Source organism: Nicotiana attenuata, chromosome 7, assembly GCF_001879085.1.
Source record: "Nicotiana attenuata strain UT chromosome 7, NIATTr2, whole genome shotgun sequence".
Lineage (NCBI taxonomy): Eukaryota > Viridiplantae > Streptophyta > Magnoliopsida > Solanales > Solanaceae > Nicotiana > Nicotiana attenuata.
Window position 1 is genome coordinate 86,081,284 of NC_031995.1, and position 72,089 is coordinate 86,153,372.

Genomic DNA, 72,089 nt, shown 5'->3' on the forward strand with positions numbered 1-72,089 from the left:
TTCCCGATGCTCGAGGTCAAGATCTTGCTCTAATCAATCTTATATGCAATCTAGAATTCCCTCTCCCGAGTTCAATCCCAGATTCGTAGATAGTATTCGATTGGTGATCAAGCAATCAAATAATTAAGCGCAAGATTGAATAATAAACCAATATGATAAAATTATAAAAAGCGATTCAAGTTCCAAACCACAACGTTCATGTAGCACCCCACAACTCTAGAACAAATAAACTATGAGTTAAAGGAAGAAAAGAGAAGAAAAACTAGTTAGAAGCCTCCTCCAAAGCGTGGTCCGTGTATTCCTCCACGTGAATTCTCCTTCAGTGTATGTTAGACCCCTCCAAATTAGGTTTAGACTTGCTTTTATACGAGTTGGGGAGAGGGGTCTTGACCGAAATAACCTTATCCCGCGTGAAGTAGAAAAAATCCTATCATGCAGGGCTGAAAGCAGTGAGCGATTCCACGATTTCAATTCTTCCTCCCAGGTCATTTTTCCCTTTTTTTTCCTTTAAGTTGTATTTATCTTTCTTTTATTGTCTTCAACTTGATGGGGGAGAAACACCAAAGGGTGTCCCCCCCCCCCCCACCCTCCTTTTTTTATTCATTTATTTTCCTTCTTTTTTTCTTTCGTATTTTATTCAATATTGCTCTAAATTTCTTTATCTTGATACCGATTTATTCTTACACAGTTAAAATATTATATTAAGTACAATTAATATAATTAGTACTCAAAAGACGATTTAAAGTACTAGAATTTGAGACAAAAATGGTTAAATATATGTATTGTTGGCCAAACATCAACACCCATAGTTAAACTCTTACTCGTCCTCGAGCAAGCATTAAAATCACTCTCAATAAATCAAGCCTAGAAACACCACCATTTCGGTTGATACTAACAATTAGGCCCTATAGCAACTCAAACTGTCAAATATACACTTCCTGATCATCGTACAAGATATACAAGTCACAAACAAATAACAAACTTCTAACCTTCTAACCTAAGAGAGGGACTCTAACTGGTCAAATTTAAACTCGCTCTCCTACTTTGTCAAATAAAGCTTATAACATCACCTATCTATCATGAAACCAGTGCCCTCACAAGAATAAATAGTCCATACACTCAAATCAAAGAATGAATATAAATTAAGGACTTAGCATCAAAGAATGACTCTCGCACTCACAAACGAATTCACATGTATGCACAAAGAACCATAGGCTTGCCCATTATGTACATCTCTACTAATTAAGTGTGCTTGACTAGAATCAAAGGATTTTAACGGGTTGTAATGTTGGCTAGGGGACGGGTAGGAGAACTATATAAAAGTGACTTACACTTCCCTAAGCACTTTGCACTTTTACATCACCCATTATTTTCTACTCTTCACTTTATTTTTCAATCCTCTCTTCATTTAATGTTTCACAAGTATTTCTCTCATATCAAGAACGTCTAATTTTTTATTCAAAGCAATCTTTTTCATTCTTTTTTTTTTATTTTTTTTTTATATCAAATTCTTTTCAAGAGGACCCTTTCATCACTTTGCAGCTACCATTGGTCACTATTTTTCTCTTAACCACCCATTTCTTTAGATTTGTCAATTAATATCATAGTATAAGCAACAGAGCTCAAGGAAGTATGGTGCAAAAATTAGGGATTCAACAAAAGAATCAAGACAAAAATACGGCTTCCAAACAAACGGCTACATGCTCAAAGGGCTAACTAGTGGTACAATATCTGATAATGCTAAAATTCACAAGACATATCAAAGAAAGCCTATTATCATCTTCTAAACAGAGCAACTCTTTTATTTTGCTTCAACAACATGCAGGGTAAGTTTTAGGCTAAGATGCAAAACATGGAATATATGTAAGAAATCCTCATCACACATGGCACAAGTATCAATCAAGATGGATAAATATTACTCTAAGACAGACAGGATCATAGCGAATGACAAAATAAGAATAAGCTATATACAGAGTCACAACCATGAGTCTGGGTGTCAGAAAGTCTGCTATTTCATTCATTACTCAAACACTCAGAGAAAAGTACTACTCAATCTCAGGCCTAAATATTCTAGTATCAAACATGTCATAAAGGGATTTTCTTCGCCTTTTTTTACTACTCCTAAAAATAAAATCTAATCCTTAAAAAAAAAGTTATCCGATTCAAGTTACATCCCCTGGAAAAGAAATAATGCAAAAAGAAAAATCAAGGGGACTATTACCTAACTAAAACTAACTAGAACAAAAAGAAAATCTGTTTGGATATTTTTACTGGACAGTAGTCCCTCAAGAAAGTTGTTCATAAAATTCATTGTCTGAAAAAGTCCAAATTTTCTATTTTTTTTCTTTTTTTTTCTTTACACAAAAACTAATACACTAAGAAAAAGTACCAAAACTAAGCTAGGATAGCATAGAAAATCACCCCAGACAATCTCCTCACCCCGCACTTAAAATTATGCAGTGCCCTCAATGCACACAATATATAACAAGAGGGTAAAAGAGACTCTCTATTAGGCCAAAGGCCGAAGTATTAGTATCTCACAGGATGCTTAGACTTCTCCCAGATATGATCCTTTATGCGGGTACCTCACACTTAGTTTCAACCACCTGCTCGATTTTGCACACGCCTATTGGCTTTATCTCATGCTCCTACTCCAACAAAACACAAAAACAACACTACAAAAATAATACAATAACAAATAAAAAATAAACTAAATAAAAAGAAACAGTAGAATTGAGGTGCCTCTCAACAAGTGCCTTATTTATAGTCGCAGCACGACGCCATCACTTTCACCACTGTTCCTTTCACTTTGAGGATATGAATTGCACCCCCAAGTTTGTATCAATTTTCGGTCATGTTCCTGGGCGGTGGTGTGAAAATAAAGGAACCAAGTAAACAATGCCGCATCTTGCACTTCTTGGCCTTTAAGTGAAGGATGTCATTTTATCTCCTTGTGTAACGACCCGACCGATCGTTTTGAGAATTTGCATTTCGCTTGGTGGTTTGGGGGGCACTAGTAGCTCCGTATGATGTATTAGGACTTGTGTGCATAATTTGAGTTCATTCCAAGTTGATTTGATATGTTTCGGCGTGAGTTTTTGGAAGTCGAAAGTTCAAAAGTTCATTAAGTTTGATTTGAGGCGTGTTTCGTCGTTTCAGTGTTATTATGCATGATTTGAGGCCTCGAGTTGGTCTGTGTTATGTTATGGGATTTGTTGGTATGTACGTACGGGGTCCCGAGGGGCTCTGGTGAGTTTCGGATAGGTTTGGGCTGTGTTGTGCTCATTTTTCTTATGTTCCGACGTCGTTTCTTCAAGCATAAATGGTACCACATTAAGCAAATGAGATCCAATTTCTGTTTTGATTGAAGCATTAGATCCGTATTGTAATTAGGGAAGCATATCAAAAAGAATCGTCGAAGTTGGACATCGTATGAGGATTTTATGGCCATTTTACTAAGAATTGGGTTGCCAGATTTTTCCAAATTAATTACGAAATTGCCACTGCTTCGTATTTAAAAATCTGCACTATTTCCAAATATTGAAACCAACATATCTCCTTCATTAGAAGGTCAAATGGAGTGATTCAAAAGCCTATGTTGACTGAAATTTCACAAGGAACCCATTGGAGGCATCAAAAGCAAGTTTCAGGATTGTTTGGCATGCAAAACGAGGCAAGACAGCTAGGCAAAATTACTTAACATGGAAGGTTTGTTCATTTGGTCATATTTTGAGTTGAGGAGCTCGGATTTGGGCGATTTTCACCATATGGGTTGGGGTAAGCGTTCTCTACTCGGTTTTGGTTCTATTTCATAAATCCATCTTCGTTTTTGGGATTTGATTGATAATTTCAAAGTGAAATTTGGGGGTTTTTGCCTAAAGTTTCATAAAGTAAAATTTTAAGTTTTGAACATCGATCCGGAGTCGTATTTGTGTGAAATTAGTATGGCTGGACTCATAATTGAATGGGTTGTTGGATTTTGTGAGTTTTGTCGGGTTCTGAGGTGCGGGCCCGAGTTGGACTTTTGGCCGATTTTGGGCTTTTAATTAAAGATTCGACCTTTTTCAATTGGGATTGGTTCCTTTAGCATTGTTTGATGTATTTGAGTTTTTTGGTTAGTTTCGAGCCGTTCGGAGGTCTAAACGCGCGTGATGGCATTTTTGGAGCATCGCTTGGCTTGCTCGGTGTTGGAATTGGCTTGTTTGAGATAAGTAACTCTTCTAAACTTAGTGCTGAGGGTATGAAACCCCAAATTATGTGTTGTGTGACTAGTATTGAGGTGACTCACATGCTAGGTGACGGGCGTGCGTGCACCCTGTGAATTGTGACTCCGTTGTTTCTCTGGCACTGTTTAGTGGCCCTAGTTTGTTGATATCTGTATTTTCACCATGTGAATAATTAATTGAGCTGTCAATCATGCTAGATATCATGCTGATATTGTTAGGACCCATAGTGGTCATTTCTTTCGGTCACCTCACTGATTTCATTGATATTTCGTACTCAGTCATATTCATGCATTCATATCATATCTCAGTCTCAGTTGTTATTTATCGATACATCATATCATTTTTGTCGGGCTAGCTTAATGACATTGAGAGCCTAAGAGACTGGAGAGATTGATGAGTGAGTGAGGCCGAGGGCTTGATTGTGAGGATATTGACACTATAGCACATGAGTTGTCCATGCAGCACGTGAGTTGTCCGTGCGGATACTGATATTGATACTATGGCATGTGAGTTGTCCGTGCGGATTCTTATATTGATACTATGGCACATGAGTTGTCCGTGCGGATTCTAATTTAATACTATAGCACGTGAGTTGTCCGTGCAGATTATAGCGCTTGGGCTGAAGGAGCTCCTCCGGAGTCTGCACACCCCCAATGAGCGCAGGTACCTACTGAGTGTGAGTGCCGAGTGCTGAGTGGCCGTAAGGACTGAGTGACTGTGAGTGCTGAGTGACTGTGAGGACTGAGTGACTGGGAGGACTGAGTGAATTGATACTCTGAGAGTATGCATATGGTTTTATTAATTAGTCGCATCGCATTTGGCATGCACATGACATACATGCATAGAGATGATTTTTCCTCATGTTGTACGGTATCACGCACACATTGATATGTGGTTATAGAGAGGTATTTTACACATGTTATCTGGAAAGAAAATGAAACATCATATTTACTGTTGAAAGGATTTTTGGGAAAAAGTTACAGTTTTCAAACTTACTCATATTTTTGACGATTTCGGTAAAGGATTTGGGCTTTCATTGGTATACTTGAAAAGCGAAACTATTTTCGGAAAACTACGTAAAGGCTGAGCACTTTATCTCTAAGTTATTTCTTTATTTATTTACTTTACACTGTTAGGAACTGGTATTTGGTTATTGGTGTTGGACCTAACCTACGTTCCAGCTCGTCACTGCTTTAACCTAAGTTTAGGTTTGTTACTTATTGAATACTTGGGGTCGGTTGTACTCATACTACACTTCCTGCACATTGCGTGCAGATTCCGGATGCCGATGTTGCTGTGTTAGAGGGGAGATAAATTAGAAGATGTACTTGCGTCCCTGTTGTAGCTGCCTCTTGTTCATGGTAGCCTTAGAATTATAAAACTCTGTTTAAGTATTTTTCAAACAGATGATGTATTTACTTCATATTAGCTTTGTAAACTCTATTCTTAGAAGCTCATGATTTGTACTACCAGTCCTTGGGAATGTATAAGATTTAGATAATTTCTTTGATTATTGTCCTGTTAAATATCATTGAAACTGGATAGATATGAGTTGGCTTACCTAGCGGGTTGGGTTAGGTGCCACCACGACTAGTGGATTTTGGGTCGTGACACCTTGGCATCACAAATTTCAGAATATGTGCACCTTATTCCTCATCCATTGACTCCTCCATAAGCTAGAATGGATTAATTCTCGTGTCACCAACCAAACACAATATTGAAAAGTGTTTGTAATGAGGCCCAATGCGCTCCAACTCTAGAATCACATCTCTTTTGACATCCTCACTTTTGCACACTTTGTCAACCTTGGCATCATTAATAATATTTTAGTTGTATAGTAGGAATTCCTCTTTCCGCTCCACAAGCTGGCCAGTATCCAGAAATATTGGTTCTAGGGCATCAGACGCCTCAACCTTTTTATTCAATTGAGCCTGCAACTCATGGATATCTGAGCCAAATTGGTCTATCTCTTTCCCGAGCTCAGTTCTTCCTTCTATTAACTGTTCTGCCATATTTGAAAGACCATTACGGAGAAACCCATAAAATTTTATCAGTTGATCTTATTCCTCTAGCCAAGATTGGCTCACGATATCTGCTTCTTCAAAGTGATTTTCTTGTGGGAACTTTCTCTCTTCATCGAATTGAGGTTCTTCTTGAAAATTGGCCATTAATTCTTCCATTCAATCCTTTGATTGCTAAGGTAGTCTTTTTGTGAATTTCATCTTGTTGTTTGGCTACTTGCCTCATCATGTCAATAATACGGGCAAAACATTCCACATCCTCCACTTCATTGCTCCTATCAAACTCATAAACATTATTAGAAACATCATAATAAGAGCTCAGAGAAGAATAATAAGAGTTAGGACAACTATCCCAATGGCCACCTTGACCACCACACACATTACAAAAATTTCACTCATAAGATTGAGGTTCACAATTTTGCCACAAGTGTGGTCCTCCACAATATGGACAAGGATCACCAAAATAAGAATAACCAATATTCGACCAATTCTCATTACAAGATGCCATGTCAACAAAGATAATTAAATATTAAATTAAGCTAAAATAAATAAATTTGAATGGACAAAAAGTAAAAATCTGATCTAGTAAAATAATTTAATTTCTAAGTCCACGGCAGCGGCGCCAAAAACTTGTTGCTCCCAAATGCACACGCAAGTATACGTGGTCTACAAGTAATGTAGGATTGTAAGTCCAGATATCGTACTCACATAGACTTGTAATTGACTATCAACTAAATTAAACTAAGACTATTAATCTATCCAAGTGATTTTCTAAAGACTATTAACTACGACTAATCTAGAGTTGCAAACTAAGAAAGTAAAGGAAACAAGTCGGCAATCATAGACACGAATTCAATTATAGACAATATTCTAGAGCTATGGGTTGGCTAACAATCCCGTTGAATTTTCTACCTAAATCGTCTAATTAATTTATCTAGTTTATTGATTAATAGGGTTAATATTACTCGTAGTCTTCTCCCGAAATACTACTCGCCTAGCCTAACTATTATGACTCGGCCAGTTGTTATGAGGTTCGGGAAGAAGGGCAAGTTGAGCCCTCGGTTCATTGGGCCTTTTGAGGTACTTTAGAGGATTGGGGAGGTGGCTTACAAGCTTGCCTTGCCACCTAGCTTGCCGAGTGTGCATCCAGTATTTCATGTTTCTATGCTCCGGAAGTACATCAGCAATCCGTCTCATGTTTTGGATTTCAGCACGGTTCAGTTGGATGATGATTTGACTTATGATGTGGAGTTGGTGTCCATTTTGGAGCGGCATGTTCGAAAGTTGAGGTCAAAGGATATAGCTTCAGTGAAAGTGCAGTAGAGAGGTCAGCCTGTGAAGGAGGCTACTTGGGATACTGAGCGAGAGATGCGGAGCAGATATCCATGCCTATTTGAGACTTCAGGTATGTTTCTAGACCCATTCGAGGACGAACGTTTATTTAAGAGGGGGAGGATGTAACGACCGGCCGGTCATTTTGAGCGTTGTAGCCTCGTTCCCCCATTTATTGCTCTTTTTGTGTTATACAACTTTTATATGACTTATCGGGTTAGTTAGTTCGGGTCCGAAGTGATTTCAGAATGAATTGAGACACTTAGTCTCTTATTTGAAAGCTTAAGTTCGAAAAGTTGACCCGATGTTGAATTATATGTAAACGACCTCGGATTTGAATTATGATGGTTTCGTTAGCCCTGTTAGGTGATTTTTGACTTCGGAGCACGTCCAGATTGTGATTTGGAGGCCTGTAGCAGAATTAGGCTTGAATTGATGAAATATTAGAATTTTGGGAAGTTTGACCGGGAGTGGACCTTTTGATATCAGGGTCGGATTGGATTTCTGGAAGTTGGAGTAGGTTCGTGGTGTCATTTATGACTTGTGTGCAAAATTTAAGGTCAATCGGACGTGATTTCATAGGTTTCGGCTTCGTTTGTAGAATTTGGAAATTTCAAAGTTCATTAGGCTTGAATCCGTGTGTAATTCGTGTTTTCTATATTGTTTGAGGTGATTTCAGGGTCAGTGTATGATGTTTTGGGAATTGTTGGTATGTTTGGTTGAGGTTCCGGGGGGCCTCGGGTGAATTTCTGGTGGTTAATGAATCATTTTTGGACTTTGGTTGTTGGCTAATCACTGCTGGTGTGATTCTTCTGGTTTCCTCTCACGTGTTCGCGAGAAGAGCCTCACGTTCGCGAAGGGTGTTTGTCAACTGGGAAGATTTTGTTCTTCGAGTTCGCGAAGAAGAGGATGCGAACGCAAAGGTATGGTTGTGTGTTTACTGCGAACGAGAGAGAGAGGTCGCGTCCGCGAAGAGATGTTGAGGCAGCTCGGAACCCCAGCCTTTTTGGCCTACGCGTTCGCGGGGCAAGGGTTGCGTTCGCGAAGAGTAGAGTTGGTAAAGCATCGCGTTCGCAAAGCATTGGTCACGTTCGCGAGGAGTTAAATTGAGAGGCAGTCAGATTGGTCTACGCGAACGCGAGAGGATGGTCGCGTTCACGAAGAAGGAATAACTGGGCAGCAGTGTTAAATTTCGAAAACGAGGGTTTGAACCCATTTTCATATTATGAGCTAGAGACCTCGGATTTGGGCGATTCTTGAAGGGATTTTCAAAAAGTTTATTGGGGTAAGTGATTCTTACTTGGTTTTGGCAAAATTCCATGATTATGCCTTTAATTCCATCATCTAATTTGTGATTTGGGGTGGAAAATTGGGGATAAAGAGGAAGAATTCTTGAGTTAGATTTTTGAGATTTTGAATGAAATTTTGTTATCGGATTTGAGTAAATTTGGTATGGTTAGACTCGTGAGTGAATGGAATTTTGGGTTTTGTGACTTTTGTCGGATTTCGAGACGTGGGCTCGGGGCCGAATTTGAGCTGATTTCGGATTTTTGGCTATAATTTTGTACTTTTATTGTGAAATTGATACCTTATCCTATGTTGATTGTATTGTACTACTTGTGGCTAGATTCGGGATGTTTGAAGACCGATTTGAGAGGCCAATGCATTTTGGAGTAGAGTTATGCTCGGATTGAGGTAAGTAACACTTTCAAACTTGGTTCTGAGGGTTCAAACCCCGAGTTATGTGTTATGTGATTGGTATTAAGGTGACGCACATGCCAAGTGACGGGCATGCGGGTGTGCACCGTGAGAATTGTGACCTAGTTGATTCCATGGCACTGTAGTGACTATATCCATGTTTTCATCACGTGATAATGTCGGTACTGTTGGGACCCATACTGGTCGTTTCTTGCTGTCACCTTACTGATTTTCATTGATATTTTGTATTTGGTCATATTTATTCATTTCATATCATAACTAAGTCTCAGTTGTTATTTATTGATACATCATATCATTGTTTCGGGCTAGTTTTCATGACATTGTGAGCCCGTGAGTGAGACTAGAGAGATTGACGACTGAGTGAGGCCGAGAGCCTGATTATGAGTGACAGTTATGGGATACTGATATTATGATAGCGCTTAGGTTGTAGGAGCCCCTCCGGAGTCTGTACAAACCCCCAGTGAAGCGCGGTTGACACTATTGAGGGATGGATCTTCCTTGGACATAGATCTTGTCCGAAGCATTTGATACCTGGAGATGGATCTTCTCCACGGGCCGGATTGGCCTTCCCCGTAATAGGTTACTGATGGTCAGTGATGTATATATTCTGGGATGGATCTTCCCTGGGCCAACCCAAGAAAGCTCCGAATCTCCGTAGCTGAGGACGGTCTGGCCAACTCTGAACCGCTTCTATCTTCTTCGGATCCACCTGAATACCCTCATTGGACACCACGTGTCCCAAGAACGCCACTGAACTGAGCCAAAACTCACACTTGGAGAACTTGGCATAAAGTTTCTCCTCCCTCAGCCGTTGTAACACAATCCTCAAATGTTGGGCATGCTCCTTCGGGCTACGAGAGTACATCAAGATAGTATCAATGAAAACTATGACAAACGAGTCGAGATAAGGCTGAAACACGATGTTCATCAAATGCACGGATGTGGCTGGGGCGTTGGTCAGCTCAAAAGACATCACAAGGAACTCATAATGACCATAGCGGGTCCTGAATGTTGTCTTTAGAATATTCGAGTCCCGAATCTTCAACTCGTGATACCCAGACCTCAAATCAATCTTAGAGAACACCCTCGCTCCCTGAAGCTGGTCAAATAGATCATCAATACGTGGCAAAGGATACTTGTTCTTGATTGTGACTTTGTTCAGGTGCCTATAATCAATGCACATCCTCATATTACCATCCGTCTTCTTAACAAACTTTACTGGTGCACCTCAAGGCGACACACTAGGCCTAATAAACCCCTTATCAAGGAGTTCCTGAAGCTGCTCTTCAATTCCTTCAACTCAGTTGGTGCCATGCGATACAGTGGAGTAGAAATGGGCTGAGTGGCCGGCACCAAGTAAATATCGAAGTCGATATCCCTGTCGGGTGGCATGCCCGGCAGGTCTGCAGGAAACACATCTGGAAACTCTCGCACCACCGGAACAGAATCAATAGTAAGAGTATCAGCACCAATATCCCTCACAAAGGCTAAATAAGATAAACAACCCTTTCCAACCATCCGTTGGGCCTTCAAATATGAAATTACTGTACTGGGAACATAGTCTAAAGAACCTCTCCACTCAATCCTTGGCAATCCCGGCATCGCCAACTTCACGATCTTAGCGTGACAATATAGAACAACATGACATGGAGACAACCAATCCATACCCAAAATCACGTCAAAGTCCACCATACTAAGCAACAACAGATCAACTCTAGTCTCCAATCCCCAATAGTCACCACACACGATCGATATACACGGTCCACAACAATAGTATCGCCCACGGGCGTAGAGACATGAATAGATAAAACTATGGACTCACGGGGTACGATATACATACGAATAAGTGGAACCAACGTCAAATAATACAGAGGCATCCCTGTGGAAAACTGAGACAATACTTGTGATCAGTGCATCTGAAGCAACAGCATCCGGTCTGGAAGGAACAGCATAGAATCGAGCCTGACCGCCACCTGATCGGCCTCTCCCTCTAGGGCGACCCCTAGCTGACTGGGCTCCACCCCGAGCTACTGGGCGGGTGGTGAAGTAACGGGTGCTGAAGTCGTAGGCTGACTCCTCTGATGAGCTGGACCTCCCGAAAGGCAGGGAAAATGCCTCTTGATGTGACCCATATCTACGCACTCAAAACAACCCCTCCCTGTGAATGGCAGTGGGGACTGAAGGGAGCCCCGAGCACTAGAGTACCCGCTAGAAGAACCCGGTGCCGATGAGCCCTGAACTGAAGGTGCATGGGACAAACTCTTAGCTGGAAGGGTACTGAGAGATGAATGACCCTGATGAGTATTGTATGAACCATGGCCGGATGATGCACAATGGTGAACTGGACGAGCCGTATGAGCATGCCTATAAGGACGACCCCTGCCATAGTGGAACTAACGCCCAGAAGGAACACCGCTGAAACCAGCCGGTCCACAAGTCCTGTTAGCCTCCCTCTCACCCTGCTCCTGACTGCGGACCATCTCTATCTGCCGAGCAATGTCGACCAACTCGTCAAAAGTAGCACCTGATACCCTCTCTCGAGTCATAAGCAACTGCAGCTGATATGTAAGGCCATCAATGAACCTCCTAATTATTTCCCTATTAGTGGGAACCAACCAAACTGCGTGATGAGCCAACTTAGAAAACCTCATCTCGTACTACGTCACAGACATGTTATCTTGACGTAACTGCTCAAACTGTCTGCACAGCTCCTCTCTGCGAGACTATGGCACGAACTTCACTAAGAAGAGAACGGAGAACTCCTGCCATGTAAGTGGTGCTGCACCGACCGTCCTGCGCCTCTCATAAGCCTCCCACCAACTGAAGGCACCCCCAGTGAACTAAAAAATAGTGAACGAGACCCCATCGGTCTCCAGAATACCGGTCGTACAAAGAATCAACACCTGTCCAAGAAGCCTTGGCATTCTTCGACTCTGCCCCACTGAAAGATGGAGGCCGGAGTCTCCCAAACCTCTCTAGTCTCTTTTGCTTATCATCAGCCATAGCAGGAACCTCATGGGCTTGAGCAGCTGCAACCGGATAGGCTTGTAGTGCCCCCGGTGTCTGAAGTCCCTGCATCACTTACTCTGGTGTATGGGTGGCGGGAGTCTGAGTACCTCCCCCGGCCTGAGAAATGGCTGTTGCGGCCGGAACAGAGATCGCCTGAGAAAGACTGGTGCACACGGTCCGAATCTGAGCCAAGGCCTTCTGAAGGCCTGGAATCACAATGGGCACAGCTGGTGCCTGAGCTGGCCCCACTAGCTCATCCACAACTGGAACCTGCTTCGGAACTAGGGCAACTGGTGGATCTGCAGGTGCTACCCTAGCTGTTGTACAGGCTGCATCTCTTCCCCTACCGCGACCTCGGCCTCTAGCGGCCCTAGCTGGTGGTACTGGTGGCTGTCCATCCTGCCCAATAGTACATGTCCTCACCATCTATGAGAGAATACAATAACAGAAGTTTAGTCACCGGAATCAACAGATTCGTACGACAAGAATTCAATAATGTGAAGTTCCCTAAGGGTTCGACAATCTCTCAAAGATAAGTACATACGTCTCCACACCGATCCGCAAGACTCTACTAAACCTGCTCATGACTCGTGAGACCTACGTAACCTAGGCTCTGATACCAACTTGTCACGACCCAAAACTAACCGTCATGATGGCTCCTATCGTGGAACTAGGCAAGCCAAGTACTCAACCATTTCAGCATAACCAAAAGCTTTAAAAAATACGGAAGCAGTTAATATTTAAGGAAAACCTTTTGAAAACAGAAATAAATACACAACCCAATACAATCTCTCCCAAAATCGGGATGTCACCGAGTACATGAGTATCTACAACGGAAGATAGTATAATACAATGTCTAAAGAGTAAAAACTGAAATACAAGTAAAGATAATGAAGGAGAGTCAAGGTCTGCGAACGCCATGCAGCTACCTCGATAGTCTCCCGAGATCCTGACTCCACACTTAGTAGTCGACGTGACCGGAAGCACTTGGATTTGTACACGAGGTGCAGGGTATAACGTGAGTACTACCAACTCAATAAGTAACAAATCCAAACTTTGGACTAAAAGTAGTGACAAACTCAACCGATACAGTTCATTATAGAAATAATAGTGCAGAAACATATACATGCTTTTAACTTCAACAGTTAAACTCAATACAGTAAGATAGATCAAATCTGAATGATATGTAGAGTATAACTCCTCTACTTCTACATGCCAATGCACATGCTGTATGTGATACACCATGCTGACAGCCTCATGTGTTCACACTCTCAAATGCCCAATCACTTAGTATTGTATGTGGACAATCCGGCCCTAGGAAGATCCATCCCGGAATATATATATATCAACTAACCATCAGTCACTCAGTACTGCGTAGGGCCAGTCCAGCTCGTGGGGAAGATCCATCCCTCAATATAATCAACCGCGCTCACTAGGGGTGTGTGTAGATACCGGAGGGGCTCCTTCAACCCAAGCGCTATCATAAATCAGTAATACCCGCTGCGACGTGCAACGTGATCCCGTAAATATCATTCATAATCAGGCCCTCGGCCTCACTCAGTCATCAATCTCTCTAGTCTCTCTCTCACGGGCTCACAATGTCATGAAACTAGCCCGAAAACAATGATATGATGTATCAATAAATAACAACAGAGACTGAGATATGATATGAAATGAATGAATATGATTGAGTACGAAATATCAATGAAATCAGTAAGACAACAGCAAGAAACGACCACTATGGGTCCCAACAGTATCGGTATATAGCCTAAACATTATCTCTAGCATGATAAATAGCTTAATTATTTTATCACATAATGAAAACACGGACATAAACAAGATAAGTCCACTATATAGTGCCATGGAATCGACCAGGTCACAATTCTCACGGTACACGCCCGTCACTTGGAATGTGCGCAACACCAATCATATAACACAGATTTGGGGGTTTCGAAATCCAGAACTAAGTTTAGAAGTGTTACTTACCTCAATCTGAGCAAAAACTCTACTCTAACATGCCTTTGCCTCACAAATCGGCCTCCAAATGACCCGAATCTAGCCACAAGCAGTACAATACAATCAATACGAGCTAAAGTAATCAATTTTACAACACGAAGTTATAACTCAAAAAACCAAAATCGGCTCCAAGCCGGGCTCCGGGCCCATATCTCAAAATCCAACAAAAGTCACAAAATCCGAAAGCCCATTTAACCACGAGTCTAACCATACCTAATTTATCAAAATCCAACACCAAATTGCCACTCAAATCCTCAAATCAAACTCTCTAAATCCCTAGCCTCACACCCCTAAATTACACCAGCATTATCGAAACCCTCGCTTATATATGTTATGCCCAGGCTTTTCACACCTGCGGCAACTTAGCCGCTTCTGCGGCCTCGCGGGAGCAAAAAATGCTGGTTTCTGCAGTTTCCTTCGCATCTGCAGCCCCAACTTCGGCTCTTGCGGACACGCTCCTGCGGACAACCATCTAATTCTGCGGAGCCCAGCTCCACTACCCTTCTCCGCTTCTGCGATCCTCACCCTGCATCTGCGGTCACGCAAGTGCAGGAAAACCTTCGCACCTGCGACCATCTGCTCCCCTCTCTTCAGACTCCGCATCTTCGGAACTTATCACGCACCTGCGAGCTCGCATCTGCAGTTCCCACTGCGCAAGTGCGGTTACACCAGCAGCACTCAAACTTCAGCAATCCTTCAACTTTAAATCTTGATCCGTCAACCATCTGAAACTCACCTGAGGCTCCCGGAACCTCAACCAAACATAACATCAAGTCCCAAAATATCATACCAACTTAGTCAAACCCTCAAATCAGTTCAAATAACATCAAGAACACGAATCGCACATAGATTCAAGCCTAATGAACTTTGAAACTTCCAACTTCTACAAACGACGCCGAAACCTATAAAACACGTCAGAATGACCCCAAATTTTTCACACAAGTCACAAATAACACCACAGACCTACTTCAACTTTTGGAATCCCAATCCGACCGTGATATCAAAGTCCACTCACGGTCAAACTTTTCAAAAATCCAACTTTCGCCATTTCAAGCCTAATTCCAGTACGGACCTCCAAATCACAATCAGGACACGCTTCTAAGTCCAAAATCATCCAACTAAGCTAACGGAACCATAAAAATTCTATTCCGGAGTCGTTTACACATAAGTCAACATCCGGTCAACTTTTCCAACTTAAGCTCTCAATTATGAGATTAAGTATCTCAATTCATTCCCAAATCCTTCCGGACCCGAACCAACTAACCCGATAAGTCATATAACAGCTATAAAGCACAAAAAGAGCAGTAAATGGGGGAACGGGGCTACAACACTCAAAACGACCGGCCGGGTCGTTACAGAATTAGAATGTATAATTTTACCCAATGAGGACCTTCTATTAAGCAATAACCTTCCCGCTATTTTTCGCCACTTTAAAGACATCATATCATTATATTATATTATATTATAAGTATTATTATATTATATTATAAGTATGAAGACTAAAATGACATTAAAAGTTTGAGACTATTTTACGCTTCAAACAAGCATTATTTTAAGAAACTTCTTGTGCAAAAATATAAATATGCATTCTTCAAAGATAACAAAAGAAAAAGTTTAATGCAAATAAAAAATAAAATTAAAATAAATAGAAATGTGGGAGCCGTTTAGATGGCCATAGTAAATGGAAAATAACTCTTGGACTTCATGCAATGCATCTTTTTTTCACTCATAATTGCTTTCATCTCCCATTGCCTATTGAAACTAACCTTTGAAATGTGCTTCCTTTAAATCATGAATGAACAATGAACTAAATTCAACAATTCATCTGATTCCATTTTGATATATAACACTCATTTAGACCTCTTAAATTAGGTAAACTTATTTAAAGTGCAAATTAAAATATCAAAATAACCATAAAAATTTTGAACGGCTATTTTACCTTTGTTGTGCGAAAATGTACATATACATTTTTCAAAGATAACGAAAGAAAAAAATTAATGCAAAAAAAAAATGAAAATCAGCAGAAATAGAAACATGGGAGTCGTTCACATGGCCCCAATAAATGAAATTGGACTTCCTGCATTGCATTCTTTTATACTCATAATTGCCTTTGAAATGTATTTCCTTTTCAGTTTTTAGCAATTAGTGCATTTTCTTGTATGTCAGCCTTCTCTCATACTTTATTTATTTGTATAAATCATGAGTGGACAACGAACTAAATTCAACAATCCATCATGTTCCATCTCCACTTTTACGTCTCTCAAGTTAGGTATACTTATTTCTTTTGTTCTTACATTTTATTTGAGCTTTGCTAATTCGAGATGGTTGTGATTGCAATCATTCTCACGATGTATTAATATTATTTTTCTATAACATAATGATATAAATAGTTGATATCAAAAGGATAAAAGTATAGAAGAATTGAAAATTAGAACAAAAGCTCCTTTTATGCCATTGGCAACTGCTTGACAATTTAACATTAGAACGAAGAGTGAGTTAGCATTCACACAAAGTAAACACAATGAGTATGAGTGTACCAAAAAAGGTACTCCATGCATGGAATATTTTTATTTATTTATAATTCCTATTCATGTAAAATATATGCTCTTTTATTTTCTCCCATAAGTTTTTTGCTACTACAACAATTTTTCTTTACCGTTATAAGAATTTTTTTCATTCTCCTAATTAATTCTTCTTTAATTTATGCGTGAGTCTTTACTTTCTAGCAATTTCAGTAAGATTGTGCTTTGCAACAACAATAATTAGCGATTGAGTGGGTTTATAATTCATCAATTTGAGCTTGTATTTTTCCCCTTCATAGTTCGTCTAACTCATTATTTATTCTAATATTTAAAATATTTGTATTAATTACAGTGGCGGATGCACATAGCCACTTGTGGGTGCTTAAGCACCCATAAACTTTGACCATATTTAGTAATTTACATAAACTATTGTACAAATATTTAGATAAATATTGAGTGAGCACCCATAAATAAATTTATTTTTCCTCTTCTTTTGGAGTCTTTATCAGCGAGCACCCATAATTTTAAAATCCTGGATCCGCCACTGATTAATTAGCATGAGATACAGGTGAAATGTAGTGTCCAAGAACTAGTAGCTCATACTTTTCCCAATTCTCCTAGGAAAAAATAATGAATACAAAGGGAAAAGGAGACGGTGAAATTATGTCAACGTTGCAAATTCCACCGTGGTTGGAACTGCCGGAAGGTATATGGGCCAACAAATTACACAGGCTGGGTGCGGTGGAGATACTGTTGACTGCACAGAAGGTGTGCACTACATGGAGGCGCGTGTGCAAGGACCCGTCCATGTGGCGAGTCATTGACATGTGGAATTATGGCGGCCCTTATATCCAGCCTTACCACTTAGAGGAAATGTGTCGCCATGCCATTGTTCGAAGCCAAGGTGAAGTAGTTGACATCAGATTGTCATTCTTCGCCACGAAAGAGTTGCTTTTTCACGTAGCGGAGAGGTAATTTCTGGCTTCCTTAATGTATGTTTCCACTTGCATTTCATTTATTCACTTTTTCTTTTGATCATGATCAAGAAAAATTAAAAGACTTAGTATTACGTGGTACTGCTACTCAAAACTACAACGCGAAGGCTTCATTGAAGTAGTTCAAAAGTTGCCATCATTGGAAGAGCTAAGTCTGATAGACGCTACTATCACAGCTAAGGCTTTTGAAGCTCTTGAACGCTCTTGGTCATGGTTTAAGTCGTTAGAATTGAAGAAGATCTCATGTATTATGAAATCCGGTGAAGAAATAAATGAAGAGGCTCTAGCTATTGCTCAAAGCCTGCCTGCCCTGCGCCGCCTTCAGCTCATTAGGAATTATATGACAAATGAAGGCCTTCAAGCTATTCTTGATGGTTGTCCTAATCTTGTATCACTTGACTTGCGGGGGTGCTTTAATGTTAGACTCAACCAAGTCTTGAATAGTAGAATTTCTCGACAGATTAAGGATGTGAAGCTCCCTCATGACTCTATGGAAGGTTTTGAATTTTAATTTGAGCCTTAGGTGGGCGGTGGGGGGTTGCAGTTGACAAGTATAACATATCTGATGATCACTTTGGTTTTTGAAAAAGATATAAGGGTTTTGTTTCTAGCATCAGACTGAGCATGTGATTTTTGCCCTTTATAAAATATTCTTATAAAATTTAAAGAAAATAGATTTTTCAAATTATTTGCCATTTTGTAGGATTTTTGTAGGATTTTATTAATTGTTTGCATTTTTGTGCACGTTTAATTTTGTTAAAATCATTAAAAAAATATCAAAAATACCATGCATTGTATTTAGATTTTTGTTTTTATAGTTTTAGGATTAACTATTTAATTAATTGCTTTATTAAAAATGAAAATCACAAAAATGGCTCATTTTTACATTTTTACCTTTTAAATTTTAGATTAGTGATTTTTCTCTTTTAATTTAGGATCAAGTAATTGTTAAAAATTTTATAATTAGATAATTAGCTTAATTTTAAAATTTAGATTAATTTAGGATTTTTTAATTAAAGAAAAAGAAAAACAAAGAAAAAAGGAAATAAAAAGGATAATTGAGCCAAAGGTTTTAGACTTGAATTTGGGCTGAATTTATGCCCAAATCCGTTCCCAAATCCGCCCCAAACCCAGCCCAAACCTAGCCTACCCGGTCCAGCCCCCCCAATAAATAAAACGGCGTCGTTTCTTACCATAAAATCCCATCCGTTGATCTCTTTTGATCGAACGGATGGGAACTGATCACTCCACCCCAATATAACTGTCTGAACGACCCCCCCTAACCCCCAAAACACCTCCCATTTCACCCTCATCTCTATCTCTAAACCAAACCCTAGCCGCCCCCAAACACCTCGCCGGCTCCGCCGTGTTCCGCCGCCGGAAATCGCCACACGGCGGCGGCGACACCCCAAACTCCACCAAATTTACACCCTGTGTTCTCCTCTCCCTCCCCTTTCCAAATCCACAAATCGATTCCCTCAAACCCTTGCCAAATTGCTCGAATTTCAGATCTAAAATCGGGACCTAAAACCCTAGTTCATCCAAATCAACCCAAATTCACTATACATACTCCCAGCCTCCCCTCTATACCAATCTACTAACCTTTCCCCCAAAAGACCCGTCCAATTCCGTTAATTCCAGATCTGGAAATTCGGAACCCTAGTTTACCCACTTTGCTGAATTTTCTTCTGATTCATCGAGTTTTAAGGCACGAGTTGAGCCTAAAATTTACATTAACTAATCGTTCTCAGCAAGAACGATTATTTAATGTAATTTTGGACCCACCTCGAAGCACGATCGGAGTCTAGCCAGCCTTGTTCGAGTCCGGGGTCTGTTCCTTCATTCCTGAACCTCATTAGGTATTACTTTCCCCTACTTTTCTTGTCCTATTTTTATTCTTACGTATGTTTTGGTCCACACTGGTTGAAAACAAAAGAAAATGAAAAAATGTGTTGATTAGGTTTTCTTTTTTATGCATCTCTGTTTTTCTTATTTTTGGTTAATTAATCAGTAACATGATTTAAATTTTAGGATCCTTATATTGTTTCCCTTTTCCTGCTTTTGTTTTCTTGTTCTTTTTTTTTCGTTTTGGTATTTAATTGCATGCTCTAGGTTATTTAGATTATTGTTGTCAGTTTGATTCGAATGCTTCATACTAGTTCATGCTTCACTATTCATCTCTTAGATTCAATTTGATTGGTATAACATTTTGTACGGTTTAAGTAGGATTAGGTTTCTGGTTGTTTAAATCAGAGGTTCATCATGAAATTAGCTCATTTTAGGTTTTTAAGTGTCCAGAAGTTTAAAGTTCAATCATTGTCAAGTTTTGTTGTTTGATTTACATTGGCATACCCATTTGTGTTTACGCTGATTTGCAAACCAGTAGAAACTTATAGGGACCTAATTGAACTAAAAGGAAACTTAAGGGAGCTTCAAAACTTTAAAAAATAAAATATCTAGGAAGAGGAAAGTTCTAGAAGTACCAGCTGTCCAAAAATGATTTTAAAAGATGCTGAAAAATAGGATAAGGAGGACAGCTGTACCAGGGCTGTTAGGAAGGACAATACTATTTTCAGAATTAGGATAAGGAATATTCCTAAAAATACCCACCCTAGGCAGCCTATATATAGACACTATCATTCTGAAAATTAGGAAGGAGGATTCAGATTTTTACAACCCTAAAATACACTCTAAAATTTCAGCTGTTGTTTCCTAAGAAGCTGATTTTCTTTTCCTCTAATTTTAGCAAAAACTTAAAGAACTTCTTTGAAGAGTTTCTGGGTTTTCATAAGTCGAAGATGGATTGAATCTGAAGCTTTCTTTTTCTGGGATTTACTGTTGTTCATGTTGTTGTTGTCTAAGTTTGGTTGAGCTTCAGCTTTCATTATTTTGATCCTTACTTGGTCTTCTTCCTGTTGTTCTTCTGTTTCTGGCCGTTAGGTATGTAACATCACAATTTGAAACCTCTTTGAAATACGAAACTGGAGTTGTAATCTGTTCAAGATTTGCCTATGTTTAACATTTTGTGCATCAAAGATGTGTTGTTATTACTGAATCTATCCACTCTTTGCTTTGACCATGATAAATGAAGTCTATTACTGTGATTGTGCTGCTGAAAATCTCGTTAGAAATAGAGCTATTTGATTTATTTTTTTAAGGTGAAATGATGTAGCATAGTTTAGTCCATAAATGGAGCAGACCTATTTGGTACTTTAGCACAACATTTTTCTTTTAAAAGCTGAATGTGTGAGCTGTTTGTATCCATGAGATTTAGTGGGATATGAATGTTGTATGAATAAAATGATGTCAATATGTTTAAAATTGGCAGTTTTTTTTAGCTCTAGCATTATATATAGGGCTTCTATAGTTTTCTGCATATGCGACTGAAGGAAGTGATATTAATCTGAAGATATTGAAGGGTGTTGTTATTAGTCCCATGGCTATAGTCTGCAGATTTGGCCACCAGTTTGCCAAATCAGCAAGATCTGAGCCAAAGAGTGGGATTCTGCTGTTGAAAGCATGCTGAAACTGGTACTTTCATGAGGTGGATTGAGCTTCTGATGGATAAATCATATCCAAAAGGGGGCGAGTATTCACTAGGTTATCAATCACATGGAAGTTGTAATAGATTAGTGTTTAAATTTATGTATTCAATAGGTTTTAATGTAATATTTCTGATTTTGGTAAGCTTTATTTTTATCTGGAAGACTGTAATGAATTAGGTTCTGATCTTATTAAATCAACTGTTGTTAAGAGTGTAATTATTTGTTGTGATATTTTCGTAAGTATAAGTGATGCAATTGGCCAAGGCTATGGGCCGAACATTCAAGGCTAAAAGGCATGTTTCTGCGACTAAAGCTGGGCCAGACTTGCGATTGAGCCCAGATGGGGAAAAACAAACCTCAACGAGTCTGGGCCTAGGCCATTGGGCCTGGGCATTAAACCCAATATCTTGGTCCAATTGTAAATGGTTTCCCTTGCGAATTCCAATATAAATGCATGCCTTTCATTTTTTTTATTTATTTTTTTTGTCCTACTTAAAAGTTAATTGAGTTACAACCTTTGCAAACATGTATTAGGGCTTAAAATGTAAAGGTAGATAGTCTCAGGCAGTAAGCTTTCGTGATTGGGCCCGCCTAATACAAGCCCAATGTGGGCAGACTTGGTTAAAACTCAGACTGGGCAAAAGCCTTTGAGTTCTCTTTTGTTCTGGCTATGTTTTGAGCCTAATACAGTTTCAATGCTATTTTCTTCGTTGACCAAGTAATTCATGGGCTACTGCTGGCCCAAATCCCTTATCAAAATTGATTAAAAGGCCTAGCTCTTCATCCTAAGCATGTCTATAATTAAAAGCTTCTTAGTGAACTTCAAATTAGATTCAAATAGGGGCATCCGTTAGCTTGCTTTAATAAAATACAAATCTTTTAAAATAAATTGAGGTGTGCCATACATAAACAAAATCCATAACTTATGGCCCTCACATTAATACTAGTGGAAAAATACTTTGAACTTTCGTAGCTTGCTTTAGGCACACGTTTTATAATAAACCATCGTGACTATGGGTACGGTTCCCGTGGCATAGTCATGATATCTAATTCCCAAATTCGGGGGTGCATTTCATGTAACCCGATCACAACAACTTCGAATATTAATAAAATACACATGTCGTGAATCACGGGTGCATTTCATGTACCGTGGTTCGCGGCGTGTTCCAAAACAAACAAGTGTACGACAATCGTAACTTGTTCAAGAAATAATTCCATAAATCCTAAAAATAGTTAATTATTTAATTGAAAGCGGTAAAAGGAATAAAATGCACAATAGGCTTAAAACATGTAGTAAATCAGATAATTAGGCCAATTTTAACAGTTTACGCGACCGTGCTCGAACCACGGAACCCGGAAATGCCTAACACCTTCTCCCGGGTTAACAAAATTCCTTATCTAGAATTTCTGGTTTCGCAAACTTTTAAAATAAAAGTCGATTTTTCCTCGATTTGGGATTTTTTTTTAAAAAAAAAATAAACCGGTGACTTGGAACACCATAAATCATTCCAAGTGGCGACTCTAAAGAAATAAATAAATAATCCCATATCGAATAATGTCACTTTAATTGGAAAAACTCCATTATATCACCCTCTCGGGGGTGTGACAAGCCTCATTAATTCTGAAGTTGTGGGCTTTTTCTGGTCATTGGATTGTGAAGCTCTTCTTGCCTCTTGAATTTTATCAAGCTTATATTTATTAGTTTTATTTTTATTATATTTATATGACTAGAATTTCAGAAGTGCTAGAGATTTCACAAGTGAGCCGAGTCTCACTCAAACTTGTACACAATATAACTGCTTCTATTAATGTACAAAGAGTCCTCTCCACGACATCTAGTCTACTATATATATAGGAGTTGAAAAATATAATGTAACGATTAATTTTTCGGCAAAGGGCTAAATATATCACTGTATTATTAGAAAATATTTAAATATATCCCTCGTTATACTTTCAGTCCAAATATATCCCTATCGTAATACTATTGATTCAAATATACCCATCTTCCGTTAAGTTTGTCCAAGGTGGACATCCATTCCTACGTGTCACTGACATTTGATGAGGTGGATGCCGCATGGCATTCCACCTCAGTGCTCCTAACCCATTTTACCCCTCCCTTTTATTTTATTTTCCACCACAAAAATTTCCTTCTACTCCACTACCATTTTCACTATTACTGCCACCATTTGAATTTACAACCTTAAATTAAGAGTGAAGAGATTCCAAAAATTCCATCACATTTATGTTAGTTGCGTGTTAATATGATTAAAAATCATCGAAAACTGTGGTAGGTGTAAGATTTCAGTATGATGGTCATCGTGCGATGAGACCTATTATAATTTACTACTAAAGTTGCTACTTAGTGCATAGACTAACGATCAATGAATTGAGTGAAAGTCATGAGAAATTAAGATTTATAATTTAACAGAAACAAAAAAAGCTAAGTAATTTATTCTTTTTTTTCAAATCTTAATGGGTTAGCACGATCCGATACAGTGCTAGTTTGGCGGAGTTTGGTTGAATAATCAACCCAAATTTTGTTCCCTAAATCCTGAATTCTCAACTCCTTATTAGTGTGACTTAAAAAGGAAAAAACAAAGAAAAAAAAAAGAGAAACAATTATGTAGTGAAATTTCTGGATCGGAAGACTTTGTAATGATTATTCCACAAGTAAAGGATGCATCGCCATTGACCTCTGCTGTTATATAGTAATGAATTTCTAAATAGGAACAATTTATCTGGACAATATTTTTTTATTGGAAGTAATTTATTCGTCAACTTTGGCGTAAGTAGAGGTTCTTTTGATGGTTTATCTTTCATAAATCAAACGAACACGACAATAGTGGCAGTTATAGTGATGGAGGAAAAGAAAATTTAAATTGTAAAGAACAAATAGAGGGAGGGGTAAAATGAGTTAGGGGCATTGAGGTGGCATGCCACGTGACATCCAGGGGCGGCTCAAGCACTTTAGTGGCCTAAAGTCAAAATTATTGGAGGCCTTAAATTATAAAAAAAAAATCCAAAAGAAATTACTATTTCTAACTTTTTGAGATACAAAATTATTAATAATTTTTTTTGCTATCAACTTCTTCTAATAATCCTTTTTCGAATGATAATATAGCCAACTCACTTAATCTTTCTTGAGAAAATTTGATCTTGCGTAAGATTTTATGTTAAAATATGGATGAGAACAGTGTTCATCCATGGGAGCAATTAGAGAGAAGCTGGAGAAGAGAAGAGAGAAAGGGATTTTGGAAATGAAACCGTTCCATTACTTCAGCTACAGTAGGCATACGTATATACAGGCTAACTAACTCAACTAATGACAGCTCATTAACAGCTAATAACCTCCTAACTAACTAACTAATTATCTGTCTATTAAATAAGCCACATGTACAAATCTGCATTGATAATAGTTCCCCTCAAGCTGGAGGGTGCAATATGTTGAGCACACCCAGCTTGCCTAACAAATGCAAGTGTTGCTGCTGTCCTAAGCCCTTAGTCAACAGATCAGCTAGTTGATCCCTGGTGGGCACATAGAATGTCTGTACCATTCCCCCTTTAATCTTGTCTCGAATAAAGTGGCTGTCGATCTCAATATGTCTTGTTCTCTCGTGAAAGATGGGATTAGCAGCTATTTGCATAGCAGCTTTGCTATCACTCATCACAGCTACAGGTTGAAGAATTTGAACTCCCAATTCCTGAAACAATCCAAGTAGCCAAGTAACTTCTGCAACACCTGAGGTCATGCTTCTATACTCCGCTTCAGTTGAACTCCTGGACACAGTGTGTTGTTTCTTAGACTTCCAGGAGATCAAGGAGCTTCCAAATTTGATAACATAACCTGTTACAGATCTTCTGGTGGTATTGGTAAGGGGTGAAGCCCGATGCATGCTGGGAGTAAAGATCAATGGTAGTGGGATCTTGGGCTAGTGACAGTGGTGGGATGAAAGCAGGATTTTCTGTGTAGTTAGCAGGGAATGAAGGTGGAGGATGCCCCCTGATCTAGGCTTGATACATCTCCACCATTTGATGCTTCAACCTGTGGACCTCCTCTTTCAATCCGGACTCAAATTCCACCATCTCTCTCGGTGGGTCAACCACACCTATGTCCAATTCTTTGCTAGCCATGAGTGCCTTGCATTTTGACCTGGTGTTATATGGATGACTTGCCAGAATGTCAAACAAACTAACCACCTTCCTGAACTGTAGCGCAATAGCAAACTTGTTAGTTTCAAGAGTTTAACAGATAGGAAATCGCACGTTTGGGATGTAATGCACCTAAACAGTTAAACGCTTCTATCATGTTTTTGAACGGCTGCATGTTTCATCCCGGCCTTAACTAACTCTTTTCACTCTGCACCTTTTTTCTTTCGTTTCTGCCTTTCTTTAATCACTCTTAATTTTCTCAATTTGTTCTTGTCAGGTACCGGAGGCGCCTGTTGTTACCCCTGAACTTTAGGAGATTTTAGCACAGTTCCTGAGTATGTTTGGTACATTGGCTCAGGCGGGGTTGATTCCGGTTGCACCGGCTTCTTCACAGACCGGGGGAGGGACTCAGACTCCCACCTCCCACACTCCAGAGCAACGAGTTCATGTTGGTCAGGTTCCAGGTGTCATGGCGACACAGCCTGTGGTTCCAGTTCAGCCCATGGTCAGGGCAGCAGCATCTAAGGGAGGGCAATTTGGATTTGCAAGGTTCAAGGAATATGACCCTCCTACATTCAGTGTTTTGGCTTCAGGGAGCGCACAGGGTTTTATAGAGGAGTGCCATCGCATTCTCCGCACTATGGGTATTGTTGAGATGAGTGGGGTTGCTTTTACTATGTTCCAGCTTCAGGGAGCAGCTTATCAGTGGTAGCGGGCATATGAGTTGGGTAGCCCGACCGGTGCAGCTTCACTTACAAGGGTTCAGTTTTCAGAGATGTTTATGAGAGAGTTTGCACCTCAGTCCCTTTGGGATGCATGGCGCGTGGAGTTTGAGCAGCTGCGCCAGGGCACTATGTCAGCATTAGAGTATGCCGTCAGATTCAGTGGTTTGGCTAAACAAGCACTGCCTTGGTCGCTACAGTTAGAGAGTGAGTCCGTAGATTCAATGAGGGGCTCAGGCATGACATTCAGCTCAACATGACTCGAGAGTTGGAGTCAGATGTTTCATTTCAGCAAATGGTAGGGATCGCTCATCGGTTAGAGGGCATGTGGGACTGGGAGCGAGAGGACAGACGAGATTAGGAGAAAGAGTACGGGGAGGCGAGGAGTCCTCGTAGACCGGAGAGAGCTGTTGGTCCTTATTTTGGAGGTAGGGTGCGACATGGTAGAGGTTTCGTGGTTCAGCCAGCTCAGTTTGCGCTTCAGGCTTCGCACCGTGATTCAGGTGTTCATGGACCTCAGAGTACCCTTACCGCACAGTTCCAACAGCCACATCAGCAACGCGGTTGCTTTGAGTGTGGAGATACTAGCCACGTGGTGAGATATTGTCCCAGACTTCGGACAAATGCATCATAGCGAGGTATTCAAGCGAGTAGAGGGCGCCCAAGAGAGACTCGGCCCGTTGATGTGTTTCATATAGTAGGCTTGAGGCCGTTATGCCAGATGATGTCATTCAGGTATTATTTTGGTTTATTATAGAGGAGCACCATCCGTAGTTCATTACAGTTCTGCTCATCAGGGTGAGTTCCCCTGTTTGTTGCTCCACTGACGAGTGCGTTTCATGATTAGCACTCTATTATGTGTTGCCTGGGAGGTTCTATGAGTGACAGCCCGTGTCTATCATCTGTTTCTATTCATTACTGAGAGCTATGAGACTAGTAGTAAATTCCTATTGTCCATTACGGTAGGCTTGATGTGATTCTGAGTATTTTTGGCTACAAGCTGTGATTTTATGCTCCACTAGTGTGGGAGCCAGTACGTTTTGTAATTCTGTTGACGGAATTGATCTAGTGAGAGGTTCCAGCTAGTTGATGTATACCCTACTTGTGATTCCGAGTTGAGGACGGGACCCTCGTGATTTCATGTGATTTGATATGTTTGAACCGGGCTGTGTACCGTGGTGGAAGTTATATCAGTATGAGATCCTTGTGATTTGTTTATATGTTTTAATTCTTCTTGTTATATTGTTTTGTAAGTTAGTACGGATAGAAAATTGTGCTTGACGGGTTGGTTTGATAGTTCCCTTATGTGTTTCTCCTTCCATATTCAGTCATTTTTGTTCTGTGCTTCTTGATTTTTAGCTTGCGGGGTGTATGCCCGGTGGTGTTAGTTGTGACTTGTTGATTTGGGTGTTTGGTTATGAGGCCTTCGTGTTTCTTGCATCATTGTTAGTGTTACGGGGGTTTGAAACAAAGTTCTATCGGATATGAGACTAGTGGCCGGTGCAGGATTTGATATCGGGCAGGTATTGTGATCAGGAATGTTATTATAGGCCTATGTGTGGTGTGTATGTTGTGTGGATGTACTCTTTGGGTGTTGGCATAAGTGGTTGCAGCTAGTTGAGACTAATACCGGATGTGGATTTAGAATCAGGTCTTTTGGAAGAGAATGGAAGGTGAGAATTTTGGCTGTGAGGCTTATCGGTGTTGGTTAGAAGGATAATCTGCATTTGAGATGGTGTCGTCAGGCCTATGTTGATTGGGGTGACATGGGATCACCTGCGGGTGTATGTTGGATGTGTGCATTCAGCAATTTGAGGACTTCGAGGCGAATCTTGGCACGTTCGAGGACGAACGTTTGTTTTAAGAGGGGCAGGCCCGGCCGGTCATTTTGAGAATTTAAGTTCCGATCAGCGGCATAAGGTCTTGAAAAGCTTCATATTATGTGTATCGACTTGCGTGCATGGTTGAATTCAGTTATCGGAGGATTCGGAATCGAATTGGAAGAAGAATTCTAGTTTTTGAAGCTTAAGCAGTGAGAATTTGACCGGAATTGGACTTTTGAGTAAACGGCTCCGGAATGGGTTTTGGATGATCTCAACAGCTTTGTATGGTGATTTTGGACTTAGGCGCACGTCCGAATTCGGATTTGGAGGTCCGTAGGATAATTTGAGGCATTTCGGCGAAAGTTGGAAAAGTTGAAGTTTGGAAAATGGAGAAGTTTGACCCACAGTTGACTTTTGTGATATCGGGGTGGGAATGCGATTCGGAGAGTTGGAGCAGCTCCGTCTTGTCATTTGACACTTGTCTGCAAAATTTGGCATCATTCCGGGTTGGTTTGATTGGTTTCGGCATGAGTTTTCAAAGTTGGAAGATTTGGAAGTTTATAGTTCGATTCATGGCGCGATTTGCATTTTCGGCATTGTTTGATATGTTTTGAGACCTCGAGCAAGTCCGCGTTAGGTTATAAAACTTGTTTGTGTGTGTAGACGGGGTCCCGGGGGCCTCGGGTGTGTTTCGGACGAGTTTCAGATGTTTTGCATGATTTTGGAACATGTCTGATTTATGGTGTTTTCGCACCTGCGATATTGGAGCGTAGGGCGGCTCCGTTTCTGCGTGAGCCTGGTCGCATCTGCGATCTTTGAGGCCTTGAAGCTAGCTCGCTTCTGCGAATGCTGGAACGCAGGTGCGAAACCGCTTCTGCGGTTGGTCTATCGCATCTGCGAAGGAGTCCGCTTCTGCGTTCCTATTATCGCTTTTGCGACGCTGCTGATGCGGCCAATTGTCCGCAGATGTGGACCTAGGTCTGTAAGTATAGTTGTATTTCTTGCTTAATTTTTGGTATAACATATGGTTGATGTAAATGTATGACACTAGTGTTATGTAACGGTCCTCTTTTTTTATGTAACTCTTCCGGTGACCATACAAGCAATCAACTCATATTTTTAATAAATTCATTTTCACGTGCAAGTTTATGTTTTCCGACTTGCTGAAACAAATAGAGGTCCCAAAAGACATGTACTTTGGAACGAGCCAAATTTTAACATTCAATTGAATAAATAAGCAAAAAAATTGTGATTGCACCTTCAATATATGGACGCCTTTTCGGCATCGCTCTGACAATATTGACTTTTGAGCACTATGTTTACCCTTAAAATTGGATAACAATTAAACTTATAAGTGGTTTTAAGGATATGTGATTTCACTTAGCACAAACTGAGAAATATAAGAATTAGTGTTAGAAATCAACTGTTAAATAAAACAAACCAATACAATGAGCAGTTATGGCCTTCGAGCCAGATCTCCCTCGAACCAATAGAATATGCTAACGAATGAGCGTAAACTGAATAACAGAGCTTAAGAGAGAAAATGTAATATATTGCTTTGTTATGCGTGAATCACCTTACAAAATGATTAGAACCCTCTTTATATAGTAGAAGAATTCCACTTATGGTACAATTCTAAATACAGAAGGAAATCCATGATTGGCTAAATGTCTGGTCTTGACTTGATACGTGCTGAGATTTTTGCCACGATCCTTGCCCAGTCACGGATATCTCGGCTTTCTATTATTCGGTTTAGCAAGCTTTCTTCGATCATGCTCGGTCCCCATCTCGCTTCGGTCTCGATTACAACTGGTCTCGATCTTGATTGACATCAACTCACGAGCTTAGCGATCCACCTCCGTGCCATGGTCCTACGCAATTTGAGGCCGAGCCTCAACCTACCACCCCGATTTTGATTAGCCGTACATAGTTAGAGAGGACCGATCTTGACCGTATACAAATAGTCCCCTCATTTTTTGGAGTGTAATGACAAGAAACGTATTGAGTCTTAGAACTTCCCCTCGATTTACCATGACGTAAGCATCGTGACGCAATCGGCGGAAGTGACCGAAATGTCTCATCGGTTCAGTTTCCTAGGTATGTAATGCGTGTCAGTCGACGGTCGGCCACTACCAGTATTGAACCGTCGTTTCGAAACAAATAAATAGCCACCTTCTTCATTCTTTCAAACTTTACTTTCAATTTCCTTCATTTTGATTCTCATAGTTCTTTGCATTCTGCAGAGCTTCCCGTCTTCAGATCTTTGAATTTCTTTGCTTGTTCTTCTCAAAACACCAAAATTTCAATATCTATTCTCCATTTCTTACAAAAATGGCCAAAACATATAAAATTGTTCCGCAGAAAGAAAGAGCTTCCTCATCTCAGTCGGCCGGTGAGCAACCAGCAGCGGATCCTCCCCTAGAGGACTTCGTTCCTAGAAAGTGCGCCACTGCTTCTAATTTTAAGGTGGAGAATACACCCTCGACGCCAGGTCGATGTGAACCGATGTCGAGGTACATATGTACGATTACAGAAGATCTCCTCGAGAAGGTGAAAGAGGAGTGCAACTGGGTAGGCAAAGATGTAGCAGTTCCTACCCCCGAGGAATCCATCACAACTAATATGGAGGGGTATCTAAGTGTCTATACTTACCCCATCATGATAGGTCCCTTAGACCCTATCATCGTCGCCTTTTGCAAGAGGTACGATGTCACTCTTGTTCAAATCCATCCATTGTTCTGGAGGATCATGATCCTCCTCCGATTTTTTGCAAGCAAGATCGAGGGGCATCCTTTTACCCTCAATCACCTTATGCGTCTCTACATCCCCCAGCTTTATCGTGGAGGCATGATCGAGCTTTACCGCCGAGCCACCAAACCCCCATTCTAAAGCATAGACAAGACTCGAGACCGAGGTTGGATGGGCAGATTTGTTCGAGTAAAGACTTCGGACCTAATCCCTGCCGAAGATATGCCGTTATCTAAAAAAGTGGAACATGAATCATAAGTATTGCTTTGCCTTGAATATCTAACTTTATCGTTTTGCTTATTATCTTCCTTCCTCATTTGAGGCTTTTTGTTGTAGATGTGGCCATCGTTTCGGAGGTGATCCCTGATCTCGAGTAATGGGTCAAGGTCCTAGTGTCACAGAGGTCGTACTCCGAGCGTGCTTGGATGGAAATATCGAAGGGGCAATGGGAGGCCCGTAACCATGGTAATTTTTTTCTTCTTAGAACGGTTTCCATTTGGACTTTGCATTGTATTTATTCATCTTTTTCCCCTTTGCAGGCCTAGGGAAGGATGTGACAATGAGGCCCACCTCCGTTGAAGAAGAGGCACTTTCCCCTTCTCCTGCTCCGAAACAGACCAAGGAGAAGAAAAGGAAAGGGGCTCCGAGCTCTCCGAGCCCGGAAAAGAAAAAATCGGCGAGGATCCCCGTAAACCTAAGGGGAACGTCATCCTACTCACCATGGAGTCAGTCAAACAACTGAGGGATGAGTCTGAAGAGGATAAAGAAGAAGAGGACTTTGGGCTGGTGACCCGTGTGCGCACTGGCATCGGAATTCGGGGAACCATTAGGCCTGAGCCAAAAAAGGCTGAAGATGCTTCACCTCGAGGTGGGGAGGCTACTGAGGAGGCGATCGAGGCCAGTGCATAAATCGGGCTCGAGGCTCCCCAGAATGGAGGCGATGCCTCGAAAGACCCATTTGGGGCAATAGAGTTCGGGGATTCTCCCTCGTTCCCCCCAGTTTCAGCGTCGATGATACGTGACGCCCAGGTTGCAGAGGCTTGTCTCGGGAAAGAATCCCACAGAGAGGAAGATATTTTCTGTGGTTATTTTGCTGAAGTAGAAGATGTCACAGGTCTGGGTGACCTGGATATACTGAGGAAGAGATCGAGTGAGGCTTCCTCGAGCTTTAAACTGACCAACCAATTCCCGGCCCCTAGCGTCGATCCCGGGCGTAAGCGGCCACTTATCATCTTAGTCCCGGAGGATGCTTAAGTTTTCTCTACCCCCATAGAGGTGTCTAGCTATCTCCGATGCTTGGTCACTGAAGAGGACCAAGCCAAGATAGATGAAGTGGAAGTTGCTTGCCTGTTCAATGAGGCCCTGCATGGTCTGAATCGGGTAAGATCAAAAGCCATTGCATTATTTCTTTATGACTTTGAATTGTAGATATTTCTAACATTTTCTTCCTTTCTCGTAGGCTTTGGTGTTACATCATGAGGCCTTTCTTCGAATCATAGAGGAACGCAAGGCCGAGGTCCAGGGCCTCACTGAGAAATGCGATACTTACAAGCTTCTTAGTGAGAAGCTCCAGGTAGACTTGGTGGCGGCTCGAGATGAGCATGCTGAGATGGCTGAGCAGGTATTCCGGGTCCTTCATGATAGTGAGGATGAGTTGGAGATAACAACTAACGATCCGATTCTGTAGGTTCGAAAGAGGCTCGAACAAATCAAGGACCTCCAAAGGCAGATAGATAAAGTGCTAGCCGAGACTGAAGAGTTCAAGGGGTGTATGGATATTTTGGTTGTAAAAAAAGGAAACCGTTCAAGCAGAGCTGGATTTGGCCAAGTCACAGCTTCGATCTAAAAAAGAGAACGCCTCAGCTTAGGCGAAGAAGGTCGAGGAGCTCGAGTCCAATTTAGCCAGTTTGGCCAAAGAGCTCGAGGTTGCCAGATCTGAAGCGGTTGTGGCCAATGCTAAAGCCGAAGCTACTGCGGCCCAATACAAGGTCGATGCCGAAGCCACCCTCGAGTAGGCCAAGGGCATGGTGGATCATTTGAAGTGGCAGGCTTGAAGGGAGGCTCTCGAGGGGGTCCTTGCTCAAAGTTCCGATATATCTGCTGAAACGTGAGATCGCCAAGGTTGAGGAAGCAAAGGCTCGGAAGCTAGCATTTCCCGATGAGGATTTCGAGAATGTGAGCAGATCTGGTGGAGAAGATTCCGAGGGCGAAGAAGCTTCCTCCGATAAGGACTGTGCTGCTTAGGCCTAGTAGTCTTCGCTTTTACATTGAGGTCGATCAGCCTTTGTAAAGAATTATTTGATCGAGCCATGTGGCCCTTGTAAAAAACTTTGATATGTAAAAACTTTTTTCTTTCCATGGCTCCCGAATCCGTTGTCCTTTAGTTATTTTATGCAAGTGTCAAAGTACCTTAATATAAAGTTATATTCAACGGTCCTAGGTCGAACATGACCTGAGGCAGTTTTTGATAAATCAGAGCCGAGTGAGATCATTTATCTGGACTCGGAATAAGGTAATCTTTGAGTTTGATGATCGAGTGAGAATGTTATCTCGAACTCGAAATTAGGTGGCCCTTAGGCTCAAAAAACAGTCCCCGGGTGAGAATTTATTCGAACTCGAATTGAAGTAGCCCTTAAGCTCAGTAGTCGAGAAAGAGTGATATTTCGAACTCGAAGTGAGAGTAGCCCTTAGGCCTTTGTATTTGGCCGATCTGGCTGATCTCGCCCAACTATGCCTTATAAAAGGACACGCGGACGTTGCAAATATAACCTGAGTATTTATGCCCAGAGTCGAATCCACAGAGAATTAACCTATCAATTACTTTTGTTGGACTTACTAAATTCTTTATAATCAACTTCCCCAAACGTTGTAAACAATAGCTGATGGTATTTCTAATAACTAAGACTGAAAGTAAATAAACAGCTGTAAACTAAATATGCTTGGGTTGTAAACAATAATAGGAAGGCTCTAAGGTAGTGATTTCCCCTATTGATGAAATCCCTTCCGGCTATGTTTCATATAGATTCACCAAAACATCTCTATCATTCATGAGCACTCTTTTTACCGTAAATCTCTGCCGAGTAATCGCGATAATTTACTAGACGCACTCTCCCGAGATACGCTAGCTGACTTTGTTTATTACAGCTCACTTTAGATTGCACCCAAGGCTTCGTTATCCCTAATCCCGCCTTTAAACCTGCAGTTATAGATCCCTCTTATACTTTGGGAGTGGTGTTGTTCAACAATTACCTAAATATGCACTCTCTCCGAGTTATGCACACTAAATAGGCACAGCTAATTGAGGATCCTGTCAATTAACTACAACAAACACGTAGTTGAACAAATAGAGATTAACTGGCAAACTATATTAACATAATCAAGAAGTTCATCCTTCAATAGGTTCCATCAAAACCTTAGACTAAAGTATTTAGCTACTCATAACAACGTAATGATAAACTACGAAAGTATTCATAATCGAAAATAGCAAGAAAAAGAAGAGATAAGGAACTATGATGTTTTTGGGTGATCTCTCACACTTGTGTATCTTGCAAAAGTATTCTCCAAAACAAGTCTGCCCTAATGTGGCCGAATTTCTACATCTTATAAGGGTTTTACACCAAGTTTTCCCGACTTGACACTTTAGTCCCTGAAGTTTCAGCGTCCTACCGCGGTTACGCTAGGACCGCGGCCAGAATGGTCCTCTGAATCTGCAGCAATGTTCTGCCGCGGTCCTACCGCGGTTACGCCCGGACAACGGCAGGCCAGCTTCAGTTCTGGTTTTTGTCCCTTCGCTTGGTGCACTTTGTGGGTATTGTATGATTGGCCTCCTTTTCTCCGTAATTGATCCCAAAAGTACTCCACAGACTTCTTTTATTGGATATAGCCCGCAAAGCATGAAAAAGCATTAATCAGAGCATTTGGTTATCACTTTTTACCATAAAGCTACACAAAAATGTTGTTCTTTAGGGCCTAATTATAGTCTAATTCACCTATTATCACTGGCCTTTGTAGAACGATCGTTTTAACATATATAAAGCTTTCTACCCTTTTTGGCTTTTAAGAATTTTTTCCTTTGCTTTGTCATTCATGTTCGTAAAGGTTATAATGCCTTAGCATGAAATAATGAAGTCGTGTTTGAGGGTTCGAACAAAATCTTGCTTTTACTGCCCTTCTAGGTTAAGGCGTTATCGGATTTCGATATTTATCAACTTTTTTTCTCGAAAAAAATCTTAAGTTTTAAGATTCTGCCGAGGGTAGCCTTTCAGAACCGGTTGTGAAAGAATTCAAAGGCCTGTTTTGCTACGGAATTCGGACGTCTCCAAGCCGTGTTAATTTGGTCGTAGCCTCTTTAGTTCGGGATTTTCCCCTTGGGCTTATTTTCTCGTCTTACTTCGAGCTTGCCCGAAGTGTCAGTCCGATTGCGGTGGCCGTGGCTTATAAAAATCGAGAGTTGCCTAAAAGGTCTTATGATCTCAAAGTTTTAATAATTCGATCTCGTTTATTTTTCGGATGGCAGTCCCCGAGCGTGAGGGTAATTATCCGAACTCTGGCTATGATCGGCCCTTAAGCATGTTTACATAATAGATCAAGAGTATGAAATTGTGAAGTAGAAGAACTTTTCTAAGACATGAGATATTGGCAAGGAAAAATACTCCTCTTTATAATTGATTATACATGCGTACATGTTCTGTGCAAGGGCTCGCGCACACTACGCGGACACGGTTCATTTGACCGTTTGGCCCTTACAAATTTTCCTATCGAGACTCTGATGCTATGAAATAATTTCCTCACAACGAAGTTGACATTCGAGGGTAATGCCCCCCAGTATTCGAGGTTGATTGTAAAGAAGCCTCGGATACTGTTGAATTGTTCTAAGTTAGCACGATCAATGGTTGCCTCATTAAAAACCTCACCGGAAAAACCCATTTGGGACAAGACCGGTCTAAGGGAAAAGGAGTGCAACGTGTGCTTTCAGACCGGAAGACTTCATGTCGAGGAGTCCATTGATGTTTCTGATCGAACACCTAAAAGAGTTAGTTTAAAATATAGATGAAAATGGAAGGGGTCGTACCTTAGCAGTAGTATCGTTTTAGGTGCGATACATTCCAATTGCTCGGTAATTATTCGTCGTTCATCGTGCCGAGCTTGTAGGATATTTTTCCTGTTATTTTGAGAACCTGGTATGGTCCTTCCCAGTTAGGACCTAGTTTCCCTTCATTCGAATTTCGGGTGTTGAGAGTGACGTTTCTAAGCACTAAGTCCCCGATGTTAAAATGTTGAAGATTGGCTCTTCGATTGTAGTACCTTTCGACCTACTATTTTGGGGTAGCTGATCGGACAAGGGCGCCTTCGCGTCTTTCATCTAACAATTCTAGGCTCGTATTCACAGCCTCGTTATTTGACTCTTCTGTTTCATATCAAAATCTGATGCTAGGTTCTCCGACTTCGACTCGGATCAGGGCTTCTGCGCCATAAAGATGTTGCTTCGGTACTGGTTTTCGACGTTGTGCGGTATGCCTATAGAACTTCGGGCAGTATCTCTCTCCACTTCCCTTTTGCGCCGGTCAATCTCTTCTTAAGGTTCTGAATGATGGTTTTATTGGTCGATTCGGCTTGTCCATTCCTGCTGGGATGATAAGGCTTCAATAGAATTCTTTTGATCTTATGATCCTCGAGAAATTGAGTCACTTTGCTGCCGACGAATTGCTTTCCGTTATCACATACGATCTCAGAGGGCATCCCGAATCGGCATATGATGTGATCCTAAATGAATTCTATGACTTCTTTTTCTCTGACTTTCTCAAAAGCATGTGCTTCAACCCACTTAGAAAAATAATTAGTCATAAAGAAAATAAATTGAGCTTTACCTGGGGCCAATGGGAGAGGGCCGAAGATGTCCATTCCCTATTTCATGAACGGCCATGGGGATAAGACCGAATGGAGATGCTCTCCGGGTTGATGAATCATCGGAGCATACTTTGACATTTATCATATTTTTGCACAAACTCCTTTGCATCCTTTTCCATATCAATCCAGTAATAGCCGGCTCTGATTACCTTTCGAACTAGTAATTCAACGCTTGAGTGGTTTCTACAAGTGCCTTCGTGAACTTCTAGTAGCATGTAGTCAGTATCTCCCAGTCCCAAACATATTCCCAACGGTCCATCTAACACCCTTCTAAACAGCGTTCCGTCTTCGAACAGGGTGAACCGTGCTGCCTTTGTGCACAGAGCTCTCGACTCCTTTGGGTCTGATGGAAGCTTCCCGTTCTTTAAGTACTCTATGCACTTGTTTCTCCAATCCCAAGTCAAACTCGTGGAGTTTATTTCGGCGTGACCTTCCTCTATCACCGATCTCATGAGTTGTATGACAGTCCCCGAGTTGAGTTCGTTATCTTCGACCGATGAACCTAGATTGGCAAGAGCGTCGGCTTCGCTGTTCTGTTCTCAAGGTACATGTTGCAAGGTCCATTCCTTAAATCGATGTAGAGTCATTTATAGTTTATCCAAGTACCTCTGCATTCGGTCCTCTTAGACTTCAAAAGTCCTGTTACCTTGGTTTACCACGAGGAGGGAATCACACTTGGCCTCTATGACCTCCGCTCCCAAACTTTTAGCTAGTTCGTGACCTGCAATCATGGCCTCATATCCAGCCTCATTGTTAGTCAATTTTGTAGTTCTGGTAGACTGCCTAACTATATTATCCGTGGGTGATTTTAGCATGATACCTAGTTCGGACCCCTTCACGTTCGAAGCATCGTTCATAAAGAGGGTCCAGACCCCCGAAGATGTACCTAATTTCATCAGCAGTTCTTTTTGACCTCGGGTACGAGGGCCGGCGCGAAGTCAGCCACAAAGTCTGCCAAAATTTGAGACTTGATGGCGGTTCGGGGTCGATACTCAATATTGTACCCACTGATTTTGACGGCCTATTTGGCCAATCAACCCGAAAGCTCAGGTTTGTGCAAAATGATTCGAAGAGGATAAGTTGTCACGACACATATTGGATGACATTGGAAATATGGTTTTAGTTTCTTAGAGGCGCTTATTAAAGCAAGCGCTAATTTTTCTAAGTACGGATATCTAGTTTCGTCCTCACCTAAGGTCTGACTAACATAATAGATAGGGAATTTTGTACCTTGTTCTTCTCGGACCAGGACTCCACTTACCGCTATCTCCGAGACTGCCAAGTACAAGTAAAGTTGTTCATCCACTTTTGGGGTATGGAGCAGCGGCGGGCTCGATAAGTGTCGCTTTAGTTCCCCCAGGGTTTTCTGGCATTCCGGGATCCATGCAAAGTTGCTCTTCTTCTTCAGTAGTGAGAAGAATCGGTGACTGCTATCTGAGGATCTCGAAATGAATCACCCTAGGGCGGCTATGCGCCCCGTTAGCCTCTGCACGGCCTTTACATTATCTACGACCTTGATATCCTCGATAGCTTTGATTTTATCGGGGTTGATCTCGATTCCCTGATTGGACACCATGAAGCCGAGAAACTTGCCCGAGCCTACCCTGAATGCGCACTTTTCTGGGTTGAGCTTCATATTGTACTTCCTCAGTATATCGAAAGTTTCCTGCAAATGCTTCAAATGGTCCTCTGCTCGCAGGGACTTAACTAGCATGTCATCAATATAAACCTCCATAGATTTCCCTATTTGTTGTTGAACCTTCGATTTACTAGGTGTTGATAGGTTGGACCAGCATTTTTTAGTCCTAATGGCATTACATTATAACAGTAGGTGCCATACTTAGTGATAAACAAAGTCTTTTCCTGGTCCTCCGGCTTCATCTTTATTTGGTTGTACCCGGAGTAGGCATCGAGAAAACTGAGAGTCTCATGGCCGGCCGTGGCATCGATCATACTATCGATGTTAGGCAAAGGAAAAGAACCTTTGGGGCATGCTTTATCCAGGTCTTTATAATCTACGCACATTCTAAGTTTGTTTCCCCTCTTAGGGACTACCACTATGTTTGCTAACCATTCGGGATAGTTTACTTCCCGGATGGATCCTATTTTGAGAAGTTTGGTTACCTCATATTTGATGAAAGCGTGTTTCACCTCGGACTGAGGCCTCCTTTTTTGTTTCACCGGGCGAAACTTCAGGTCCAAGCTTAGTTTATGAGTAGTGATCTCCGGTGGGATCCCTGTCATATCGAGATGGGATCATGCAAAACAATCCATATTAGCTTTAAGAAATTGAATAAGTTTTTTCCTGAGCTCGGGAGTCAACCCCGTTCCCAGATATACCTTTCGATCGGGCAGATGCTCAATTAGTATGATTTGTTCCAGCTCTTCGATCGTTGATTTTGTGGCGTCAGAATCATCGGGGATTATGAAGGATCGAGGTATCATATAGTCATCATCCTCGTAAGTTCCCTGCTCCTCCGGTTGGGTCGAGGCTGGTGACTGTGGTTGCTATTTGGCCTTTAGTTTTCCCTTCGACTCTGATCCCTTTGCTGACGAAAGTGTCGATACCGGTATCACTTCGTCGATTGCAAACATTTCTTTGGCAGCAGGTTGTTCCCCGTACACCATTTTGACTCCTTCCGATGTTGGGAACTTCAGAACTTGATAAAGTGTCGAGGGTATTGCCCTCATATTATGGATCCAGGGCCTTCTGAGCAGTGCGTTGTACCTCATGTCACCCTCGATCACATGGAACTTTGTTTCTTGGATGGTCCCGGCCACATTTACTGACAAAATAATTTCTCCGTTGGTAGTTTCACTTGCCATGTTGAAGTCGTTAAGTACTCGGGTTGCGGGCACAATTTGATCTTGTAGGCCGAGCTGCTCTACGACCCTTGATCGAATAATGTTGGATGAGCTAACTGGATCAATCAATACACGTTTAACTTGAATTTTACTCATAAGGACAGATATTACGAGTGCGTCGTTGTGAGGTTTTTCAATCCCTTCTGCAACCTCGTTATTGAAAGACAAGGTCTCTTCCGTAAGTAGTCCTGAGTTCGTTTTTCCCTTATGATCGTCACCTTAGTGCGCTTGAATACCGGTCCTTGAGGAATATCGGCCCCACCAATGATCATGTGAATTACGTGTTGTGGCTATTCTTGCTCGTTCTGTCTGTTTGAATCTCTATTTTTGAAGTGATTCTTGGCCCGATCACTTAAGAATTCCCGAAGATGCCCCTCGTTGAACAATCGGGCTACTTCCTCCATTAGTTGTCTAATCTTCTGGTTTATGACCATGGGTGCCATGATACTTGCATATTTGGTTGGAGTTTCTCTAGGCCGGATCGGTCTGCAGAGGTCAAGGCCATCTAGTATCCTTGATACGTCCGATGGCTGATACCATGGCTGATGCATCCACACTAAAGTTATATTCCGATAATCAATGAGCTTCTTCGGGCCCGACATCCCTATCAAAACCACCCTTGCTCACGAGTCCCCGTGAACTTTGGCCTCGATCATTTCTCCTCTCATTCCGTGCAAAGTTTCGTCCAAACCCGCTACCTATTCGGTCTCCGTTGTATGGTTGGTATCGATCTCTATTCGACCTTAGCTCTCGATCGATATCCCTCTTGACTCTATCCATGGGCCTGTTAGGATAAATGGTTCTGGAGGGAGTTCCCAGTTGATCATCCTCGACCCTGATCTTCGACTAATATCGATTATGTACATCGGCCCAAGTGACAGCTGGATACTAGATCAAATTTTGCTTCAACTGCTGTGAAGCAATAGAACTCCAAACGTTAAAACCTTGAGTGAAGGCTTCAACAGCCCAATCGTCGGTGACCGGTGGCAAATCCATTCTCTCCGTTTGGAACAGAGATACGAATTCCCTAAGCATCTCATTATCTTTCTGCCTTACCTTGAAAAGGTCCGACTTCCTTGTTGCAACTTTAATGGCTCCGGCATGCGCCTTTACAAGAGAATCTGCAAGCATAGCAAACAAATCAATAGAATTAGGCGATAAGTTATGATACCATATCATGGCACCCTTCGATAAACTCTCCCCGAATTTCTTCAGCAAGTACGAACTCAATTTCCTTTGATGGCGCACGTATACGAGGTGACATGTAAATTTGGGTCAGTCGTCCCGTTATACTTAGAAATTTCGGGCATATAGAACTTCTTGAGGATTGGCTTCGGAGCTGCACTTGGGGGGAAAGGTTTTTGCAAAAACTTTTTAGAATCTAATCCCTTCAATATCGGTGGTCCCTCGGGATTCGGTCGACCCTGGAATTATAGGTTTCCACCTTCTTATCATTTTCCTCGATCTTCTTTTCCCCTGTCTCGATTGGCTTCGTCAACTCTTCGAGCATTTTTAGGATAGCGGGATTTGTCTCCGATTCCTTCTCATTCGATTTCTCAAAGTCAATTTGACCTTGTGCACAACTTATTGGGACAGCTCGAGTTCGACCATGCTCGGCATGCAGTTCTGATTTTGGAGCCGAGCATTGCTGCCTGCTGGGCGTGCAACATTTCGAAGATTACTCGCATGCTGATCCCGCCATCTTCACCACCATGCGCATTCTGAGTAGCTGATCGGGTACCCCCACAAATGCTGCTTTCGGGATCGACGCCCACATTTCTATTGATGGCTACATGTGAATTGACGTCGATTGGGTCTGCAGCCGGAACTCCATTGAGGCCAGCAGGGGGTGCAATGTTTCCTGGTGCAATTTTCTCATTCTCGTCGTGTTGGCTGAGATCAATGTCAATGCGTTGAGGTGCTGACTGAGAGTTTGACATCTTTCAATCTGTAATCAAAGACACTTCAAAGAACAAGCGTAAAATAGTGTGTGTTACGAAAATTCGTACCAGGCAATCACTATTATCCTTATCCCTACGGTGGGCGCCAAACTGTTTACCCTTAAATTGGATAATAATTAAACTTATAAGTGGTTTTTAAGGATATTTGGTTTCACTTAGCAAAAACTGAGAAATATAAGAATTAATGTTAGAAATCAACTGTAAAATAAAGCAAACCAATACAATGAGCAGTTGTGGCCTTCGAGCTAGATCGCCCTCGAACCAATAGAATATGCTAAGAAATGAGTGTGAACTGAACAACAGAGCTTAAGAGAGAAAATGTAATATATTGCTTTATTACGCGTGACTCCCCTTACAAAATGATTAGAACCCTCTTTATATAGTAGAGGAATTCCACTTATGGTAAAATTTTAAATACAAAAGGAAATCCCATGATTGGCTAAATGTTCGGTCTTGACTTGCTACGTGCCGAGATTTCCGTCACGATACTTGCCCGGTCACGGATATCTCGACTTTTTGTTATTCGGTTTATCAAGCTTTCTTCGATCTTGTTTGGTCCCCATCTCGCTTCGGTCTCGATTACGACTGGTCTCGATCTTGATCAATCATCAACTCACGAGCTTAGCGATCCACCTCCGTGCCATGGTGACCCAATTCGAGGCCGGGCCTCGGTCTGCCATCCCGATTTCGATTAGCCATACAAAGTTAGAGAGGCCCGATCTTGACAGTATACACACAAGTTTGTAATATCTACAAATAATATAAGGAATTTTATACGGAAAAGGGTCAAAACTATCCCTATTGTGTGCTAAATGATTTATAAATACCCTCCGTCCATCTATCCGTCCAAAAAAATACACGACGTTAATTCTATTAATAAAATTACCCCCTCGACTAACGGCAGAACTGGTGAGCCTACAATTTAATGACGTGTCATTTTTTTACTGGGCCGCGTGGCAATCTCGGGCTGAAATCAAATATGGATTTAATACCAACCCCCATTTATTTGACCCGCCTAATTATTTTCTTTCTTTTTCTTTGCTTTTTTTTTCTTTCTCTTTTTCCTTATCACCCAGCACACCTACTCTCACCCACCTAAATCCCAAAAGTTTGGCGTTACCACTGGCCAATCGCCACCATCGTCGAAAGTTCGGTGTTACCCCCAACTTTCCGCCTTCTCTTTCTCTTATGTTCTTCACAAAATCACCTCTCTCCCTCCCCCCCCCCCCTCCCCCCTCTCTCCAGGGTGCTACTGCTGACATCATTCCTCCACCACAAGTGACGACGACCACTGGATCTCCTTGCCGAAAATGGTAACCAACACCGACAAGTAATGACCAAAATCTTTCAAATATGGATAGCAAACACTGTTAATATTTTCTTAGCTTTTGCTTGATGCCTATGCTATCTCTGTCTATATGATTTTGTTGCAAAAGTGAGAGAAAACATGGACAATGGCTGAAGATGGAGGGTCTAACATTTTCGATATCTTCTTTGATTCTTGGCATGTTCATTTCCCAAAGATGGGGTTTATGATTGGAGAAGAAGAAAGGAGGAGGTCAGATGAGTGGGAATGGGTGTGATAGATACCACCCATTTTTGAAAATGGGTCGGATAAGGTAAATGGGTCGAAATAATATCTATTTTTGTTCCAGTCAAAGATTGCCACGTGGCCCAGTAAAAAAATGACACGTCATTAAATTGAAGGCTCACCAGTTGTGCCGTTAGTCGCAGGGTAATTTTATTAATAGAATTAACGTCGTGTGTTTTTTTAGACAGATAGATAGATGGAGAGTATTTATAAACCATTTAGCAAACGATAGGGGTAGTTTTGGTCCCTTTCCGTTTATATTATTGGATCATCCAAAAAATTAGGATTTATAATCTTGAAATAAGCAGATTACCTACTAACTATAATAAGTTGCTGTTAAAACTGAATCAGAAAGGTGATAAACACACCAAAATTGTCTTGGCTAACAAATGTTTGTTGTACGCTATTAATGTTTGGATACTGAAAGAAGGAAACAAATGGCCACAAGCAAATCACACAGAGGCTGCATGCAGCTATCCACCAAAAACCTAAAGCCAAAAAGCACAAGAAAACATCGTATTAAGAAAGAATATCAGCGATATCGCAGAGATGATTACTCCAAAAAATAGAGATTACATACTGGATCTGTCTATCATCAGCACTGTTAACAGCATATGAAATTGCAGCCGCAGCCATAAGCTTGGTTTCAGCAAATTGAGGAGAGGATCTAATAATTTAGCATTAATTACAACCTGCTCAAGAATTACAAACCACTATTTAGATAAATGCTATACGCTGGAGGTTTCATCAAATGAAAAGTCGATCACTAAAAGGAAAGAGGTTGCTTGAAGACATACCTTTAGCAGCTTACTGTTCCCAGCAGTAATATTTGCTATAATCCGGCAGACTTCCTCAACCTCCCTGCCTCTGTTAGCAAGTGCAACAGGAAGGAAGAGCGCCATGCTCAACAATGTGCTGGGTTGTGATTTGTGAAGATAGTAAAAAATAAAGTAATTGTGCATGTCTAACACAGTTACAATTTAGCAAAAGATTGAAAGAAAAAAATAAAAGATCCTTTTTTTTTTTTTTTATTGAGAATAATAAAAATAGTAAGATCCAGTTTTCCAGTGTGGTCTTTGCATCATGCACTCATCCAACTATTTTAGCACATTGAAGGAAGGATGATGTTACAGTAGAGCTTAAAACGACAGCAAGGGAAGACAAATAATTGAAGATCTTCAGCAAACCAATCCTAAGATAGTGGCAATTTTATGTAAATCTCAAAGATATAACAAACAGTTTATACCATAATTAAAGTCTACAATTGAAATGTCCTTTTAGAAGCCACAAGTATAGTTAGGAAACTTGCTTATATTCAGCTAAATTTAATATTACCTTGAGAAGTTAAAAAATCTCATAAATTATCTTGTTGGAATAATTGATAGCTTTGGAATTTATTATTAATAATTTCTGCTCATTATTTCAAATAATTGTAACTGCTAATTTAAAAGCTTAGAAAACTAAAATATAATACAGAATACTACTATTAGTGGAATAGTCTTGTATATATATTTTTTAGTAGTGGATGCTCGGACAATTCGGATTGGATATGAGAATTTTGGTTTGTATTTCGATTTTTGGATTAAAGAAATGACGATCCAAATACAATCCAAATAAACTCGGATTGGATCGGACTTTTTAAGTTCGGTTTCAAATTAATCAGTTAAGATATTTTAGATTTTCGGTTTTGAACCCAATGTTGAGATATTTCTTCTTCTTACAAAAATGAATATTCAAATTAAATGAAGTATTCATGTTAAATTGCCTAAAAAGTTCTTTATTCTCATTGCAATCATCCAAATAAAGTATATGTAATAAAATTATCATCAAGGAAATGCAACAGAGACATTAATAAGGCCGATAAAGAATAGTAAAATCATGTCAAATAGAAAGTACTTTGATAGTAACTTAGTAGTAATTAGTATTGAATATATGAGATAATGCCATATGGGTAGGGTATTGGACTTATTGCTATTTGCATATGGATAATGAACTAAATATAAAATAAAAAATAAATTTTTGAAAAAAATCCGAAGTACCAAATCCAACATCCAATGCAAAATCCAAAAATTTTAAAAGTTAATTCGAAATTCAATCCGTAATTCGAAAATCCAAACCAAAAATCCAAAAAATTCAGATTTCAGTTTGAATTACGGGTTTGCCCAAACTATGCCCACCTCTAATATTTTTAAGTGTTCTAATATAGAAGAGTTTCATATAAATTATAATGTATAAAAGTTTTAAAAAGTTCTACCACTTCCATTATTATCCAAAGCCAAACGTACGTTCTCTTTCTTTAATGTTCTTATTCTCTTCTTTATTTATTTTGTTTATCATTTATATATAATTTAGGTGTATAATTTATATAAAGTAAAATATTAATGATTTTAAAGTTCTAAATATCAGAATTTTTAATACAGTTCAAATAAGGATAAACTTTTTTTATTCAAATTTCTAAATGTTAGAGAATTAATTAAATGATTATTTCTAAATATTCTAAAATAGCATGCGAGAATATTAAAAAAATCATATTTTTCAGTTTGTGGGGGAGTGCACAAGAATTTAAAGGGTAGAGTTCCAATCCCATTATTATAAAGTGTCAACTGGTGTTAACATGAAAAGCTGAAAAAGGCATATTTTGAGTTTTAAGGACAAATGGCAAAGAATATTGAGAGAGTACCAAAGATTACATTTGTCACTGAAATATGTAACGAGCGGGCATGGGCGAATAACGGAAGCGTCTTATTATTATTATTATTATTATTATTACTATTATTATTATAATTATTATTATTATTATTATTATTATTATTATTATTATTATTATTATTATTATTATTACATAGGGAACAATTAATTACCCTTAAGTTTTATTTAGGTTATAAAATCTAAAATAAAAACTTGCTAAATATACGAGCAAGTTTAGTTTCTTTTCCCATCTCAATGTGGATTAAGTTTTTATGTTAAATCTTTCTTAAGGTTTTCCTACTACAAGTAGGTTTTTAATATACTAATCCCTTCTTTAGTTGGAATTGGTTATGTCATAACTATCTATATAAACTGATGCGATTCAGAACAAGTGTTCTCATTTCAAAATCCATCTTCTTCGAATTATAGTGTTCTGTCTTCCTTTCCAAAGCTTTCTTAACTAAGTATCAATCAATGGAGAAATCAGCCGCAAACATTAAAATTGATGACCAACCAATGACGCCCTAATCATTACATTTGGCATTGGGAGTATTAACTGTACTGGCTATAGCATTGGGTGTTGTCCTCTCTTTTTATTTGTTCTTCCCGGCTAAGGTTACTAAGGAAGTCCAATACCCTAAGTTTCGTCTTATATATGCCTCCTCTTCACTCCTTACCGTGACATGCATTGCGCCACCTTCAGTCCTCGACAATCCTGACAATTGGAAACTCACTTTCTTAGTCGAGAACCCAACCAATGATTATAATTTCTTATATGATGAATTTGATGCCAAGATTACCTACAAGGATACAGTTCTTTGGCAAGCTGATAATTCTGCTAGATTTTATCAAGACGAAAGCGCTCAAAACTTCGTCGATGCAACTTTTGGTGCTTTGCCCGATAGTTACAATGAATGGATGACTAACACTGTTATGAATGATGTTGCTTCTGGTCTTTCCACAAGATTTTCAGTAAATTTAAATGGAAAAGTTCAAATAAGCCACCACGAGAAAGCACAACGTAATTGTGGAAAATTGCAAGTGTCATGTGAGGATTTGGAGATTAAGTTCTCGCAAGGTTCCAGCATTGGAATGTTGACGGCTACTTCAGATGCTTGTGCGGTACATTTGCAAAAATCGAGTTGTTGATTGAAGCTGTTCGGGCTATATGAAAACATAGAGTTTTGGATTTTTTTTTTTGTTTTTTTTGTTTTTTACTTTAATAGAGTGATAATATTTTTGTAGTGAAATTTATGAAAATACGTTATATTCAACTTTTTAATCAAATGTTTGAGATCACATATATTGTAATATTCTCTTCTTTAACTTTCTTTTGCGGAACAGAAATTGGCCTTATCCAAAGGAACCATCGTAGTCACAGAAAAAGTAATGTTGATAGATGAGTGATCGGCTCCTTGTAGTTGTTTGCCATTACAAAGTGAATAAAAGGAGTCACTTCAAACAATACACAAATGAATGAAGTTAATCAACAGAGATACTGCCATAAAAAAAGCCCAACCTAACTACTCTGCAACTAAACCTGGTTTTACAAAATTGGAGCTCCAGGTTATAACCAAGATTGCTGGTAGCTCAATTCTCTTGCTCATTGAACGAGTGCTTCAAAATGACATGAATATTAATTAGAAGATCAATTACCTTCAAAGAATCAGAACATCTACAATATGGTGCAGTACATAGCTAGGATTCTGTCTTTTGTCTCTCGCGGTTTTCCTCCATAATTCTTTGGAGCTCTTTCTCACTTCTCGCTATCAAACGCTTAACAGTGTCAAAAGTGGTAAGCCTAATGCTGCAGGAGAAAATGAAGAGACAAAAACAATGATGTGTTAGGTTATGATGTTAATATCATCGTCAATGATCATTGCCTGGTAATACTAGTAGTAACTAATTCCTTCTTATCGGTCCCCTTGGAGAACTGTTTGTTCCATCAGGCATGAGCGTACTTACATTACTGATTCGAGCCAGCATAAAACTAGTCAATTTATGATGAATCCTTATTCCTTAATTTATGAATACTAGTGTACTCATCTCACGGAACAAACATGACACTTTATGAATGAATCAGCAACGTAAATATGCTTCTTCTTTTTTTTGGATGGCAAATAGAGATTCAATGGGCTGAGAAATACTGCAACGGGAAGACAGCTACTGCAAACATCTACAGAATGACACTAGCTGGAGCTGTGAACTATTTATGGCAAGAGAGGAACAATGGAGTCTTTCAACGCAAGCAGAGATCTTCTGATATACTGGTGAAACTGATTATACAGGAGGTTATATTCAGAGGTAGCATGCGACCAAAATTAGCTAGGAAGATTCACGAACTCAATTTTTATCCTAGGTAATTGGTAGAGGTTGAGGAGTTAGCTGTGTAAGGAGATACAGCGGAGATGATCTAGTCTTAACTCTAATTAGGTGTTGCCAGTTTTAGAGATGTTTTCTTTTTTCTTGAGCTGTAATAAAATTACTGGTAATAAAATTGTTTTAATTACCAAAAAAAAACATGCTTATCTAAACTCTTAAGTCTTCTGCGGATGGCGATTATAACCGTTTTGCTTAGTATATTTCAAGCAGTTTGTTAAACAAACACAGCATAGAACTTGGTCAAGCATGAGATTTAAAAACCGGCAAGCCTAACTATATTTATCAATTATGCTACAATCTCAAATAGAAACTATCGAGCCTGATTAATGCCCAAAAAATGGAAAAAAGGTGTGCGGAAACAGAGACCAGAGAAGATTAAAAAAAATTAAGTGAAAAGAGAACAGAAGAAGGCACAGGAATGAGAAAATGCACCTGCTATTAGGGAGAGTTTTCAGCGCATTGGGAACAAACCCCCTGTATAATCCAACTAAACCATCACGTGCCACTATACCTGAAAAAAAAGGGTTCATTTAAACAATCAGAAAAAGTGTTAGGTTGATTAACATTCTCAGTTTAGAATAACTTAAATCCCCTCTCGAGCATGATCATGGATTTCAAAAACTATGATACAATCAGTCAGTCACTGAAATTTAAAGGCTTCTTTTCTTTGTCAAATGAAGTGAACTATAGAGTCAACAAGTTCGAGGAATTGAAATCAAAATGTTATCTAATTTTGACATTTCATACTTCTTGATACTTCAAGCTTAAAGGATTTGAAGCACAAAAAACCTCATAAAGTGGAAAACAGTTTTATTAAAGCAGCTGGGCAACAGTATGTACACAAATTTTCTTTTACTCACTCGTCCCCTTTTTTATGACCTATGTTGACTAATACGGAGTTAAAAGAGAAAACGGATTTATTATTATCTGATTTCGGTAGATATTTGTCAACATAATTGTTGGAAGATGTGTCATGGTAAAAAATTATAATAATTGTTGGAAAACGTGAAGGCGTGAAAATGTTAATAAAAACCAAAGTTCTATAAAACAAAAGCAAGTTATATTATTTTTTATAATGATGGAGTCCAGGCTAGCTTGCGCACACCTCGACTATTCCATCGGTACTTGCTATCTCCCATCAATACAGGTTCCAGGTAACTCTGTCAGACAAACCGTAAGAAATCACCTAGAGTTTTTTGTCTATAGTGGAATTTGAACCTTAGTCTCCAAGGTTTTCACCCACTTCATTGACCATTAGGCTACACCCTTGCATGCTTAGTGGACGTTACCATTTAAGGAACAATTCATTTCTCGGCGCAAACTATTAGAAAGCAAGCCAAACAAAGAGGGGCTAAGGAGCATTCCCTGCAAAGCAAGGCTTGGGTATGGGCATAGCAAAGCCTGTGCCAATGACTACTATGATGCACAAAGCCTGAAAGCTAATGTTGTACTAGCACCAAAAGGTAGGCTACACTTTAGCCAGCAAACCTCAGAAACCTTAAGTAAACTACGCAAAACTTGGAAAGAAAGACACATGAATCAACATCATGCAAAACTTTGACCGCAGCACATGTAAATCAAGAACAAGCAAGATAAAAATATGGTTTACTTTACAAAAACAAAGTGTAGAAAGATGGAACAAAACCTGAACCTTTCAGATTATCTGTTCACAGCCAGGATTTGTGTACAGTACATACCTACCAACTCCCACCCCCTCCTCCCATCTCCGCATAAAGAAGAAAGGAGAAGAAAACAACAAGAGATACAGACAATGACTATCATTTATTAAGTATTAGTTACCTGGGAAGGCATCCAAAATTGTCACATAAGGTGTACCCCTCATTTGCATTTGCCTTCTCACTGTGTCCAATGGATAGCACATTAGAGTGGCAATAGTTGCTGAAATCAAACCTGTAACCAGAGATGCTTCAGTTCGTTTCTGATATTTCTCTGGCAAAGCTTTCTTCACCCTGACATTCACAAAAGTGTCATTCATGTTAGAGTACTAGCACCGAGACCCTGTTTTCATATGATATATAGAGATTAAGATCTTCCAAAGAACATAGGCTCACAAGTCAAAAACACAAAAGTTCACAGCGATATATGGAGCTATTCCAATAAGAGAGGGCCCAAGACCATTATAAAAGGATGCAACGCCTTCCTCTTTCAGCATTTTTAAAGCAACCTGAAATCATTGAACTAATTAAAATTATGATCCTAATATGTCCTGGTATAAATAAATTTGGATTTATCCAACTTTTACCTCACTCATCGTCTTATACCCAGGGTCTACTGCTAATCTCAACCTGAGAACATCTAGTGGGTAGGTTACCTGACAACAAATCAACAAGTTAAAGGTCTTGGAGACAGATAAAAATATAACCACAATCCCAAGAACAGGAATATAAAAAATTGAGCTTCTGCAGGCTCCCACCCCACCCCTGCAGGGGGGGGGGGGTTTGGAGATAGAGAGATCAACTGGTAGTTCTCAAGTAAAATGTATAACAAACAACAGCTTTCAGCTCAGTAATATTACTGAAACGACAATAAGCACCAAGTTTCTGCAAGATCACTTTCACTTGTGTAAACATAATTGCAAATTCAAATGCCAAACGAACAACAACCGAGAAATAGCTATTTGGTGTTCACAAAATGTAAACTTACAAAAGTCGAAGTCATGCCAGCACAAGCACCTGCTGCTAGTCTTCCAATGACAGAAAGCTCCCCATCCTTTCCTTGAAATAGTTTCTGGAAATAGAAAGTGCGAAATAACCTTAATTGCGGTGATACAACAAACTAATGTTATGTCTTCTCTAAAGATGTTTCAATACCTTGTAATTTTCATAAGCAAATAACTGCACTGCACTATAAGGTATGATCCGTATCACCTAAAACATATAGAAATTATCAACCTAAAGTTTAAAAAAAAAAAAAAAAAAGCAGAGCCCTAATAGAGCAATCGCCAAGAATCTATGACTGACTATAAATGTTAGCTCAACGGGCAAATGGAGCAAAAACCTGTGGAAGGTTGCCTTTCCAGTATCCTTTGATCCCTTCCTCCTTCCCAATCAATGCAAATGCCTGCAATCGAATTTTACACATATATCAAAAACTTGAGAATCATAGACTCAATAATGGCGCCTATGAGTGGTATTTATTTCCCTATGGGAGGTTTGCAGAAAAGAGAAGCATAAGAAGACTAAACAGGAGAGCTCAACCCAAAGGGAGAACCCATTTACCCTATGAAATACTAGTACTTTTTTTACCCAACGAAGGACTCAATTGGTCCACAACAATTGCCCCTGCTTGACGACCAACGACCTTGTTGATCACGGCTGGCACCACCTTTTCAGATCCAGACCACCACTCGTGGCACCCCTCTAGCCCAGGTGGTCATGGCTGGCATCTCTGTTTTGTTTTCTTTTGGGTGTGGGGGGGTTCCAAGTCACCACTCTTGGTGCCCTACCAGTTGCTCACAGCTGGCAACCCCCCCACCCCCACCACGAGTCCAGGCCACCACTCCAAGTTGCGGCCTTAAGCGTTCATCAATCTGCTCTGATACCAATTGTTATAGACTAACATAAGAGTCCAACCCAAAAGACTAGTCTATTAGGTGAGAGAGCCCATTTAGCCTATAAACCCATTATTAGTACTGTTTTCAATCAATGATGGACTCAATTGGTTCACAAAATATTATAAAGAGCATCAGTTGTTTATAACTAATTAAAGAGAAGTAATCAACCAAATGGCAGAAAATTGTATGCGTACGAGGAAATTCATCTATTCATCATAATAGCTATAAAAAGATTATTTCTAAAGACAGAACTTCCCAAATTGAGACCGCAGCAAATTCTACAAATTTTACTAGGCGGTAGAATCGGTCACCAACGCTGGCTGACAAGTAACAAGTTGACTATATTTCCACCCTCAAATCTAGAGTGAAAGGGACAGCCTTCGTCTTTTGTAGTACATGGGTTTTAACTATGATACTGCAAATTACTCGCTTACTCTTTTGGATCAATCATCACAACACTAAATCTCCGCACGATATAAAAGAATAGAGAACAGGAACGCCAGACTACAGGAACTCAATATATTAAGAAGTAGATGCCGAGATGTGGGTAATTCTGAATTATTAACTAGGACATAGCTTGTCCTTGTCATATATCTCAAAAAGCAACAACAGGCAAGAAAACAATACAATACCTCAATGAATCCAATTCCCTTCTTTGCAGCTTCTTGCCCAGCTCTTAGTCCATGTGTCTAGCAACCAACGCAAATCACAGGAAGATATAAGTGCAAGGAAGAAAATGTAAAAGTGGTCGCTGTTAACTACAATATGCATATCAAACTCATAATAGCATGGAGTCACCTTACCAGTAACAATATGAAGGATTGGGGCAATATGTAGATGGACACAAGTATGAGCAGGGTATTTCAATGTCGGCTATACAAATGCATAGTCAGAAAGGATGCTCGCGATGTTTATTTTCTCAAATGGACTTTCACAAGACCAGAAGAGTGGTGAGGCAAGGAGAATAACCCTCAAAAGTCATTCTTGCACCGGTTATGTATCAGGCAAGTCATTCTTTCCTCTTTCTTCTCATAGAACAACAAAATAGCAGTAACGTTCATAGTTCCTTTAACTTGTTAAAAGGTCAATAGCATAAACACATTGCAGCTGCACCTACACTACTTCTCTGCCACAGACATTAAAGACTGGATCAAAAAAGCCAATTTGGGCTTTTAAGATACACATTCAGGAATATAGCATAAGATGGCTAGAGTGGAAGCTGATAACAAGTACTCCTACAAAGGACGTGGCATTTTCTGGCTACTATTTAAGAAATCATATAAGTTTAAAGGTTATAAACCCTTAAAAAGAATATATTAACAAACTAACAATCCTTCAAAACTATGAAAAAGATAATGCAAATACTTGAAGAAGTCAGTAATACCAAACAGAATTCATGCTAATTGACGTACTAGCCTACTTAGCCGAAACTAAGTCGCCGTCCTGATCGGAGGATGACTTATCTGGATATATCTCATGTTATTTTCGTCCAGTCCACTAACCAAATATGCTGTGAAGTCATTTTTCACTCTACTCTTAGTTACTGTCATTTGCTTTAAGCATTTAGTTACCGTCTACTACTATAAGTATCACTAAATCTTGACCTCCTGCCCCATTCTCTCTATCTGCTACTATCACATTTCAGTTCAACCAAAAATCAATCAATCAACTATACCTCAATCCTAAACTAGTCGCTACATGAATCCTCTATATCCAGTTATCCACTCCATTTTTTATTTTATTTTTGGATAATTAAAATATTTGTTGTATCCAACTTCAAACTTTGTGAAAAGCGGACCCACCTCTCTACCCTTCTCCATTTAAATACTACAACTAGACTTGGTTACTATCTTTATTTCACTCCACTTTATTGGGACCCACATTATTTTATTTGTTCAAAGTGTAGGAAATGAAACAAACAATTTTGTCAAGAAATTAAGCCTAAAGTTCAACCAAAAATTCAATTATCCAAGAAAACAGCAGCAATATGGTAGTAAAAAAAAACCCGAAAACGATAAATTAAAAAGGAGAGACACCTGCATGAGGAGCTTGATACGGTCAAGGGGAGCAGTAACAGTCTTAGCAGCAGCACCAGCAATAGCACCAGCAGCAAATAAAGCAGCATCTCTTGGAACCAAAGCTACCATAGCTAATGGGTGTTTTATAAGCTGAGCTGTTGTAGGATTATTGAACCCTTTATTATTATCAAGATTCTCCGACAACGAGATGCATCCAAAATTGCACCCAATTTGACCCGTAGAACCGACCCATTTGTTCTGCCATTGTTGTGGTGGGTGAGTTTGAGAGCTGCTGTTGGATAATTCGAGACTCGGAATGTCCATGGATACTAAAACGGGTCGGTTCTTTCTCATGGTGGATACTGGGTAAGAGGAATGAAGTTTTTTTTCCCTCTGTTGTGAAGAAGATAAGAGGGGTTTTAGAGGGAGAATTTGGCACTTTGCACCTACCTACTATATGTAAAACGAAACCAGACTTGGGGTTTATTCTGTTTCTATATTCATTTCTTCTGTATAAATTATTTTATTTTGTATTATTATATTGTTTGGTTTCTTAAACCAATCCTTGTTTTAAAGAGAACATATTCTATACTCCAGATCCAATGCTTTTTCTCATTTTTTATTTATCTTCCTCTATGCTTTTTATTAGATGCCGTTTGGTTGGGTTTTTAAGTGAGTCAGTAGGCGTTTGGACATAAGAATTGTGAAATTTCAGAAGAAAAAAAATTCTAACTAAAAATAGTATTTGAAAATTAGAGTTGTGTTTGGACATGAATACAATTTGGAGCTATTTTTGAGTTTTTGTTAGTGATTTGAAGTGAAGATTTTGAAAAATAACTTTCCGGAGTTTTTTAAATTTTCGTAAAATTTTGAAATTCAACTTTAAGTGAAATTTGAATTTTTTATGGACAAATACTGATTCCCAAAAAAAGTATAAAAAAAAAATCGAAAATTGTATAATTTTTGTCCAAACGAGCTCTTAATCTTTTGGTTGGTATTTTAAGAAGAGTTAATCTCGGTATAAATTCAGCTAACCATATGGAGGCGGAAGCAGAGAGGTGAGAGTGGGTTCAATTTGACTAAAAATATACTATGTAAATATGGGCAAAAAAGAATTTTTTTTACTTGTACATAAATTGTCTCCTCGCCATAAATAATTTTTTTGAATTCATGGCTCCGTCATTAATGATTCTTTAGTTTTTTCTTTTTCTTCATACGTAATACTCACACAAATTAATAAATTAATAATTATTTTAATGTAGAATAAAAATACATATATTAAATAATACCTTGATTAGAATATTAAAACGGTAAACTAACCCTTATAATGTGAAATGTAACTTTTATTTTGCTAAAATTAAATAAAAATTTTAAATTATGCACTTTATATTGTTACTTATAATATATCAAACTAAACATGCAACAAGAAATAATCCGTGTATTACAATTTATGCATAACTAATTTTGTATTACTAATTTCTATATGGCATTATTAATTCATGTATAATTTGTATCCAAACCAAACGATCCCTTATTTATTTGAGAAAAAATTAAACAAAATAAAGTTAGGTATATATTTGTTTTACCGCTTAAACTTTAAAGACCGATACGGCTTATTGTTATTCACAACATAACATACATGTTTTTATTTATTATAGAAAGAAAAAGATGATGCAAATGTGAAATTAAGAAGAAAAGTGACAAAATAACCCAACCCCCCCTCCCCCCCACCCCAACTCCCCAAAAAATAAAATTCTAATAGCTCCAAAAGTTTTCGATCCAATTTTTCAAAGCTCATCTTTCAAAATCAATAATTTTAAAACGTGTTGTATCTCTTCTTTATTTTATACTCCTACTTTTGGGGGTCAACTTTTTCTAATAGCCTGTTTGTCCCGACTTTTTTTGGCGTAAGGTATTTTACGAAACTTTATTTTTGAGTAAAAGCAGAATCTGTTTTTGAGAAAAAAACACATTTAGAAGTACTTTTTACAAGTTTGGTCAAATATTAATTATTGTTCAAAAGTGCTTTTCAAATTAATTAGCCAATCATAAACTAATTCTTACCAAAAGTACTTTTTAGCAAAATACTTTTGAAAAAAGCACTTCAAAATAAGGTGATTTTTGAAGCTTGACCAAACAAGCTATAATCATATTCTACATATGAAAAGGTTTAGTTCGGATAATAGATTTATTTTTAAGTAAGGATCATTTTTAAACTAAGAAAATAAAAGGAAAGGAACAGAAAAAGTCATACATGTTTTGCATTTCTTTCAGTTTTGTTAAAAAAACTATTTGATGAATTGGGATAACAAAGAGTAAACTGTTTAATAAAGTTATACGTAAGGAGCTGAACATTTGATTTTCAAAGATTTCATCAACCAAGAATAGAAATAGAACTTAAAGGAGGAAATGAAAATCATGGTGTAAGAATAACATTACACTATCTGTATTAATAATCTAAGGACGTCTTTATGTGTGTTTACCCAAAAATTTGATTGAAAGGCTAAAGCAATTAAATTTGTAAAGTTAGATCTTAAACAATTAATTTAATGCGATGAAATTGGTCCTTGTTAATTTGAAACAAGAAATACCGACCATGTGGGTCGTAAATTCGAAGAGTGTGAATTTTCCGTAGAAGTGGAATCCCAACCATAAGTAGTTTTTCTTAAAATCTTATCCCATGAATTCCTCTGCTTTCTTACTTTGGATTGTACATTTTAAGATCTTGGGGGTTTCTTCTACAAAGTCAAGAACATCTTTTTCGGGATTAAGTTCATGGTCCTTGTGGGAAGAAAAAGGAAAAGCGGGAGAAACAACAATCTCTCTCAAGGGCTGGATTACCCAATGCCGATGGCGCTGCATATAAGATCCGAGAGCTATTTTCTCTTCAGCTCGGTGACTCTAGTGCCGCTTTTATTAAGCCTCCTTCTATCAGTTCATCATCTAAGAGAAAGAGGACCGCTGAAGAAAAAAATAGTCACCCGGGGTTGATAAGAACAGTCCCCATATTAGGCATGTGACTGCTCGCTGCCACCTAAAGGAGGAGGTTGAAAGTGACAGGGCCGTGGTTATAGTCAATTTGGAGGAAGATACCTATCCTGGAGATGAGAGGTCACTTACTATAGTGAATCTAGATGGACATTTTGAAATTCCTATCCCTGAGGGTGAGCTTGATGAGGGGATGCCCCTTGTTCGAATAAAGGGACCCGAGAAAATTAATGGGGCTCTCAAAGCAACATACTGCCACTATCGATGGTTGTCGCTGCTCGAGGATGGGAGGTACCCTCGGTTAATGTTAGTTAATGTAGTACTATTGGCACAGGGTTCTCCTACCAGATCTTCTGCTGAACCGAGCGAATGCACCATCTCGATCGTTCACCCTTTCTCATAGCGAAACCTCGTCATGCTATTGAATGTTTGCACCAATAGGTCGCCCCCACTGAGAAGGAGAAGTGATATAGAATGGTTGATGATTCACACCAAGTTTCAAGTGTTTTGATCTTTAATTGGTTCTATTCCTAAAAAGGAAATAAAGGGGAACCAAAAGCACTTTCAGATGAAGACGGTGCCTTAGCCCTTTATGGACAGATATTTTGTGACCTTGGCCAAGAACGTTAATGGTTCGGAATAGTTGTCAAAGTAATCATCATTCAGCTTGGGCTGGCTAATGTCATCAAAAAATATTAGTACGAATATAAACTGTAAAGAAAATAACCAATAAGGATTATCAAACTGTAGCAGGTCCTTCAGAAGTAGTAGAGCTTTAAGCGTACGATGTTCCAGTTAGCCAAGAGTTGCTTGGTCTCTAATTCATAAGCTATTTTTTTTGTTGTCCCGTGGACCCGATACGGGCCTTCCAGCTAGGACCAAGCTTTCTTGAGCTCTTGTGTCGTGGGGAATACTTTTCGAAGAACATGATCCGTTACTTAAAGTAAAAATTTGACTATTTGATTATAGTATCTTTTTATCCTCTATTTATATGCAGCTGTTCAAATTAAAGCCATCTCTCGACATCCCTCAAACTGATCTAAGCTTGGTGTTGTGTTGATGCCTCTTCATTAGTTTTCTCGGTGACGTATAAAACTTAGGCTCAATCCCCTACTTTGACCGGTAGTAAATCTTCCAAATCATACACGAGTGAGAAGGGGATTTTATATATCCATAAAACTCCATGTAGTTCCTGTATTGGTAAAAATTGAGTTCATATATATTGAATTCAATGAAAGATGACGTGTCATGACACGTAGACTGGTCAAAGGATGACGATCAGCAAAGAATAGTTAAAGAGGCACGAGATACAACAGACACGAGCAGAGATTCAAGAGACTCGGTGCCCGCAACTCTTTATGTTCAAAAGTCAAGATAAGAGAATGAACCTGACAGCAAAAGTGGGAACGGATACAGTATTTAATAGGCATTAAATACGGAGAACGTTAGAGAATCTGTATTGAAGTACAATGATTAACATTTATAACATAGCATTAAATACCTTTAATTGTCTATAATGACCTTATTATGACAAAGGCAAAACGTATCACCTAGAAATAGCTATAAAAGGGGCAACCTAATCATTTGTAAAGACACGAAATACTACTGGAATATACTGATTTACTTCGCTTTTTATTCAACTTTTATTTACATCCATTATTCATATTTCTATTTGATTATCAGTAACCCGAGTTCTTCTTAAAATAAGCTTTGGCCGAAATCCCACTTTTTGGTTAAACAAATTGGTTCCGTTACCGGGAATCTGATAATCGTTTTGCTTTCTTAAGTCGATTCTCTCATCAAACAACTTACTATGTCGAATATCAACGACAATAGTCAACAAGGTCTTCAACAACAAGAAAATAATGTAGGTGACAGGTCTCCACCTCCTTCACCACATGATTCACAACGTCAATCACGAGAAGGAACTCCAGATGGCTCTGAGACAAACAATGGAGTTACAAATCAAAACGGAGTCGAGGCGATTCAAAATGATGGAGTTATAAACGAACAAGCACTTGATGATGCCTTAAAAAATATGATTGCTCAGCAAGTCAGTAATGCTCCGTGCTTTTACTAGCCAGTTGCCAGTTGCGCCACCTACACCAATTTCGAATCAGAATACATTGGAAAACCCACGTTCTGGGCTCGTGCATTCAGGAACTGGTGGAACTCCAAGCGAGTCTCGTGATGGAGAACCAGGTAACATAGTTAATTCTGATTTACAAAATTTAGTTCTAACCCTACAGAAGCAGCTCAAGGAACAAAGCGATCGCATAGAGCAAATACCTGGAGTACCACCTGTAATCAAAGGAATAGACATGGACAAATATTCACAACAACCTTGGAAGCCAAGTGCTGCTCCCCTCCCAATTCCAGATATTCCAAAATACGATGGAACAACTGATCCACGAGACCACGTGACTGCATTCACAACTGGCGTAAAAGGCAATGACTTGACCAAACAAGAAATTGAATCTATATTGGTCAAAAAATTCGGTGAAACACTCACCAAGGGAGCATTAACATGGTATTCTCTTTTACCCGAAAATTCTATAAATTCTTTTGCTGAGCTTGCAGATTTATTTATCAAATCACATTCGGGAGCTCAAAAAGTCGAAAAAAGGATGGAAGATATTTTCAAAATAAAGCAAGGAGATTCAGAATTGCTCAGAGAATTTGTAGATAGATTCCAGCGTGAAAGGATGACGTTACCACCCGTACCTGATAACTGGGCAGCCATAGCCTTTACCAGCAATCTAAATGAAAAGAGTTCGGAAGCCATGAGATGACTCAAGGAAAGCCTACGAGAATTTCCAGCAACAACTTGGAATGACGTCTACAATAGGTACAACACGAAGTTGCGGATAAAAGAAGATACTATTAACCGGCTTCAAAAGGAAGAGAGGGTTTCAAGGCGTACTGAAACTGAGAAAAGGTCCGGGAAGAATAGATACGAGCCTTACATGGGACCAGCGAGAAAAGACTCACGATCTAAACAGGATAACCCAAGGTACGATCGTAGAGATAGAGAGTCGGGTTCATTATCAAGGTTCAGAAAAGACCGGGACACGCGGGAAACACGCGGTGATGACAGAGGCTCTAAGGCGATGATTGGTAGTTACAGTTTCAATGTAAGCACTTAGGAGTTAGTAGCTGTATTAAGAAACATGGGTGATAAGGTGCGGTGGCCAAAGGAAATGAGATCAAATCCAAATAGGCGCAACCCTGACCACTGGTGCGAGTTTCACAACGACCATGGTCATAAAACAGCAGATTGTAGATTGTTACAAGGTGAGGTGGACCATTTGTTAAAGCAAGGATATCTTACCGAACTATTTAGCGAAAAGGGTAAGCAAGCATACATGAAGAACAGGCAGGAGCCTCCCAAACCTCCTTCTCCGAAAAGGACCGTTAATGTCATAAGCGGAGGCGAAGAAATTAACGACGTGACATATACAGCAGCCAAGAAAATTTCTAAAGTTACAGTTACATACGGGAAGTGGGTTCGACATGTTCTGGAGGAAGAAAGTATTACATTTGATGATGCAGACGCGGACGGCGTGATAACCCCCATAACGATGCACTGGTAATATCTTTACTTGTACATAATACTAACATAAAACGAGTTTTGATTGACCCAGGTAGCTCCGTGAACATCATTTTGCTAAGAGTATTAAGAGAGATGCAAGCGGAAGATAAACTAATACCCAAGGTGCATACTTTATCTAGTTTTGATAATTCGAGCGTCGTGACGAAAGGAGAGGTAATACTCACAACATTCGCAGAAGGAGTTATCAAAGATACGAAATTTCAAGTGGTAGAGATAGATATGGCTTACAATATGATTCTTGGAAGACCGTGGATTCACGAAATGGATGTTGTCCCATCTACCTTACATCAAGTCATTGTTGATACCCAATTTTTTTTTATATTTTTTTATATGCTCAAATACTTTCAAAATAGCATGTGTATGCATATATAAGCATGCCCAAGAGTTTTGGTATTTTTTCCTAATTTTTAAGATTTTTAAAATCAATTTATTATCTATTTTATCAGTACAAAATCCAGTAATTTCTCTCAAAATTATTATTTTTTTTGTGAATAATTTATTTCCATTCTCATATTTACACCAAAGTATAATTAAGGTGATTTTTGCATATTTTTATAAATTTATTTGGTATTTTTGAAAGCTAATTGCATATAATTGCAATTATAACCTATTTTACGATTAATAGCATTTTACAATTATAAAATTATTTCCAGTATTTTTAGATTAATATTTATATATTATTAATTAGTTCAGTGCTTTAAATTTGTTTTTAAAATCATTTTAACTATTTTATATAAAATAAAAGGGGGAAATTGGCTATTTAACACATAGCCCATTATTGTTTCAATTTTAGCCCCAATTTAACCCCACCCAATCAGATTTAATTAAACCCAATTGACCCAAAACCCAACCAAATTCGCCCCAGCCCAATCCCTAAACTAACCCGGCCCAACTCCGAACTAATCTGAGTCGTTGATCAAATAAGATCAACGGCCTAGATTCCTTTTCCTTAATTAAACTCTCACCTACCCCCCCTGACCCCTCACTTTTCGAGACCGGTCTCTCTCTCTCTATCCGTCTCTTCCTCTCCTCCTTCTCTCTAGAACCTTCTGGTTCTTCTTCTCCGATGGCCTTCACCATCTCTCCGGCCACCTCCAGCCTCGCCTCTTTCGACCACCAGTCGCCTTGAAGCCTAATCTCACTGGTTCCCTCCGTCCATGAGACCCCATGAGTCTCCCCCATGCAAGACGGTCACTGAAGCATTGCCTGGGTTTGTTTCCGGCCTTTCTGCGATGGATTTTGGTTCGATGGTGCTATAAACACCATTATTCCTAAGTTTCACAGCCAGGTTTCTCTTACTTCTCTCACTGGTTTCCTATGAAACCCTAATCTTGACCCAAGCCTCTTGAATCCCTATATTTTTAACGATTTTCAATTCATACCTTTATGGTTTGCACTACTCTCTACTCGATCTTTACGATCGTTTAAGTTTTAAACGTTTTTGTTCCCTTTTGAAACTAGGGTTTCTTAACCCCCTTTCGAAAACACTTTATTTTCTGATTTTGAGTACTAATTCATGATTCTCAGTACTATTTCTAAACATTTTTGCTTAAGTCTATTGAAACCCTAGCTTTATATGTTTGTATTCGTATTATTTGCTTGTTTGTGTGTTCTTCTGGGTTTTTCTCCGAGTCCCGTGCTCTTTGCTTTAATTTTTTTGCTAGTATTTCATTCCCCTACCATTCTGTGTTCTTCGCTTAAGGTTTCTCTGACTGTTTACATGGTGATTTTATACTGATTCTTACAAGCTCTCTTTAATACTGTGATTACTTGCCTTAAATTGTGAATGTGTATTCTCCTTATAGTTTGGTTGGTTTCGAATTTCTTCCTCAATCGGTGGGATACTTTCCTCAATTAATACTGATCTCCTAGGTTTTCAATCTCGTTCATTATTTTTGAAAACTATTTTCCAGAATTAAAGTAGTATATTGCCCTATATGTGTGCACAAATTTGTTAATTGATTTGTCTGGCATATTTCCCTAATTAAGTATCATGTACCTAGTCTTTATTGTATACCTTACCTTATTCTGTTTCCCTATGCGATCATACTATGCTTTGTGATTTCTTTCCTTTTAAATAACTGCTTATTACCGCTTGACCTTGATTCCTTAATTAAAGGGGAGTCTATATGCTGATTTGATTATGATTGATACCCAGTTCCTTAAATTACTGATTGCTACCTTATTTGTTTACTCGTCTTCAGTACTATAAGTACCCCACCTTCTCTTCTTTCAAACACACGAACACAAGGCATAAAACACTTGAGTTTAAACACACACCAACACATTGCATATCACAAACACACACAGCAATAAACATTGCTCTCTCTCTTGTGCTACTTCTCTCTTTTGCTCTGTTGCTGCTCCCTGCTCCTGACTGTCATTAGCCAGCTGAAAAGCTAAGGCTAATATTGTGCTTATACTTGGCTCTTGCATTCTGCTGTGTTCTCTTATTACTGGTATGTTCTGATTAAATTCCATGTTCCAAACCAATGTGGTTATTACTACTTCAGTGTGTTCTATTCCTAATTGTTTTTCTACTTGTGCTTCTGCTGTGCAACATGTGATTGATTCCTGATTTGCCCGTTGATACTTGCATGCTCATGACTACTGTTTGTTCCTGATCTGACATGTTATGACTTTATGCTGTTACTATTTATTTTTGTGTCTAAATTCGACTATTTCAAGGTCTCTTAAAACTCTTTTGATTTTGTGTACTCATGCTTAGTGAGTTTGCATAAGTCTCTGTATCCCTTGGTGATATTTATGTGACCTATTTGTCCCCTTTGCCCATCATCCTTGTGTGCAACTCTCCAACTTTTTTGTAAACTCTTTAAACTACCAACTTTCCTCTCCTTCCTGCACTTCACACTACTCTTAGAGATTAGGTTCTACCCCCTTCGTGTAAGCATTGCCTTGAGTACCCCTGAGTACTCACTGAACTTTGCCATACAAGGATGGTAATTCCACTGCGCTTGTCCAACATTTGGTAAGTGTTTGGGTGCTGGTATTGGCCAGGGACCCAATAGGGGCCCTAGGGAGCTTTGCCGCACCCTGACCATGTCAAGGCTGTGAAACTCGAAAGGAGTGAGGTTGGAAGATTGGGCTTGATTGAAGGCTCCCTATAGAATAACTTCTTATTTTATTCTTTATTACTGTAATTCGGCTATCATTGGTTTGTAATAATTTATAAACGAATGATTTGGGTTTGGATAGTGAATATGGGGGGTTATGCATGCTTAGTTTAAGTAATGGGTAGAAAACATGCTTATATGATTTTATTTACTTATCTGCGCAATAGATAACCTGTATAGGACATGCATCTCATACATTAGAGATCCTGCTCTAGGTTCTTTGCTTTCAGCCTGTTATTATTTCGTAACCATGATCAGTTAATAACAAGCAAATAACTGTTATAAGGCTATTGCTGCATTCTCATAATCATTAGCATTTAGAAATCATGTTTTAGGATCTCCTATGTGCATTAGACATCCTGTTGTTTAGGGTTTTATACTTATCTGAGTTGCAATTGTTGAACGCCTCATTAGCATGCTTAATCTAATAACACAAGTACGGTTAACTGTATGTGTACCCTTTTAAAACTGGAAATCAAATATGCATGTTCACTCTTTAAGATAATTTGGCAATACGTACAACGCCTAGGCAAACTTTAGGCCTAATAAGAATTGATTAACCATGTTTTTACCGGTTTAGGACTAATCAGCCTCTTTTAATTTTGAACTCTGCCGCTCCCATTCTTGCTTTGACTCCCTGAAGTTCACTCTGTTTTTTTATCAAAACTCCTGCTCTATCTGGAAACAAATCTTGAAATTGTTCATCTATTTACTCTCACTGATTTTCTGATTCTTGTTCTATTATGTTTTCAAACTACTGGGTTACCATTCTCTGCCCAGAATCGTGTTGTTTTGAATACTTGTCCTGCATCTCGTTAAGACACTGTCACTACTTTATTTTTTAAAAACCATGCTTTAACGGTTCTTTTACTAACTCAACTGCTGTTATCTATTCTTTTTTTAAACTCCAATCTTTGAGACCTTAAATGTGTTTGAGACGTGCTAATTACGTGTTCACTTGTGAAGGGATCTGTGAGCCTTTATTTGTCTTTGTATGTTCCCTTATGTGCGGTCCTATTTGTTATGTATGTCGCTTAGCATTTTATCCTTTAAACCTAAGGGTTCAGCCTAGTCCTTACCTTGTAGGAATAGTGGTCCTAAATACCCTCTAGGACTTATAGGACGGGATGGGTAATAGCATGCAATAAGTAACGATACCATTCTGTGCTTTAATACCTTAACGGGGTGGGAAGGGTAGAAATGGAGATGATGACCGATGCGATAATATCTCATGTAGCCCCTCTTCTGAGGAGTGATTACTGGATATTGCATTGACGTGATCCATATTAATCATAAACCTAGGACCCCCTCCCCTTTACTTTTCTTTTTTTTATCTGCTTTCTTTAGAAATTGTTTAAATCTTTCATAAATTTCCGCCCCCTTTACTTTCCTCAAAGTTTCAACTTATTTGCAATATTATATGCAAACCCCTTCTATTTTAGCCCTTTATTGCTTACTTGATTATGTGAAGTGACAATTATAACATGGCTGGGAACCACACTAGTGGATCTTGAGGGGTGCCTAACGCCTTCCCCTCGAGATAATTTCTAGCCCTTACCCAAACTCTGGTTATTCAACTCAAAGCCTTTTAGTGTCCTAATGCACTCTAATCATTAGGTGGCGACTCTTCAATTCCAAAAACCTAATTCCCAAAAGGGAACGAGTTGTCCTCCCAAGTGTTGCAAATCCGATTTTGCCTTAGAAAAAGGGGGCATCGACAGTCATCAAATTCCCGTCATAATGGGGGATCCGTCAAATCCGAGGTGATCAGCAAACACCTAGGAGCTTCAACTCTGTAGAAGACTCAAGCACAAAAAACAAAGAAAAATAGCAATAACAGAACCCAGTTGAGAATGCTACACCACAAACCTCAACTGGAGATAGGCAAACAGATGTAGATTCACGACCTGATTTCATCCAAGAACCAGAGGAAAATGATAATATCAAAACCACGATTGAAGAATTGGAAGCTGTAGAATTATTCGCACAAATGCCTGAGAGGAAAGTCCACATTGGGGCCAACTTAAGCCAGGACATGAAAGGTAACTTGATCGAATTTTTAAAAACTAGCATGGATTGGTTTGCTTGGTCCCATGCTGATATGATAGGGATACCCCCGGAAGTAATGACTCACAAGTTAAATGAAGACCTATCGTATCCACCTGTAAAGCAGAAAAAGAGAAAGCAGGGGACTTTCAAAAACCAGGTGATTCAAGATGAGGTTCAAAAATTATTAAAAATTGGGTCTATCCACGAGGTAAAGTATCCTAATTGGTTAGCCAACACTGTAGTAGTACCAAAAAAGAATGGCAAATGGCGAGTTTGTATAGATTACACCGACCTTAATAAAGCATGTCCTAAAGATTCTTTTCCATTACCACATATAGATCAACTGATTGATGCTACTGCAGGGCATGAATTGTTAAGATTTTTAGATGCATATTCAGGGTGCAATCAAATCAAAATGGATCCCCTAGATGAGGAAAAAACTTCGTTTATAACAGACAAGGGGACTTATTGTTATAAAGTAATGCCCTTTGGCCTCAAAAACGCTGGGGCCACGTATCAAAGGCTGCTGACCAAGATGTTTCAGGAACACCTAGGAAAAACTATGGAAGTCTACATAGATGATATGCTTGTCAAATCTCAACAGTCAAAGGATCATATACAGCATTTGTCTGATACATTTCAGAATATACGAAAGTTTAATATGAAGCTAAATCCCGAGAAATGTGCATTTGGCATCTCGTTAGGTAAGTTTTTGGGTTTTCTTGTTTCTAACCGGGGTATTGAAGTAAATCCTGCGCAGATTAAGGCCATTGAAGAAATTCCTGACATGCTCACAAGTAAGAAAGAGGTGCAGAGATTAACGGGAAGAATTGCAGCCTTGGGGAGATTCATTTCTAAGTCATCAGAAAAATGCTTTAAATTATTTTCAGCTCTCAAAAAGCAAGATAAGTTCGAATGGTCTGAGGAATGTCAACGAGCACTCAAAAACTTGAAGAAATACCTGTCAAATCCACCGTTGCTAGCAAAACCAAAAGACGGAGAAAGGTTACTTGTCTATCTAGCTGTTTCAGAAGTAGTGGTAAGTGTTGTTCTGGTTCGTGAGGATCAAGGTAAACAGTCTCTAGTTTATTATGTTAGCAAATCACTATTAGATGCAGAGACGCGATATCCTCAATTAGTAAAACTTGCACTTGCATTAATCATGGCATCTAGAAAATTGATGCCTTATTTTCAATATCACCCTATCTCTGTAGTAACTGCTTATTCCTTGCGTAATATATTACACAAACAGGAACTATCGGGTAGGTTAGCCAAATGGGCCATAGAGTTGAGTGAATATGACATCACATATCAACCCAGAAATGCAATAAAATCACAAGTGTTAGCTGATTTTTTAGCTGATTTTAGTCAAGGGATGCAACTAGAAGCGGAAAAAGAACTACAAGTGTTCAATGGATCTAATTTAGGAACCTGGACTTTATTTACTGACAGCTCATCAAATGTGAAAGGTGCAGGTTTAGGAATTGTTTTGGTACCACCTACAGGTGAAATCATTCGACAAGCCATAAAATGTCATCCTGTAACTAACAATGAGGCAGAGTATGAAGCCGTGATTGCAGGTTTAGAACTGGCACGTGAACTTGGCATAGAACAAATTATAATCAAAAGCGATTTGCAACTCGTAGTCAACCAGATGCTGGGGACTTATACAGCCAGGGAAGTAAGGATACAGCAGTACCTGGACAAGGCACGAGATCTGATTAGGCAATTCCAAAGCTGGAAGGTTTTGCAGGTTTCACGAGAGGAGAATGTTGAGGCAGATGCCTTAGCTAATCTTGCATCTGCGGCAGAAGTAACAAATGATAAAAATGCTTCTGTCATACATTTACTTTATTCAGTACTCGATCAGGACAAAAATGAGGTAAATTTCAATAACCTAACTTGGGATTGGAGAAACGATATTGTTGCTTTTTTGCAGTATGGAATCGTATCTGAAGACAGGAAAAAAGCTCACGCGCTTCGTAAAAAGGCTGCCCGGTACTGTTTAAAGCAAGGCAATCTTTATCGAAAAATGTTCGGCAGTCTATTAGAGAGATGTCTCGGATCTTCTCAAACTGAATATGTAATGAGAGAGATACACGAGGGGCATTATGGAAATCACGCAGGAGGAAGGTCACTGGTAAGAACCATGATTAGAGCATGCTATTATTGGCCTAAAATGGAAGAAGAAGCGGAGAATTTCGTGGCTAAATGCGATAAGTGCCAAAGATATGATAACAATATGCATAGACCTGCAGAGTTGCTACATCCGGTCATCGCTCCATGGCCTTTTATGAAATGGGGGATGGACATCGTGGGTCCACTACCACAGGCAAAAGGCAAGGTAAAATTCCTACTTGTACTCACTGACTACTTTACTAAATGGGTAGAAGCAGGAGCATTTAAACAGGTACGAGAAAAAGAAGTCAGAGATTTCATTTGGCGAAATATTATATGTCGATTCGGTGTGCCGAAGGAAATCGTGTGTGACAATGGCCCGCAATTTATAGGCGCACAAATCACAGAATTTTTTCAAAGTTGGCAGATCAAAAGGATTACCTCAACACCTTACCATCCAGTGGGTAATGGACAAGGTGAATCCACAAATAAAGTTATCATCAACAATTTGAAGAAACGATTGGAAGAATCCAAAGGCAATTGGCCAGAATTGCTACCTAGTGTTCTATGGGCATATCGCACCACAGCAAAAACAAGCACGGGTGAAACACCATTTTCACTGGTGTACGGGGCTGAAGCTTTGATCCCAGTGGAGATAGGAGAACCTAGCACGAGATATACACAAGCAACTGAGGAATCCAACGAAGAGGAAATGTGACTAAATCTTGATCTACTTGAAGGAAAAAGAGAAGCTGCATTAATAAGGATGGCAGCGGAAAAACAAGTTATGGAACGATATTACAATCGAAAAGCATGTCTAAGATACTTCAAGATTGGGGACTTAGTTCTCAAGAAAGTTTTTCAATCCACAAAGGCGGCTAATGCGGGAAAATTAGGTCCAACCTTGGAAGGACCTTACAAGATTCATGGTATTGCGGGGAAAGGAGCATACAAGTTGGAAACAATGGATGGTAAGATATTACCTTCACATTGGAATGCTGTTCACCTGAAGAGATACTATTTCTAAGGAGTACCCACGGGCAGGTATCCTCATTTTAAAATTTTGTTTTTGAATTGTTAAAATTTAACTAACGATTTTAGATGATAGGCAAAAAAGCTAACCCGTACTAAATGATGAATCACAACGTGCAAGGCACGTGGAATAGATTAAAATTCCCGGTCTAGGGTTACAACTATTCTGATAGAAATTGAGACGGGTTAAGCAGTCTTCATCTATAATCGTACCTCCGAGTCCCGTATGTTTTATTCCTTTACAGGAAAAGGACCAAACAAGAGGAGTAATCAAGTGCTCGAGACTTCATACTTCAAATCTCAAACACTTGGGGGACTATATAATATACATAGACACATGTATAAAGAAGGCAAAGAAGATTGAGAAATAATCAAAGTTCAAGCCTGAAAAGTTTACTCATTGAATGAGTCAAGTGCAGAGCAAAGTCACGAGCTAAAGCCAAAGAAAAACCTCATCATAGTTAGGTGAAAGGCAATATACATGTACTGAAACGGGTTATAAATAAAAACCTTGTTGTGTTTTATTTTCTTATTTAAAAATCTGTTGTAAGGAAAACAGTTACGAAAAAGTTATAGAAGTTATTTAAATACATGTAAAATGTTATTTAAAGCTTGACAAAGATCAAATAAAAACTTGCCAAAGTTATTTCAAGAAACATGTGTATTCCTATTTCTTTTGTCGTACATTAACACCATTATGAAGTTGAGACGTCTTCTTCATTAAGTGTCGAATATAAAAGGGCCCTCTTTTATAAAATTCATGATTGATTCAAATATTCATGAAGTAAAAAAAAGCATTTTTGCAAAATAAAAATGCAAGTTATCCAATAAGTCCTTAAATATAAAGGCAGGGATAAGCAAAACAGAAGTTTAAGCAATAACAGAAAACTTCTTAATATTAAAAAAGTTTAGACTAAGTATGTACTTAGTCATAAACTAAAAGTTATTTATACAAAACGCCCCGGAAAAGGTCTGGGGACTTAATGTTTTCAACAAACCCTCAAAAAGGACCAAGGGTTACAACCATATACCACCAAAGAAAAGAAAGGGGAAGTCACATATTATAAACTTGTCACTAAGGAGTTGAAGAAGGAACTGAAGCAGAATCATCAGCAGCAGCAGGCTCAACTTGACTTGAAGGAATTGGAGCACTCACCGTACCCATATCATCTCCAATATTTTCAGAAGTTTCAGCCACGGGAGAAGGAAAGTCTTGGCTTTGCTGAGCCTTTTCGATGGTTTCTTTTATTTTAGCCAACTCAGCCTCCGAGTTGAAATTCTCTTGGCTAACTTCTACAAGGGTATCATGTAGAGCATTTAAAAATGCCAAACTCACTTCAATTGCGGTTTTATCCTCGAGAATCTCGTAATCCTTTTCCCACTCAGCAATTTCATTTTTAAGTTTCTCATTCTCAACCAAGGCAGAATCATAAGAAATTTGAAGAGAGGCATGTGAACTTTCTAAGAAACGAACCTTACCGGAATATTCCCGGAGGTCTTCTTGAGTCTGAGTCAGAGTTTGCACAAGATGACCAGCATAAGCTTCTTTTTCACTTAAGAGAGCCTTCAACTCTCTGATTTCTTCGCTAGCCTTGGAGAGTTGCTCGGAAAAGGAAGTTTCGAGAAGATTTTTGTCTTTACTGGCTTGATTTGAGGAAACTCTTTCAACCGCCAACTCCGAAGTTAAATCTCTCAGCTGCTGTTCTAAGGTGCACTTGTTCTCTTCTAACGCTTCCATGTCAATTTGAAGGCTCTCATATTGCTCTCTCCAATTATCTACTTCAACTTGGTACTCATGCATCAACTGCTCCGTGTGAAAAACCCTCTTCATCATTTCTGTACCAACGAGGTTGATCTAAAAAAAAGGGAAGAGAAAAGGTAAGAGCCTTATAAAAAGGAATAACAAATCATTAAAAAGGAATACCTTTAATGAAGAATGTATTATGTCGTTCATCAAAGTTAAAGAATTGTGGCTTTCCATCTTGTCCTTCTCAATTGGACCAATAAGGGCTTTCAACCACACGTCAGCCCCACCTGATTTTCACAAATGATTACCATCGGAAGGGACCTCAATGATAACCTATTTCATGGCTCCATCTTTACTTGAGGAACCAACCTCAGTTTGTTGAATAGTTGTAGGAGGAACTGTAGAAGGAGTCAAAACAGCTGGGGGAGGAGCAGTAGAAGGAGTCAAAATAGCTGGGGGAGAAGCAACAACTGTAACAGCCACGACTGGCAAAGAAGGTATCGTAGGAGCAGATAAAGGAAAAGAAGCAAAGGGCGCTTCATAAGAAATTGGTTTTAAACTTTCACTACCAAACCCGCGGATAAAAAGCTGCTCAACAGAATCATGGGCGGCAACGGGGATATCATCATCAGGAATCACCAACGAGGCTTCAACAGGCTCGGTGAGAGGAGTAGAACGAGGGGGAGATGCTTCATCATCTGAAATAATTCGTCTTCTAGCCCGTGGCCTTTTTATCAAAGAAACCCCGTCTTGTTCTTCCTCCTCCTCAGAGTCTTGATCAACAGTAGCTTTCCTTTTCGATGAAGAGCCCAATATTATTTCTTGGGCCCTTTCCAAAGAAATTCGGAAAGCTACGACAGCCTCAGCACTACTGTCTCGAATGGCAAATCCTGATAAAAAGAAGGATTAAAATAATTTCTGGAAGAAGCAATAAGAAAAGTTATAAAAAAGACTCTTACCGTGAGTTTTTCACTTTCCAACCAAATCGTTGAGAGAGAGTTTTTCCAAGATCTACCCTCTATCGGGGCAACATATAACAACTTTCCTACCCAACCACGGAAATTGGGAATTTCATCGACAATGCCCATGGTTGCTAAAAAAAAAGAGAAGGAAATTAAAATGACAACTAACAGAATTAAGAAAAAGGTATGTGAAGGTTATTAAAAAGAAAACTTACGTGCAAAATTTCACTTCTCAAGAAAGGGAACATTTTCATCACCCACTAAACCAACAGTGGGGGCAACAACAAACCTGGCATACCAGCCACGGTCCTTATCGTCTTCTGGATTAACCAGAACTCTTTTGCTTCTTGCTACTAAAGTAAAAACTCCTTGGCGAAAGAGTTTGGGAGAGTAAAGGGGCATTAAATGGGAGAAAGTAAAAGGCACACCAGCCATGTTGGTCAAGTGTCTCAAACAAGCAACAGCCCTCCACACAATAGGGCCAATTTGCCCTAAACAGACGTAGAAGAAATGACAGAATTCGAAGATAACATGGTCAATAGCAGGTTTAAAACCCAATGTGAAAGGGTATGTATAAACAAAAGAAAACCCAATGAAATAAGAGGTGATTCTTTGGTTCGCATTGGGAATTAT

The 72,089-nt window shown here is 39.4% G+C and overlaps 2 protein-coding genes and 1 long non-coding RNA gene across 3 annotated transcripts; 2 read left to right on the forward strand and 1 right to left on the reverse strand.

The window, feature by feature from the left end:
- Positions 17,475 to 18,470, forward strand: LOC109230221 (F-box protein SKIP19-like). Its single transcript, XM_019395744.1, has 2 exons — positions 17,475 to 17,816; positions 17,892 to 18,470. The coding sequence occupies exons 1-2, from the start codon at positions 17,476 to 17,478 to the stop codon at positions 18,349 to 18,351; spliced, it is 801 nt and encodes a 266-aa protein (XP_019251289.1). The 5' UTR covers position 17,475; the 3' UTR covers positions 18,352 to 18,470.
- LOC109229411 lies at positions 19,039 to 21,609 on the forward strand. Its single transcript, XR_002068564.1, has 2 exons — positions 19,039 to 19,699; positions 21,197 to 21,609. It is a non-coding gene; the product is annotated as an uncharacterized LOC109229411 (long non-coding RNA).
- Positions 47,215 to 54,300, reverse strand: LOC109229412 (probable envelope ADP,ATP carrier protein, chloroplastic). The gene is made up of 10 exons (XM_019394838.1): positions 53,832 to 54,300; positions 52,428 to 52,484; positions 51,240 to 51,302; positions 51,053 to 51,109; positions 50,886 to 50,969; positions 50,485 to 50,553; positions 50,294 to 50,406; positions 50,022 to 50,191; positions 48,654 to 48,732; positions 47,215 to 47,646 (listed from the first exon to the last, which is right to left on the reverse strand). The coding sequence occupies exons 1-10, from the start codon at positions 54,165 to 54,167 to the stop codon at positions 47,538 to 47,540; spliced, it is 1,137 nt and encodes a 378-aa protein (XP_019250383.1). The 5' UTR covers positions 54,168 to 54,300; the 3' UTR covers positions 47,215 to 47,537.

Bases quoted from the DNA above. Each gene is read 5' to 3' on its own strand.
- LOC109229412 (XM_019394838.1), bottom strand. From the start codon at position 54,167: ATGAGAAAGAACCGACCCGTTTTAGTATCCATGGACATTCCGAGTCTC. The intron at 51,110-51,239 runs GTTTTTGCTCCA...TATATGTTTTAG, and splicing joins GGAAAGGCAACCTTCCACAG to GTGATACGGATCATACCTTA. The intron at 50,192-50,293 runs GTGAGCCTATGT...TGTGAATGTCAG, and splicing joins AACTTTTGTGTTTTTGACTT to GGTGAAGAAAGCTTTGCCAG.
- LOC109230221 (XM_019395744.1), top strand. From the start codon at position 17,476: ATGAATACAAAGGGAAAAGGAGACGGTGAAATTATGTCAACGTTGCAA. The intron at 17,817-17,891 runs GTAATTTCTGGC...ATCATGATCAAG, and splicing joins CTTTTTCACGTAGCGGAGAG to AAAAATTAAAAGACTTAGTA.